Genomic DNA, 69,733 nt, shown 5'->3' with positions numbered 1-69,733 from the left:
GATTTCCAACCTAGAATCCTGTATTCAACCAAATTATTGAGCAAGTGTAGAACATTTTCAGTTTGTCAAAAATATCGCCACCCGTATAGATTCCTTTGTCTTGTGGGAAATTAACTTGATTACAAGAACATGACCAGGTAAGCTATTCCAAAGTTTCTGAAACAGAAACGCCAACAGACCATATTTAAAAGCTCATATCACTCAGTTTTTAAAGTAAATTTAAAATGCACAGCAGAAAGCAAGGCAAAAGGAATGTAAACTAACAGATTTAGAGTGTTAAAAACAAGACAACAGGTCCAAAATGGAATTGGCTGGGCTAATCCCCACGTCACCAAACTGCGACTATTAATTTTGGCTCTCCTGGAAATAAAATCTTAAACCAGTCAATCAGGACTCGCCTTATCAGCACTAGTTAGGTGATCTGCCACCCCCTAAAGGAATGTAACTTTGTACTAACCAGTCCACTTTCTTGCCTAGTATAAGTTCCTTGTTCCCATTCCATTTTGGCTGTAACCAAACAGCTCCGCGAAATTTCTTCCTACCTGCTAGATTGGATGCAGCCCTATTCAAATCGATTTTTGCTCAGATAAACTCTTAAACATTTTAACATGCCTCAGTTGATCCTTTACTAGTACGGAATCCTGGAGTTGCCACTCATTCATTTCTGGGAAGGGGCATTCAGAGTCCACCTAGGATGGACTGGGAGACTGCACCAGTTTTGCATCAACTTTTTTGCATCAAAAAAATATCAAGGTTGGGAGAAGGGAACAAAATACAAGTTTAAAACTTCAGCTGAGGGACTTCCCTGGCGGTCCAGTGGTTAAGAGTCCTCGCTTCCAATGCAGGGGGTACGGGTTCGATCCCTGGTCCAGGAAAGTAAGGTCCCGCATGCCACTCAGCTGTGGCCAAAACAAACAAAACCCCCCAAAAACTTCAACTGAATTTAGAAGTCGTCTTAACGTCTCACTAACCTCTGTGAGATTGACTTTATAACCAAATTTACCCTTTAGGAATGTTAAACAGTGAAATGGCTTCATCTGCCAGAGGCTGGAGGAAGGGTAAAGTCTTTCAGACCCGAGACAGTATTGAATACTTTTAAAATTCGAATCTGCCTCTAGGATGGATACAGATGATAATCTCGGCTCGCTTTCTCTCTTATCTGTTGAGCCCACCTTTTCTCTCCAGTTGAATGATTTTTTTTTTTCCTCCCATGTAACTGTGCCCGGCTGGTTTCAGGCAGGGCAGAGAGCCGCAGGCAAAATAAACTTTTGGCCCTCAGGGAGAGACAACAAATCGTGAATCCAAAATATAGGGTGGAGTAGTGAAATGTATTCCAAAGAGAGGTGTGGCCTGGTTAAGGGAGAGTCCAGGGCTGCCGTTTGGGAAAACTCTCCCAGACACAAAGTTGATGAATTACTGCGCTCTCTCGGGCCCTGTTGGGTTCACCACGCCGCCCCGCCCCCCGTGGCCTGGGTCCCTCCAACCTCAGGCCCACCCTGTCCCTGGGCTCCCTTTGCGCTCGCTCTCCACCCGCCCTTGTGTAGGGAAGCCTGTTCCCACCAGTCTTCCAAGGCATCCGCCCTGGATCCCAGCCGCTGAGGCCCAGGGCGGGGTGTGGGTGTGCAGTGGGCACCCCGGTACCGGTGCCGCTATGGGGCCCCCATTGGCCTCAGCCCGACACACTGTGGCCCAGAACTGCTTCTCGCTTTGCCTCTGCTTGGCCCCTACGGCCCACCGGTGCCCGCCTTTCCCTGGATCCAATTTATTTCTTGAAATTATGCAATGAAGAATCAATACTCCCAGGGGGGTATAAATTAGGGGTTTGGGATTAAAATATACACATTACTATCTATAAAGTAGATAAGTAACAAGGACCTATTGTATAGCACAGGGAACTCTACTCAGTATCCGTAATAACCTATAATGGAAGAGAATGTAAAAAAAAGAATATGTATACCTATAACTGAATCACTTTGCTGTACACCTGAAAGTAACACAACGTTGTAAATCAACTATATATTTTTAAAATAAATTTATTTATTTAGTTAGTTAGTTTTGGCTGCCTTGGGTCTTCGTTGCTGGGAGCGGGCTTTCTCTAGTTGCAGTGAGTGGGGGCCACCCTTCACTGCAGTGCAAGGGCCTCCCAGTGCGGTGGCCTCCCTCGTTGTGGAGCATGGCCTCTAGGTGTGCAGGCCTCAGTAGTTGTGGTTCACGGGCTCTAGAGGGCAGGCTCAGTAGTTGTGGCGCACGGGCTTAGTTGCTCCGTGCCACGTGGGTTCCCCCAGGACCAGGGCTCAAACCCGTGCCCCCCACACTGGCAGGCAGACTCCCAACCACTGCGTCACCAGGGACGTCCCTCAACTATATTTAAAAAAAAATTTTTTTTAAAGAAAAATAAAAAAATACTCCCAGGAGTAGAATCCTGCCTCTGTTATCAATTTTTTAACAGTTTAGTGGGAAACATTTAATGACTTTACAATATGACAACCAGCTGGGGTTCAGAGGGGAAGAGAGAAGTATGGGTGATCAATTTCCCAAACTTCGCAGTTTGAATGAAGGTATCTGGAAACATGAAGTCAATTAGGCCTATCAGAAGAGAGTAGCAAATACTGTCGGCATTCCCAGGTTTGCTTAAGGATGAGATTTCCAAAAGGACCTGTTTTCTTTCTTTATAAATTTCCACAGAATGTGCAGTAGGTAATGCTGGTAGGGCACTGTCTTAAGTTTCCACTTTGCAGTTCAGCTCTGGAAATTCAGTCCAGAGAGCAAAGGAGTGCCTTTGCCTTTGTCCCTGTTGTTTCACTGACTTTCTGCCGTGGCTTCTCCTTAGGAGAAAGGGAATCCAGAGACAGGATTGTGGTCTTTGCCTTGTCTGCCCCTGAAGGGCCTCCAGTTCAGCCCTTTGTTCACTTATTAAAGAAGGTTTCTGATTTGAGAGAGGGGCGGGGGCTTCTAGACCATGCAGTTCATCCTAATAGTTCTTTTTTTTTTTTTTTTTTTGCGGTACGCGGGCCTCTCACTGTTGTGGCCTCTCATGTTGCGGAGCACAGGCTCTGGACGCGCAGCTCAGTGGCCATGGCTCACGGGCCTAGCCGCTCCACGGCATGTGGGATCTTCCCGGACTGGGGACACGAACCCGTGTCCCCTGCATCGGCAGGTGGACTCTCAATCACTGCACCACCAGGGAAGCCCCTTAATAGTTCTTATTTACTTTGTCTTCTTCCACCAGCCTCTTATGCTCTTTGCAAATGCTGATGGAGGGCCTCAGGGCTGGTACCCACCAACCATCCCCTCCACCAGAAGGAGAACAGGGTGGGTAGATTAAACACCAGTGCTTTTTAACTCCTCTATAAGACAGTTTCCATGATGCCAGTTGTCTTTTTCCCTGCAGCTCTCTGTCTTTCCTCCATCATTATCCCCATTTTATAAGCCAGCTATATAGTTTGAATGCCTTTCTGATTTCAATTAGCTTTTATTGCATTTTATTTACTGGCCCCAGAAAGAAGCACTAGGTCTCATGGAATGCAAGTGTTGTAGCATTCTACTGCCAATAAATTGCACAGAGTTTTGTTTTTGTTTTGTTTTGTTTTTGGCCACACCATGAGGCTTATGGGATCTTATTTCCCTATTTCCCTGACCAGGGATCGAACCCAGTCCCACGGCAGTGAAAATGCTGCCTCCTAACCACTGGACTGCCAGGGAATTCACCTACTGTCAATAAATTGAAATAAAATATTAGGAATTTGAAATAGAAGATCGTTTGGAAAAGGGAAGTGAAAATAGAGCTAGGAGGTATTGCGTTGCATAATAATTGGGGCTATTAACCAATGAGGACTCCGAAAACCTGGCCAGAGATCAGAGCAGTGCCATATGCCCCTGTACAAATTGTTCAAATGACATTCTGCCTTGGTGTCTGATTTTTAGAAAGGAAATCCAGGGACCAAACATTGTTTTTCCTCTGATCTTCTACCCTTAAAGACTGAAAAGACATAAAATAACCTAATTTCAAAATTTATATATATATATGATTAGCAGATATTTGGTCCTGTGCAAAACGTCCATTGAGACGTTTTGTGGTCCGTGCCAAATGGTCCTTGACATTTGGTCCTGTCAAAAGCGTCCATGCTTCAAACATGTACCTGGGTTCAAATAGCCCGTAACTTTTACTTATACTTTTGGTTTACAGGATTAAAATATATATATATATATAATCATGTTTTATTAGTCCAATAATTTTGTGTAACTGTATTGCCAATAATAACCCTTTTTGCCTTGGTAGCCCAGCTGGCACATGGGGTTAGGTAGAAGAGTGGGGTTTCAAATCTTGCAGAAGAGTGGAATTTATATTATATTAGCTATGAGTGCCAAGGAAGAGTCTTACAGATAGAGAAATACACAGAGAATGACAAGTTGAGGATGGGATCTCTCAGTGTGTGGTGCATTAATATGTCCCTGGGCATTTGGTTGGATGTGTCTGGGTCATTCAATAAGGGCAGAATTTGAAAGGAGCAGTTTGGTCCAGCCACTATGTAAAATAGCGGCAAAGGCATTGATGTAGACATTTTACGTTCATCTCATTAGTTCGGGAGGAGTAAGAATGGGTGTGGCTCTTCTACCACAAAGAAGTAAGGTGTAATAGCTACCATGAGAGGAATACTGGGCATCTAATTAACCCCCCTACAATTATCTCATTGCTCAGGGTTAATGGGCAGTGTTTCCCTTGAGTGGATGTCCTATGGAAGTATGATGGCAGTAGACTGCAAGAACTGTCTGCCACTATTTGTAAAGGTTTTAGTGGGTGTGGTTCCTATACTTACCTGCCATTAGGCATGGACTACCATGCTCTTGTCTGGAACCTACTTGTTGGCTGATCCAGCCCAGCCAAACTCATGTCCGTGAGACATTAGTAAGGTTTTTCCCTACCAGTAAACCAGCAACCATTAGTCAGATAGCTACAGAAGAAAAAAGTAACCCTTCTTCTGTTGCTTGGCAGTATGACATCTTTATTTGAAAATTCTCAGCTGAATATGGCAGAAATAGTATACTCACAAAAAGAAAAGCCAGTGCTACACTATAATAGTTTTTGTTACCATTTCCCTTCCTTTAACAGAGGCAGGAGTAAAATGTGTAATGTGATATCCTTCATGGGATCCTGCAACAGAAAAAAAAGACATAGGTTAAAAACTAAGGGAATCTAAATAAACTGTGACTTTATTTAGTAATAATGTACTGATATTGGTCTATTAATATTAATAAATGTATCAGACTAAGTTAAGATAATAGTAGGGGAAATTGATGTGGGGCATATGCAAATTCTGTATTATCCTCTCAATTTTTCTGTAACTCTAAAGCAGTTCTAAAAAATAAAATCTAAGGACTTCCCTGGCAGTCCAGTGGTTAAGACTCCACACTTCCACTGCAGGGGGCATAGGTTCGATTCCTGGTTGGAGAACTAACATCCCACATGCCGCGTGGTGTGGCCAAAAAAAATTAAAATAAAATAAAAAATAAAGTCTATTAAAAAAGGTTGGAATAGGGCTTCCCTGGTGGCGCAGTGGTTGAGAGTCCGCCTGCCGATGCAGGGGACACGGGTTCGTGTCCCAGTCTGGGAAGATCCCGCGTGCTGCAGAGCGGCTGGGCCCGTGAGCCATGGCCGCTGAGCCTGCATCCGGAGCCTGTGCTCTGCAACGGGAGAGGCCACAACAGTGAGAGGCCCGTGTACTGCAAAAAAAAAAAAAGGTTGGAATAAAAGCCACAAAAAAATTAAAGGAAGATAAGCTCATATGTAAATAACAGATAAGGAGTGGTGTCAGACTAAAATATAAATCATTGTTGCTTCATATACAGCTTTTTCCTAACATAATGTTTTGCACCACTGAGTAAAAGCATCCAATAGCAAAGTATGTAATGCCTATTCCCTCCAGGTTCCAGCTCTTGGTAGTTTGACTTTTGCATTTTATCCTCTATATAACGTCAGCAGCTTCACGCCTCTCTAAGTTCTCTTTCATCAAGCTGCTTTTACCTTTGTTAGGAATTTTATATGTTTTTCTAATAGTGCTAGTATGTTTGTATTAGAATTGTTAGTGTTGTGTGGAGTCAAATAGATTTCAAGTGCTTTTTCCTCTTAGCCTTGTAGTCCTCATAATAACTGTGTGTGCGTCTGTCTCAGGAATATTTGACCCTGTTCAAAAGCCTTTCTTAAGACATTGGCTTCCACAACACCACATTTTTCAGGTTTCTCTTTTACCCAAAGGAAAGTCAGTTTTTCCTTGTATTTTGTTCTGTTAAAAGGTAAACTAGTGGGAGGTACAAACTATTGAGTTTAAGATAGGCTCAGGGTTGTATTACACAACATGAGGAATATAGCCAATATTTTGTAATAACTGTAAATGGAAAGTAACTTTTAAAAATTGTACAAAATTTTTTTAAAACGGAAGTTTTTGCTTTTGTCAGGTTTTAATAGCCTCTGTCTCATAATAAATGAGTTTGGCCCATTCACATTATTGTGGAAAAAAAGTAAACTAAATATTAAAAATTGTAAGAGTTTATTTAGTTTAGGAGGAATAAATCAGGAGCTTGAGCTGAACATACACGCACTACTATATATAATATAGACAACTGGGACTTCCCCGGCAGTCCAGTGGTTAAGACTCTGCCTTCCAATGCAGGGGGCGCAGGTTTGATCCCTGGTTGGGGAACTAAGATCCTGCATGCCTGCCATGCGGTATGGCCAAAAAAAAAAAAAAAAAAAATTCAACAGTCCAGAGAGGACACCTTTGAAAAAATATGTACAAAAGCTACTGTGTGCTATTACACAGATCCTGGCCACATAAGGTCAGTCCACTTAAAACTCTTGAAAGCCCCCCAGTTGTCCACAGATTAAAATCTAAACTTCCATACAATTTACAAGGCCTTTCGTGTTCTAGCCCATATTTTACTTCTCCACCTTATCATTCTCTCAGGGTTTTGCTTATGCTCTGCTCTATCCTCACCCTCCTCCCAATTCCTGTGTGGCTACAGGCCCCACGTGAGGGAGCATGTGCCCCCTCTCCTTGTAGGCCCAACCCTCCCCCAACTCCTATGATGGTAACAGCAAATACTAAGAATGTGTCAGACCGAGCATTTTACCTTCATTATGCCAGTTAATCCGAATAACCCTATGGGGTAGGTACCTTCATTTTTTTCTTTTACAGGTAGGGAAATTAAGGCACAGAGCTTAAAAGTAACTTGCACAGAGCCACATGGGCAACCGTGGTGGAGCCCTGGTAGGAGCCAGGCAGTCTGTCTTCAAAGTCCACCTTTTAGTCATTCCTGTGGTCTTCACTGAAATGTCATTTTTCCAGTGAGCAGCCCTGGTCCCTTAGTTCTAGGTGAAATGTCTTTCACATTGCTGCCTCAGGATTTGGACTTACCCTATCACATTGTCATTGTTGGTTTTCTTATCAGTCACCTGACCAGAATGTAAACTCCGTGAAAGAAAGGGGAACCTCTGTTGTTCAAGAGTGTCATTAGTGTGGTAGCATTTACTTTGTCTTGCCTGGGACCCACATTAGGAAATACACCTAGTAATATGTCCAGATAAACATTAATAGCTAAAAAGTTTCAGGAAAGAATTATTAGCTATTGCACAATGCATTCTAGTATTTTCTACACAGTTGGGGTTTTTTTTGTTTTTTTAAATGCTCCTGGAGACACACAATTTACTTCACTCTTCATTAATGAGTCAAGACAAAGCTTGAAAAGCACCAACCAAGTGCATTGCCTGGAGCAAAGTTGGTGCATCATAATATCTGTTTAATCATTCATTCATTCTTGAGTCACATGGGCATGTGTATTTCATACTCATATATAAAAAGTCAGAGTATTCAAAAAGAATGAGTACATTAGTTTTCAATTTTTTTGATTTTTGTTCTTTTTTCCTCTCCCCTAAAACTTGTAAATTCTCCCTCTAATTTTGAAACAGCAAAGATAAACTTGGTGTTCCTAAATCCCAAAAGAGGTCAAAGAAGTTAATCCTAAAAGTTAAAGGTCATGAGCAACATCTTTTCTATTGTCTTCTGACCCTGTAGGCAAGAACACTTTTAAGAATTTGTTATCTAAGAATGCAAGGCTTAAGAAACACTGCTATCCAAGGTGATAAAAATGACCCTGCCAGTCCTTTTCAACTGCAAATTTATAGCTTTGGAGGGATGGAGAACTAGTTCTTGTTTTCTTTCCTGAAGCCCAGATATTAAGGGCAGTCTTTTAGATAAGAAAGACGATTTAGACATTTAAGCATTAATATTTTATTTTCGTTGCCTTTGGAGAAAACAAAAAGATTCATAAATCTTTTATCCAGAAGAGAAGTTGTTCATGAACATTTACTTAAATTTTAAACTGCCAAACAAGAACATGTTTCTTAATCATAATTTACAAAATATTAAGTATAAGTTTTTCTAAGTAATATTATTTTCTTTCACCTAATTTTAATTTACAAAGTTATTCAACTGTTTAAAAATTTTTTAAATTAGATTTACCCTGTCTAAATATATAATTGACTATTGCTGTGTGCTTATATTTATTTTTATTCCTAGATTCGTTTTTTTCTTATTTAATTAAATTAATTTATTTATTGGCCGTGCCAGGCAGCATGCGGGATCTTAGTTCCCTGACCAGAGATTGAAACCGTGCCCCCTGCAGTGGAAGCCCGGAGTCTTAACCACTGGACTGCCAGGGAAATCCCCCTAGATTAGTTTTTACGAATGCCTAATACTTTGAGGCAAGCTATTCTGAGTATGGAAATCTGAGTATATAATTTATAGATTAAAGGTCAATTTCCTTGTTAAGATTAAGAAGTCTCAATTCTTCAAATCCATTTTAATTATGAAAGAGAAATATTGATAACACCAAATATTCTAAGTCAGTGGCTGTCAGACTCTTTGAATAAAAAAAACTTCATCTCCCATTTCCCTCCCCCCAAAAAATTCCAAATATTGTTTCCCAGTAAAAACATTAATGAAAAAATACCACCACTTACGCTCACTATCATTTTATAAAGTATAAAAGAAAGACATGGGGACTTCCCTGGTGGCTCAGTGGTTGAGAATCTGCCTGCCAGTGCGGGGCACATGGGTTCAAACCCTGGTCTGGGAAGATACCACATGCCGCGGAGCAGCTAAGCCCGTGCACCACAAATATTGAGCCTGTGCTCTAGAGCCCGGGAGCCACAACTACTGAATCTCGCGCGCCTAGAGCCCGTTGTTCTCCGCAAACAAGAGAAACCACCGCAATGAGAAACCCGCACACCGCAACGAAGAGTAGCCCCCACTCGCCGCAACTAGAGAAAGCACACGCACAACAAAGACCCAACGCAGCCAAAAATAAATAAATAAGTAAATTTATTTTTAAAAAAAAAGATGTTCTCAAATTAAGTTATAGGTCAGATCAGAAAAGACAGTTGGTAGTCATATGACAAATATTTACATATGAACATATGCATATGTGTTTGTATACATAAATGTACTAGACCAATCTTTTCCTGTTGAATATGGATTAAAAATTAGGCCATATTGTAAAAAACCTTAAAATATGCATATTCTTTGACCCAACAATTCCGTTCCTAACAATTTTTCTATAGAAGTACTCGGATAAGTGCTTGAAGATATATCCGTTTCTTTACTAAACAAATAATATTTACTTATTTATTATATTTATTGTGTACTGACTGTCTTACCCCAATAGAATGTAAGTTTGAGGTCAGGGTGTTTTTTTTTTAAAGTATTATTATTTATTTATGTATTATTTATTTATACATTTATTTATTTATGTATTTATTTATTTTGGCTGCGTTGGGTCTTCGTTGCTACGCGCGGGTTTCTCTAGTTGCGGCGAGCGGGGGCCGCTCCTCCTTGTGGTGCGCGGGCCTCTCATAACGGTGGCTTGTCTTTGTTGTGGAGCACAGGCTCTAGGCATGTGGGCTTCAATAGTTGTGGCAGGCGGGGGCTCAGTCGTTGTGGCTTGTGAGCTCTAGAGCACAGGCTCAGTAGTTGTGGCGCACGGGCTTAGTTGCTCCACAGCATGTGTGATCCTCCCAGACCGGGACTCGAACCTGTGTCCCCTGCATCGGCAGGCAGACTCCCAACCACTGTGCCACCAGGGAAGTCCCAAGGTCAGGGGTTTTTGTATCTTCGCTTATATATTTCAAATGCTTAAGACAATGCCTGCACAAATATTTGTTCAACAGATGAATGAAATTATTAGCATGTTGGGAGATATATGCTATGGACAAAATAGAACAGGGTAAAGGAGACTGCAAGTTGTGGGAGACAGGAACAAGTTAGAAATTAAAATAGAATGATAGAATGTTAGGGAGAAGCTCTAAGATGAGGGTGAGGAAGGTGTAAAGACTTGAAGGAGGTGAGGCTATCGAGCGAGAATTTCCCCAGCAGAGGGAACAGTAAGCACATAAAGGACTGGAGTAGCAGCAAAACCAGTCTGGTTGGAGCCGAGTGAACAAGTGGCAAAATTAGTAGCTGATGTAACTGATATGATCTCCTTGACAATGACTTTTCCTCTGACTGAGACAGAGAGCCAGGGAAGGGTTTTGAGCAAATGAGTGAATGAGTTAACTGATCTTCTTAACGCATTGTTGGGACTTCCCTGGTGGTCCGGTGGAAAGACTCTGCACTTTCACTGCAGGGGGTGCGCGGGTTTGATCCCTCATGGGGGAAGTTCCCACATGCTGCACAGCTTAAAAAAAAAAAAGGAATTGGACTGATGTGTTGAGAACAGATTGGTGGGGATGAGGATGGGCCAAGGCTGGAAGCAGAGATGATTTTAAAGGTTATGGCATAATTCAGATGAGAAATAATAGGTCTCAGATTAGGGTGGTAGCAGTGAAGGACAGATTCTGAATATATTTTATAGATAGAACCAGCAGAATTTCCTGATGACTTGAATATGAGGTAGAAGGGAAAGACAGGAGTCAAGGATAATTCCAAGGCTTCAGCCTGAAGAATTGGAGGAACAGGGTTGGCATTAGCTGAGGTAGACAAGCCTGCAAGTGGTGATGCAGGATAAGGTATGTAGATGAGAAATTCTATTTTGGACAATATAAACTTTTATTTTTATTTTTTAAAATAAATTTATTTATTTATTTTTGGCTGCATTGGGTCTTCATTGCTGTGCATGGGCTTTCTCAAGTTGTGGTGAGTGGGAGTTACTCTTCGTTGTGGTGCGCAGGCTTGTCATTGTGGTGGCTTCTCTTGTTGCAGAGCATGTGCTCTAGGCACACGGGCTTCAGTAGTTGTGGCACGTAGGCTTGGTAGTTGTGGCTCGCGGGCTCCAGAGCGCAGGCTCAGTAGTTGTGGCGCACGGGCTTAGTTGCTCCGTGGCATGTGGGATCCTACCGGACTAGGGCTCGAACCCGTGTCCCCTGCATTGGCAGGCAGATTCTGAACCACTGCGCCACCAGGGAAGTCCCCTCAATTTAAATTTTAACAGATGAATAATCCAAGTGAAAAATGGGCAAAAATATTTCTAAAAGAAGTTTAAATAGCCACGAAGCATATGAAAAATTGTGAATTATGTTAAAAGTTCAGTATATTAAGTGAAAACAATTATGCATTTCTCCCTAATGGATTAGGAAAAACAAAAATAATACTGGTGGGCTTCCCTGGTGGTGCAGTGGTTGCGAGTCCGCCTGCCGATGCAGGGAACACGGGTTCGTGCCCGGTCTGGGAGGATCCCACATGCTGCGGAGCGTCTGGGCCCGTGAGCCATGGCCACTGAGCCTGTGCGTCCGGAGCCTGTGCTCTGCGACCGGAGAGGCCACAACAGTGAGAGGCCCACGTACCACACACACACACAAAAAAATAATAATAATAATAATACTGGTGAAACACCATTTTGTGTGGTGGGGAAAAATGGTACTTAGTGTAGTGTTAGAGGGCTCTGAAATGAGGGCTCTGAAATGAGTGCTGTATTATTTGAGAAGATTGACGTGTCATATTACAAAATAAAGACAAACAGAACTGATAAGAGTCTTAAGCACAGCACAGGGGAGGAAAAGTTTTCCTTGAAACTCTTATGGTCTCTGGCTGTGTCTTTTTTTTTTTTTTTTTTTTGCGGTACGCGGGCCTCTCACTGCCGCGGCCTCTCTCGTTGCGGAGCACAGGCTCCGGACGCGTAGGCTCAGCGGCCATGGCTCACGGGCCCAGCCGCTCCGCGGCATGTGGGATCCTCCCGGACCAGGGCACGAACCCTTGTCTCCTGCATCGGCAGGCGGACTCTCAACCACTGCGCTACCAGGGAAGCCCTGGCTGTGTCTTAAAATTAAACTGACAAAGACAGATTAATAGGAGAAAAGCATACAAATTTATAAATCAATGTTTCATGTGAGGGAACTCCCTGGCGGTTCAGTAGTTAGAGCTCTGCACTTCCGCTGCAGGGAACACGGGTTGGATCCCTGGATGGGGGATCCCTGCATGCCTCACAAGGAGACCAAAAAAAAAAAAAAAAGTTTCATGTGACACGGGTGTCTTCATAAGGAAATGAAGACCCAAAGAAACAGTTAGACCTGAGTATTTTTATGCTGTTTGAGGGCAGTCCTGTAGAAATAAGATAATTTAAGGAGTATGAGGTCAGTGTAGGAAACTGGGGGAATTTAACAAGGCCTGTTAGGATTCTTCTGGGTGTTCCTTTGTCATCGGAGATAAGGATGCCCCTCTCCTCTGGGTCTAGAGAGGGCATTTCTAACATGAGGGTCTTATGACCTATTTCAGGGAAGAAGGGTGGGGCAAGGTCAGAGTGACCTTCCTGCTTCTGCCCTTTGCTTTTTTTTTTTTGGCCGCGGCACACGGCTAGTGGGATCTTAGTTCCCCAGCCAGGGATTCAACCCAGGCCCTCAGCAGTGAGAGTGTGGCGTCCTAACCACTGGACAACCAGGAAATTCCCTGCTCTTTTCTCAAATTTCTTTAGCTTACAACATTCAGTATGGCCAAGGTGACATATTTTGGGGTACTGTGTCATGAAACTCATCACCAGATAGCAACTTATAAACAGTATATAGTATATAACTTAAGTATATGTATATGACTTATAGTAACTGTTGAGATGTGGACAACACTCGTTGGAAGTGTTAATATACCTAATGAATAAGTAAGAGGCTCCTGAGACACAGAGTTCATTAGATACACTAAATATGAGTAAGTTAGTAACCTATAAGTCATATTAAAGATGACGGAAAAAATGGAATATATGATGGAACAAACAAAAGTGGTACTTATAGGGAATTCCCTGGCGGTCCAGTGGTTAGGACTCCACGCTTCCACTGCAGGGGGCATGGGTTTGATCCCTGGTCAGGGAACTAAGATCCCATGCCTCACGGTGTGGCCAAAAAGGAAAAAAATGAAAAATAAAAACCAAAAGTGGTACCTATAGTTGAAGGGGATGGAAAGACCAAGTATGAATAGAAGTCGTGCCAACTCTAGGCGGACAGCTGTGTCATCCCCCAATTGGTAACCCACTGATGACACTCATTATGTTTTCATCCTGTTCCCACTTGTGCTCTGCCCTAGCAGGCTAAGTGGCAATCATAGCTGTGGGCAGATGTACTTGCTCCTGTATCTCTCTGACAGAGCAGGTATATGACGTTCCAGGCATCTGCTGTGCCCCCTTGTTCAAAACTCAACTCTGGTCCTCATAAATATACATCAGTGGAAAATGCTGATGTGGCAGAGAGGGGCAGTGAGAAACAAGACACAAACGTTGAATAACCCAGGCGTCAGGTAGCATGGTCCTTCCACTCTACTTTACACCTCATTTTAAGTATGTTAACCCACTCCATCTCTTTTCCCTTGATTCTCACTGTGTTTCAAATTGATTTGAGAAGTGCCGTTGGAGCATCTTCATTTGGTTTGTGAGCCTTTCATTTCTACAGCCTCTTGGATGGCACGACTGGTAGTGTCTTTGGAGGCTACCATTGCATCTAGTTACTACCCACCACCACAGGATGTACGTTAATTAATTAATTAATTGATTGATTGATTGATTGATTATTTTTTTGACCAAGCCGCGTGGCTTGCGGTATCTTAGTTCCCCGACCAGAGATTGAACCTGAGCCCTCAGCAGTGAAAGTGCCGAGTCCTAACCAGTGGACGGCCAAGGAATTCCCTCGAAGAACCTTTTAGATTATATGTCAAAATATTAGCCTTATACAGGATTTATAAAACAACTTCAAGTATTCCCATGAAAATCCTACTTCTAGGCATTTACACTAAAGTCAAACATATGAAATGATGTGTAAAAGGTGGTTTACTCCAGCATTGTTCATAATTGTGAAAATTGCTTAAAAAAAAAAACCCCAAAATCTAAACGTCCGCTGATAATTACTACCTTATTTAGGGCTGTTGGTCCTGGAAAAAGAAAAAACTTCAAACTAAAGGAATTGCAATGAATGGAGAGAACAATGCTAAGGACAGAGCTGACTGTAGCTCTATCAGAAAGAACTTGAATGGTGTGGATACCGACTGTGCTGCAGAGAGGTCTTGTGGCTGATAACAAATGGTAGTAGCTGATAAAACACAAAAAGTTGTCTTTAATAATTGACACACATACACACACAAAACCCCTTGAAAATGGTGATAAAATCTGGTAAATTCTGATAGAGTTTCACAGCTGTTTGACTTTGGGTTACATTGTAGTAATGTGATATCTTTCTGTGGTATTACTTGTCAACTTTTTCCAGACGGGCAAATAGATAAAGTGATTTTAGATGATTTGATGGGTAGCACCTAAGACAGTAAAATTCATGAAAATCAACAGACATTTTACTTGTTTGTTTACATCCAGAACCAAATCACTTAATTACTTACCACTTGGACCATGGTCTGACATGTGTATTTGTGGAAAGCAAGTCTGTCTGGTATAACCAAGAACCCCTATTGCTCTCTGAAGGTGGATTTAAGAATGCGGCTTTGGAGGCTAAAACTAGTAGGCTGAATAGCTACCCCCCCATAGATGTCCATATCCTAAACCCCCAAACCTGTGAATATGTTACCTTATATGCCAAAGGGACCTTATCAATTCAATTAAGTTAAGGATCTTGAGATGGGAAGATTATCCTCTATTGAGGTGAAGTAATCACAAAAGTAATTACAAGTGATAAAGGAGATCAGAGTCAGAGCTATTTGAGGATGTTACTCTGCTGGCTTTGAAAATGGAAAAAGAGGTCACTAGCCAAGGAATGTAGACATACACTAGAAGCTGGAAAAGGCAAGGAAACAGATTCTCCCCTAGAGCCTCCAGAAAGAACACAGCTCTAAGCTATACCTTGATTTTAACCCATTAAAACCTGTTTCAGACTTCTAACCTCCAGAACTGTAAGATAATAATTTGTGTTGTTTTAAGACGCTAAGTTTGTGGTAATTTTTTATAGCAGCAATAAGAAACTAATACACTGAGTCAAAAGAAAAAAATTTAGAATAGTGCTTCTCAACCTGTCTATGGTGAGGGTTTAGCTTGTTGTTTTAATCTCCAGTCGTGGACCAAAATACTTACAAGATAAAATTAGAAAATTACTAGAAATTAAAATTTAAAAACACACAAAATCAAGCCCCACTGAAAAATAATGGATTCATCTGGCATCACATTACTTTGTCAAATTGCTCTAAACATTCCTTAATATTTACTCTTTTTTTTTTTTTTTTTTGCGGTACGCGGGCCTCTCACTGTTGTGGCCTCTTCCGTTGCGGAGCACAGGCTCCGGACGCGCAGGCTCAGCGGCCACGGCTCACGGGTCCAGCTGCCCCGCGGCACGTGGGATCTTCCCAGACCGGGGCACGAGCCCATGTCCCCTGCATTGGCAGGCGGACTCTCAACCACTGCGCCACCAGGGAAGCCCAATATTTACTCTTGTTTTCTGCACTGGTGTCCTCAAGTAACAATCTGCAGATAGGAATAGGTTTACAGCCCACACGGAGTAGATTTTGGATCAGGAGGCTTTAATATTGAGTAGTGTACATTTGAGGTGACAGTGCCTAGAGATCTCAGCAGAACATCTAGACCTCAATTTGTGATCATCACACAGGAGGTGCAAAACCCTGCACTAGGAGTTTCTGATTACCTGATTCTGACCATTACTGAAAATGTTCCTTTTTCTTTTATTTATTTATTAATTTTTTTGACCACGCCAGGTGGTATGCAAGATCTTAGTTCCCTGACCAGGGAACGAACCAATGCCCCCTGCATTGGGAGTGCAGAGTCTTAACCACTGGACCGCCAGGGAAGTCCTTCCTTTTTCTTTTTTAAAGAAAAAATGTATGTGCTATAGTCCAAAATAATGTGAACAACAGAAACGTACATTTCTAAGAAAAGGTACAAATGGCTTAAAAAAAAATCAACCTTAGTAATTAAAGAAGTCCAGGGAATTCCCTGGCGGTCCGGTGATAAGGGCTCCACGCTTCCACTGCAGGGGGCAAGTGTTCGATCCCCGGTCAGTGAACAAAGATGCCACATGCCATGCAGCGCAGCCAAAAAAAAAAAAAAAAGAATAAAGGAAAAAAAAGTCCAAATGAAGTTATAAAAGATATATCAGTTACATCTTATCTTAAAAAGTTAAAGAAGGAAAGAGAATATCTAAGCCCAGCCAGAGTTATTAAAACTAAACTCTCGTTCACTAGTTCTGGGAGTATAAATTGATAAATTATCTAAAACAGTTTATCCCAAAGAATTAAGGCCCTTAACAGTTTTTATGTACATTGAATTGATAATTAGACATAACTTAGTAAGAACATAATATGAAATGCAGATAGGATTTAATTTGTCATGTCATGAAATGCAGTTAAAGGCATAATTATTTAGTGTCTAAAGATTAAAAGAAACATTCCTAAATGAGTGAAAAATGGTATATTAATACAAAGTGATATTATTTCATACTCATTAGGGTGATTCTAAGGGATTTTATTCATTATTGTTTTGTTTTGGTAATGAGATAAAATGCTCAAGCTGTTAAATGCCAAGAATGAGGTTTTAACAGGATGTAAGATATGCTACAGGGACTTCCCTAGCAGTCCAGTGGTTGGGACTCTGAGCTTCCACTGCAGGAGTCACAGTTTCCATCCCTGGTCTGGGAACTAGGACCCCGCAGTCTGCACGGCCAAAACAAACACACACACAAAGCATGCTACAAATATTAACCCTGTGGACCTTTTGAATTTTTCTCCTAATGTCCCCTAACTACTCCTACTCAGACTATAGTTCTTGCTAATTGCCCACCCACCAAAAATAATTATAAATAAATAAATAAATAAATAAATAAATAAATAATACACTTAATAGTAAAATACATCTAAGGAAGTGAAAAATCTCTAATTTTTTCTTGATGTCTACCTCAATTTTAAAAACTTTCTTTCTGAAAATTTATTTTTAGGGCTTCCCTGGTGGCACAGTGGTTGAGAGTCCGCTTGCCAATGCAGGGGACACGGGTTCGTGCCCCGGTCCGGGAGGATCCCACGTGCCGCGGAGCGGCTGGGCCCGTGAGCCATGGCCGCTGAGCCTGCGCGTCCGGAGCCTGTGCTCCGCAACGGGAGAGGCCACGACAGTGAGAGGCCCGCGTATCACAAAAAAAAAAAAAAAAAAAAAAAAAAAAAAAAAAAAAAAAAAAAGGCTGGGCCCGTGAAAATTTATTTTTAGTGTGCTGGCTTTGCAGGTGCCCTCAGCAAATTTATACTCTATTTATTTGGGCAATCCCTCATTGCTGCGTCATTCCTCTCTTCTCTATCTCTTCTCTAAAGACTACGAAGAGAGTTGTGCATGGTCACAGGGTGTGGGTTATAATTAGTATGAGAAATCTCAATGAATTTTCCTTAATTCTTGAAGAGTCTTCTCAATTTCTTTATGTCCATGCTAACGCTATGGCTTGCTATCATGTTTAGAGAGGATGGAGGATGTGTCCACAATTCAGCTGAGTTAGAAAAGGTTAAAAGACAAGAAACAAGACAAAACAAAAAACCCCAGGTCTTTTTATTACAAGAAAAGGAGCTCATATATGTACAAATATCAGTAGGAGGGTGTGAGTGAGAGCTGAAAGTCCAGAATTACAGTGTTTTTTGTTTGTTTCTTTTGTTTTTGTGGGTGTTTTATTTTTTAATTAAAAATTTTTTATTTTATACAATTTTGAAAGGTTACTTTCCATTTACAGTTATTACACAATATTGGCTATATTCCCCGTGTTGTACAATACATCCTTGAGCCTGTCTTATACCTAGTAGTTTGTACCTCCCACTCTCCCACCCCTATATTGCCCCTCCCCACTCCCCTAGAATTATAGTGTTTTTGTTTGTAGAACCCTTAAAGAAGGTCAAATGTAATGCTGTAATTTTATAGGGAAAGAAAGTGAGACCCTTCATGATATCTCAGGCCATTCATATTCTATTTAAAAAATGGCCATGCTCGTATTCAAGGAATGATTTAAATGAACTCAGACTCTTGCATCTTCCCGTACAGAGGAGAGCGCTAACTTCATTAACTTGAGATGTCTGGGTTTTTTTTTTTTTTGGCCGTGCCACATGGCATGTGGGATCTTAGTTCCCCAACCACGGATCGAACCCACACCCACCTGCAGTGGAAGCCTGGAGTCTTAACCACTGGACTGCCAGGGAAGTCCCTGTTCTTCTTTAATTAACAATAATCTTTTGGGTTTCCCTGGTGGCGCAGTGGTTAAGAATCTGCCTGCCAATGCAGGGGACACGGGTTTGAGCCCTGGTCTGGGAAGATCCCACATGCCGCAGAGCAACTAAGCCCGTGAGCCACAACTACTGAGCCTGCGCTCTAGAGCCCACGTGCTACAACTACTGAGCCCGTGTGCCACAACTACTGAAGCCCATGTGCCTAGAGCCCACAGTCCGCAGCAAGAGAAGCCACCGCAATGAGAAGCCTGCGCACTGCAACTAAGAGTAGCTCCCGCTCACCGCAACTAGAGAAAAGCCCGCTTACAGCAAGGAAGACCAGAGACAGCCAAAAAAAAAAGGTGGGAGAGAAACTGACCAAGATTCAGAGAGCCTGATGTAAGGGGTTTGAGTTTATGAATGGCTATAATTTCAGGGCAATGATTTGTGACCCCAAATCATTCGTGACACTAGAAACCGCCCCCCTTCCCACCACTCTCAATTTAAAAGGTTCAAATGATAAATTTTCATAAAACAGTTGCTTACTGTTTATAAAAATGAAAGGCAATCAAAATATATATCTATATATCCTCTTTCCATCTACAAATACTGCAGTAATAAAATTTATCAAGATAAAAAAATAGGTGGTATAAAATAATGTAAAATGATAAACTGTCTGTTCTCAAAAAGCTTGAAAATTACTTGGGTGACAAACAAGCTAATTCTTCTATAGCATTTGAAAAATCTTATAATGTTTTGGCCAAAACAAAACAAAGAACCAAAACAGAAATTGATGTATGCTGCCTTGTTTAGACTGCTCAATAACCTATTTGCCTTTACACGTGTAGTTCCTTCAGCCCTGAATGTCTTACAGAAAAATGTCTGCTAATCTTTGAAGTTTTCTCCACTGTGAACACTTTGTGTGTGCTTACCTTTTGGCAGGCTCTGTGCCGAGCACTTTAAACACATCATCTTATCAGATTCCTATGGCAAATTAGAAGGCAGGTTTTTCTTTTCAGTTGAGAAAACAAAATTTAGGAAGGTTAAGTGACATGTCCAATGTCACAGAGCTAATAAGTACTGGAACCAGAATTACCCAGTCAGTCTGATTTCTGACTTTTAATCAGGAAGGTCAAAGTTAGTAGAACAAAATTCAGTCCTAGAGCTGAAAACAGACGGGCAGTGTAGATCAACCTCCCCAGGAGGGGTTTTCCCTCCCCGGTTTGGTTTTCCACCTGGCTGTGGATATAGTTTAGTAGAACTCTACCTGTGTATTTGTCTAATTAGACTATGAATGACAAGACTTTCCATTACTAATAATATGTTCCTAGCACCCATCTCAGCGCGTTGCACATAATAGATGCTTAATAAATGTTTCTTAAAAGAATAAATGTGTATCTCCTTTCCACTCAGTCTACTGCTGACAAATCTCAGATTGTTGTAGAGTTAGGTCCATGCGTGGGTAATCTTTCTTTTGTGAATTTTTTTCTGGGAGAGCAGAACTGGGGAAGAGAAAAAAAAAACCTGTCCTTTTGTATCCAATTGCCTTTGAGAAGCTGGGAAGAGAGCAATTCACACCTGATTATCTTGCCTCAGATAAATTAGCAGCACCTGAATTGCTGGGCAGTCAGGCGCTAGAGCTCTCTGCAGCCCCACTAGCCAGCTTCGCCTCGGCTCAGGGGCCATGCTTCCTTCGCTGCCAGGCTTGGCTTTAGGCCTCCTGTTAATCCTGGCCTTGGGCCAGACATTCCAATTCCAAGAACATGTCTTTCTCCAGTCTCTGGGCTTAGACAAAGAGCCTTCACCCAAGAAGTTCCAACCTGTGCCTTCCATCTTGAAGAGAATTTTCCAGGATCAAGAGGCAGCAGCAACCACTGGCGTCTCTCAAGACTTGTGCTACGTGAAGGAGCTGGGTGTCCGTGGGAACATACTCCGACTTCTCCCAGATCAAGGTGAGGACATTGGAGTCTTTCCTGGAGATGAATCTGGTGTGAAGAAAGGAATAAAGGGGAAGTAACAATTACTGAGGGGCTCATGGGCGGCCACGTACTGGTAATTTACACATTTTATCTTACTTAATCCCAACCACTGTCCTGAGAGGAAGGCAGGTATTCTTATCAAGTTTTTAACAATCAGGAAATTGAGGCTCAGACAGTAGATAACCTGTAACCTATTCAAGATCATACAGCTAGTGTGTGAACAAAGCCAGGACTCAAAATGTTTTTTTCTGAATCAACAGCTTTGTGCTACAATTTAGGTGGAGGTGTGAGGGTGGAATTAGGGCTCAGTCTCCCACCCCTGAGCCCCAGATTTACTCATCCTGGTCCTCTGGGCTCAGTTTGCCCGGGACTTTTTGCTTCCCGCTCCATACCTTCCCATTACTTTTTTTTTTTTTGCGGTACGCGGGCCTCTCACTGTTGTGGCCTCTCCCGTTGCGGAGCCCAGGCTCCGGACGCGCAGGCTCAGCGGCCATGGCTCACGGGCCCAGCCGCTCCGCGGCATGTGGGATCTTCCCGGACCAGGGCATGAACCCGCCTCCCCTGCATTGGCAGGCAGACTCTCAACCCCTGCGCCACCAGGGAAGCCCCCCATTACTTTTGATGGGTAGAAAAGGCTATTCTTGATTTGTAAATACAAGGCGATAATATATGCCATTGTCATACCCTTCAGATAATTCAGTAACTTGCCAAACTGACCACCCACCAAAAATTACCCAGATCAACTGTTAAAAGGTGATTCTCCAGCCTAGTTCCTGCCCCTCACGCCCCCACCCGATTCTTTTCTTTTTAATGTCTTTAAAAAATTAATTATTTATTTTTGGCTGCGTTGGGTCTTCGTTGCTGCGCGCGGGCTTTCTCTAGTTGTGGCGAGCGGGGGCTACTCTTCATTGCAGCGCACAGGCTTCTCGTTGCGGTGGCTTCTTTTGTTGCAGAGCAGGTGCTCTAGGCGCACGGGCTTCAGAAGTTGTGGCACGTGGGCTCAGTAGTTGTGGCTCGCGGGCTCTAGGGCACAGGCTCAGTAGTTGTGGCGCATGGGCTTAGTTGCTCCGTGTCATGTGGGGTCTTCCTGGACCAGGGCTCGAACCCGTGTCCCCTTCATTGGCAGGCGGGTTTTCAACCACTGTGCCGCCAGGGAAGTCCCCCCCACAGGATTCTTATTCAAAGTCAGAGATAGGTGTTGTAATGTGCATTTCTATATAGCCTCCCAGGTGGTTGAGGTGGGAGGAATTGAGAGCCCTAGTTTGTTAGTTTTACAGCAACTGGAAATAAGATTTGAGTCCAAGAAGCATTTATTGGATGCCTACTAAGTGCCGGCAACTGTGTAAGACCATGAGAGTACAGAGATGAATGACAAAGTCAGCTTTTTAAGAGTTTATAGAAGACACATCAACAAACAGATGACTTCCATACATTGTGCTAAGTGTCACATTAGATGCCTTGGGGGTGGGGCTTCAGGGACAATTCCTGGAGGAAAGTTAAGAGGTGAGGGGAGCTGGTGTGAAGGGTTTTCCAAGGAGAGAGTAGGAAATGGCTGAGGCTACTTCCTTCCCTCCACCATGGAAAAAAAAACTTTGAATTTTTGTGATGATCAAAATTCTATCTAATGGTACAGGAAAAGGACACGATCTCATTATCACTCCTCCCTAATGCTCCCCCTAGAGAAAACCACCATTAATAGTTGATGTATATTCTTCCAGAATTTTCTTCTTTGCATATATATAATATAAACTTGTCATTTTTTTAATAAATGGGATCATACTATACATTCCTCCAATATTATGAACATTTTGTTCAAGTCAGAACATATAGTCAACTTATCCCTGTTTTAATGGTTATATGATATTCCATTGTATAGACATGCTACAATTTATGTGACTGATGCCCTGTTGATGAACATAAACATATTATAATAGTGCAGCTTTATATCCATTTTGTATGTGTGTGTGCGTGCGTGCACTTTTTCTATTATTTCCCTGGATAAGTTCTTAGAAGGGTATTGTATCAAAGGGTAGGCACATTTATACTGTTTTGTTTTCTTTTTTACATTTATACTTTTGATGTACAGCAAATATCCTTTAAAATTTATACTCCACGTTGAGTGTGTGAGAATTCTCACTTTGACAGTAGTCTCTTTAAAATAGAAACTTATTGAAGTAAAATGTACATTCAGAAAGGTGCATAAATTGTACAGAACAGCTCAGTGAAGTTTTGCAGAATAACTAGCACCCAGATCAAGAAACAGTACATGACCAGCACCCCAGAGGATCCTTCATGCCCCCTTCTGTTAATCACTACCTCTCTGCAAGGGTAACTGCTATCCTGACATCTAACATTATGTATTAGTTTTGCCTGTTTTTGAACTTCATGTAAGTGGAACTGTGGAATGTATCCATTTTCGTGTCTGGCTTCTTTCACTCAACATTACATTTGTGAGATTTATCCATGTTGTGTGTATTTGTAGTTCATTTTCATTGCTGTATAGGATTTTATTCTGTTAGTATATGACAGTGTACTTATCTGTGCTGCACTGGGTGGCCATTAGGTAACAACACTCTTTTAGCTTTTAATTTTTGTTAATCTGGTAGCAAAACATGATCTCGTTGTTTTAATATGTTTCTTTAATAAAGTGGAATGATGCCCTTTCAAATGGATAATGGATCATTTATTTATTTGCTTATTTATTTAAGACTTAGCATATAGTCTTTTTTTTCTTCCAGCTTTATTGGGATATAATTGACATACAGCACTGTATAAGTCTAAGGTGTACAGCACAATGATTTGATTTACGTATATCACAAAACAATTATCTCAATAAGTATAGTGAGGGAAGTTCCTGGTGGTCCAGTGGTTAGGACTTGGCGCTTTCACTCCCATGGCTTAAGTTCAATCCCTGATTGGGGAACTAAAATCCCAGAAGCCGTGCTGTGTAGCCAAAACAACAACAACAACAACAAATCCAATAAGTATAGCAAACATCCACTGTCTCAGATAGATACAAAGTTACAGAAATAGAAAAAAAATTTTTTTCCTTGTGCTAAAAACTTAGAATTTACTTACTCTTTTATACACAACATACAGCATTATTGACTATATTTATCATGTTTATTATCTTAAAATGTGAATCATTCATTTTTATTTTTCAAATAATTGTATTATTATTTGAAAATTTATACATTAAATTTTCAAATTTAAACATTAAATTTATACATTAAATAATGTATACATTATTTACACATTATGACCCTTTTCCTATTGAGGATTCTTTTCCTTAATGATTTGTGAAGCCTCTTAATCATTTGTAAAAGCTCTTTATAGACATATTACAAGTATTCTTGGTTGTTCTTTCAGCTTTTAATTTTGTTCATGATGTCTTTTGAATATAGAAGCTTTTTATTTTCATGTTTTCAAATCTGTTCATCTTTTCCTCTCTGTCTTTTGGGTTTTTTTTCATGCCTAAGGAATGTAATTTAGTGATATGGGTAAAAAGTGAGACCAATATGTTAGAATTAAAGCCGTGCACAGGAGAGATCAACTGTTCAGGGAGGTTGAGAAGGATATGCACTGTGAAAACATCCTTGCATTTGCTAGTTAGTCAACACTTAAAGATGTTTATTTCAGTGGACCAGTAGGGTAAGAGAGTTGGACAATAAAAAGAATATATGGTAAGCAGTAGAGACAGCAAACACAGACTAATCTTTTTTAAGAAGATGGTCAGTGAAAAGAAAGGGAGAGATGATATAGTAGACTTGAACAGGAACCTGGGTAATTTTAAATGCTTTTTAATTTTGTTATTTTTTTAAATGAGCATGAAGAGGCATTGTGGTGGAATGGTTAGAATACCTGGGTTTCCACTGTAATTTCTCCACAAGCTGAATGAGCTTAGAAAATCTTTTAGGGTAGAGCCACCCTACCGAACAAAATGGTGGCATCAGATCAAAGAAGTTATTTGTGGAGAGAGAGAAATTGAAGATGCAAAACAAACAAACAAACAAAAAAAGGGTAAATGTATCCTCTATTGGGCCTTTTCCTAGAGGAGTAGGTGATGTTTGAAAATCTAAGCAGAGAAGTTAGCTTTGAAAACAGGGAGAATTCAACACAATTTCAAAAGATACAGAGAAGTGGGTCCATGTGGAGAAATTGAAGAATCACATTGCATCTCAATTTCCAGTGAAGTGGGAGAAGTATTCAAAAGTATAAGACTAGAAATTATTGATATTGAAAACTGTGGGCTTTAGATAAGAATTACCTAAGGATAAAGCATAAGGGAGCTCCAGAGGGCCAGCCTTGGCTGGATGACAGGCGTTTGTTTTGAAGTAAATCTAAGTGGTTCCAACACCTGACAGCATAGGACATTCTTAAACATTTTTGTGCCATAGGTCCCTTTGGCTGGCAGTTGAAGCCAATGAACCCCTTCTCAGAAAAAGGTTTATATGCCTAAGATAAAAGTTTTAGAATTTTAAAAGAAATCAATTAAATACTGAAATACATTTATAGAAATATTTAAAAAATGAACGTGTGTATAGTAATGCATATGATATTTTATTCATGCAACAAATAACAAGATCTAAAGAAGGGACTATACCATCAATTCAAAGTAGTTTGAGCATAAATGTTATTTTAAGGTATTTGCAACAACTTAATATATGAACATACCTATGATTTTTATTGGTAACAGTGTCACAGGTGCTTACAATATTATTGGGATTTGTCGCCTATATTCATAATTGAAAGAAATGCTAAATGTCACTTAGAGTTTAGTGAAGATAAAGATGTGGTTCTTTTTCCCATCCAAGATTATAGACCTTCTAAATTCTATTCAGGTTCACTTGGAGACCTGCAATATGAAGATAAGAACCTCTGGCCATAAATGAGGAGTGAGAGAAACAAATCCTCCCAAATGGCAGAGTTTAAGTATAGCTGAGAATTTCCTGCCCTTGTTTTGTACACGTGGATATACATATAACATTTGACATTTACATCACATAAGTGGAGGTGACTCAAATCTCTCTGTCCCCATCTAGGTTTCTTCCTTTACTCCGAGAGCCTTTCCCAAACCTCCTCCCGCCTACAGAAGCTCCTCTCCTTTAACCTGTCTGCGATTAAAGATGAGGAACAGTTAACAATGGCCCAGCTGGGCCTGGACTTGGGGCCCAACACTTACTATAACCTGGGACCAGAACTGGAATTGGTTCTGTCCCTGGTTCAGGAGCCACACGTGCGGGGCCAGGCCACCCCAAAGACAGGTAAAATGTTTGCACTGCAGTCAGTACCATGGCCTCAAGGCGTCCTTCACTTCAATCTGTTGGATGTGGCTAAGAGGAATAATTACCCCCAGAAGAACTTAGGTTTGTTCCTAGAGATACTGGTCAAAGGAGGCAGAGCCTCTGGGGTGAATTTTCAGCTTGAGGACACCTGCGCCAGACTGAGACGTTCTCTTCACACTTCCCTGTTGGTGGTCACCCTCAACCCTCAGCAGTGCCACCCTCCTACCCGCAAAAGGAGAGCAGCCATCCCTGCCTCTAAGGCTTCTTGCAAGAACCTCTGCCATCGTCACCAGCTGTTCATCAACTTCCGGGACCTGGGTTGGCACAAGTGGATCATCGCCCCCAAGGGTTTCATGGCAAATTACTGCCATGGAGATTGTCCTTTCTCACTGACCACCTCCCTCAACAGCTCCAATTATGCTTTCATGCAAGCGCTGATGCACGCCATTGACCCAGCAGTTCCCCAGGCTGTCTGCATTCCCACCAAGCTGTCCCCCATCTCCATGCTCTATCAAGACAACGATAACAATGTCATTTTACGGCATTATGAAAACATGGTAGTTGATGAGTGCGGGTGTGGCTAGACTGTCAGCAATAGAACAGAAGGGGTGTTCTTGGGGTAAATGTTCTAATAAAACTATCTGGCTTATGACCTTTGGATCTGAATTGTCAGTATATTTATGTTTACAATTTGTCTTCTTGGAAAATCCATCATGATTAATGATGTCCTGAGTTACACACACACACACACACACACACACACACACACAGCCTTAATGATCTTAGTTAATTTTCTGCATTACGCTCATGGGAGTATATTAGATTCTAGATAGAAGGAAACAGTCATTTATTGATCTTCTATTATGGGCAGGCATTATTCTATGTGTTCCTTATAAATATATTCCACTGGTCTTTGAGGTAAACATTATTATTTATGTTTCATAGATAAAGAAGGTGAGATTTAGAGCAGCTAAATATCCAATTTTTCTAAAGTCATCTACTTTGTGAATTCCCTGGTGGTCCAGTGGTTAGGACTCAGCACTTTCACCACCGAGGCCTGGGTTCAATCCATAGTTGGGGAACTAAGATCCCACAAGCAGCGCAGCACAAACCCAGAAGAATAAATAGAATAGAATAAAATTTTAAAAAATAAAATAAAATCAACTTTCCCTGCCAGACCTCATATGCTATGCTAACAGTGTTACTTAAAATATATATATATATATATATATATATACACACCTATATATATATATATACATATATATATAGGTATATATATATAGGGACTTCCCTGGTGGTAAGACTCTGCACTCTCAATGCAGGGGACCTATGTTCGATCCCTGGTCAGGGACCTAGATCCAGCATGCTTCAACTAAAGATCCTGTGCACCCAAATAAATAAATAAATAAAATAAAAAATATATATATATATATATAAAATAATGTAGAAAAAAATATATCAAAAGAGTACTTGAGGGGCTTCCCTGGCGCAGTGGTTGAGAGTCCGCCTGCCGATGCAGGGGACATGGGTTCGTGCTCTGGTCCGGGAAGATCCTACATGCCGTGGAGCGGCTGGGCCTGTGAGCCATGGCCGCTGAGCCTGTGTGTCTGGAGCCTGTGCTCCGCAACAGGAGAGGCCACAACAGTGAGAGGCCCGCGTACCGCAAAAAAAAAAAAAAGTGAGCAGCCAGGTAGTAGACTGATGGTACAAAGAGAAAAGCAAAGATCTCTTCCTCCAATGGTGGAGGATTCCAGGATTCCAAATGAAAAGTTGGATGACAATTTTACAATGCTGGCTGTTATGAATCCATGTAGCCCTAATTTTACCCAGCACCATCTGCTCCCCCCTTGTTGATGGAGGCTCCTGGGGCACCTCCACCGCCACCTCCATCACTGCAAGCACCACTTAGTAACCTATCTGTGCCCATCTGTAACAGGGAAGAGCTAAATCTATTTCTTTTACCTTTGCTTTTTGTTGCTTTTGTTATTATAATCACTAAAAGGATGCTGTCTATAGATGTAAGCATACATAATGGCCTGCCACAGGGAACCCTGCCCCTCTGCCTGAATGTTAAACTAAAGTGCCTTGGAGATTGGTTCAAGATGGCAGAGTAGAAGGACGTGTGCTCACTCCCTCTTGTGAGAACACCAGAATCACAACTAACTGCTGAACAATCATCGACAGGAAGACACTGGAACTCACCAAAAAAGATACCCCGCATCCAAAGACAAAGGAGAAGCCACAATGAGACAGTAGGAGGGGCACAATCACGATAAAATCAAATCCCATAACAGCTGGGTGGGTGACTCACAAACTGGAGAACACTTATGCCACAGAAGTCCACCCACTGGAGTGAAGGTTCTGAGCCCCACGTCAGGCTTCCCAACCTGGGGGTCTGACAATGGGAGGAGGAATTCCTAGAGAATCAGACTTTGAAGACTAGCAAGATTTGATTGCAGGACTTCGACAGGACTGGGGGAAACAGAGGGCACACACAAAGTAGTGTGTACATCAGGGCCCAGGGGAAGGAGCAGTGACCCCATAGGAGACTGAACCAGACCTACCTGCTAATGTTGGAGGGTCTCCTGCAGAGATGGGTGGTGGCTGTAGCTCACCATGGTGACAAGGACACTGGCAGCAGAAGTTCTGGGAAGAACTCCTTGGCGTGAGCCCTCCCAGAGTCCCTATTGGCCCCACCAAAGAGCCCGGTAGGCTCCAGTACTGGGTCGCCTCAGGCCAAACAACCAACTGGGAGGGAACCCATCCCCACCCAACAGCAGACAAGGGGGTTAAAGTTTTACTGAGCTCTGCCCACCAGAGCAACACCCAGCTCTACCTACCACCAGTCCATCCCATCAGGAAGCTTGCACAAGCCTCTTAGATAGCCTCATCCACCAGAGGGCAGACAGCAGAAGCAAGAAGAACTATAATTCTGCAGCCTGTGGAAGGAAAACCGCATTCACAGAAAGATAGACAAAATGAAAAGGCAGAGGACTTTGTACCAGATGAAGGAAAAAGATAAACCCCCAGAAAAACAACTAAATGAAATGGAGATAGGCCTTCCAGAAAAAGAATTCAGAATAATGATAGTGAAGATGATCCAGGACCTCAGAAAAAGAATGGAGGCAAAGGTCGAGAAGATGCAAGAAATGTTTAACAAAGACCTAGAAGAATTAAAGAACAAACAAACAGATGAGCAATACAATAACTGAAATGAAAAATACACTAGAAGGAATCAATAGCAGAATAACTGAGGCAGAGAATAGATAAGTGACCTGGAAGACAGAATGGTGGAATTCACTGCTGTGGAACAAAATAAAGAAAAAAGAATGAAAAGAAATGAAGACAGCCTAAGAGACCTCTGGGACAACATCAAACACAACAACATTCACATTATAGGGGTCCCAGAAGGAGAAGAGAGAGAGAAATGACCCAAGAAATATTTGAAGAGATTATAGTCAAAAACTCCCTAACATGAGAAAGGAATTAGCCACCCAAGTCCAGGAAGCACAGAGGGTCCCAGGCAGGATAAACCCAAGGAGAAACATGCCGAGACACATAGTAATCAAACTGACAAAAATTAAAGACAAATTATTGAAAGCAAAAGGGAAAAATGACAAATAACAAACAAGGGAACTCCCATAAGGTTAACAGCTGATTTCTCAGCAGAAACTCTAAAAGCCAGAAGTGAGTGGCACAGTATATTTAAAGTGATGAAAGGGAAGAACCTACAACCAAGATTATCCTACCTGGCAATGATCTCATTCCAATTCGAAAGAGAAATCAAAAGCTTTCCAGACAAGCAAAAGCTAAGAGAATTCAGCACCACTAAACCAGCTCTACAACAAATGCTAAAGGAACTTCTCTAAGTGGGAAACACAAGAGAAGAAAAGGACCTATAAAAATAAACCCATAACAATTAAGAAAATGGTAATAGGAACATATATATTGATAATTACCTTAAACGTGAATGGATTAAATGCTCCAACCAAAAGACACAGGCTTGCTGAATGGATATGAAAACAAGACCCATATATACGCTGTCTACAAGAGACCCACTTCAGACCTAGAGACACATACAGACTGAAAGTGAGGGGATGGAAAAAGATATTCCATGCAAATGGAAATCAAAAGAAAGCTGGAGTAGCAATACTCCTATCAAGTAAAATAGACTTTAAAAGAAAGAATGTTACAAGAGACAAGGAAGGACACTACATAATGATCAAGGGATCAATCCAAGAGGAAGATATAACAATTATAAATATATATGTACCCAACATAGGAGCATCTCAATACATAAGGCAACTGCTAACAGCTATAAAATAGGAAATTGACAGTAACACAATGATAGTGGGGGACTTTAACACCTCACTTACAACAATGGACAAATCATCCAGACAGAAAATTAATAAGGAAACACAAGCTTTAAATGACACAATAGACAGATAGATTTAATTGATATTTGTAGGACATTCCATTCAAAAACAGCAGATTACACTTTCTTCTCAAGTGCACATGGAACATTCTCCAAGATAGATCACATCTTGGGTCACAAATCAAGCCTCAGTAAATTTAAGAAAATTGAAATCATATCAAGAATCTTTTCCGACCACAACATTATGAGATTAGAAATCAGTTACAGGGAAAAAACGTAAAAAACACAAACACATGGAGGCTAAATAATACGTTATTAAATAACCAAGAGATCACTGAAGAAATCAAACAGGAAATCAAAAACTACCTAGAGACAAATTACAATGAAAACACAATGATCCAAAACCTATGGGATGCAGCAAAAGCAGTTCTAAGAGGGAAGTTTATAGCAATACAAGCCTACCTCAAAAAATAAGAAAAATCTCAAAGAAACAATCTAACCTTACACCTAAAGGAACTAGAGAAAGAAGAACAAACAAAACCCAAAGTTAGTAGAAGGAAAGAAATCATAAAGATCAGAGCAGAAATAAATGAAATAGAAACAAAGAAAATAATAGCAAAGATCAATAAAAGTAAAAGCTGGTTCTTTGAGAAGATAAACAAAATTGATAAACCTTTAGCCAGACTCATCAAGAAAAAGAGGGAGAGGACTCAAATCAATAAAATTAGAAATGAAAAAGGAAAAGTTACAACAGACACCACAGAAATACAAAGCATCCTAAGAGACTACTACAAGCAACTCTATGCCAATAAAATGGACAACCTGGAAGAAATGGACAAATTCTTAGAAAGGTATAACCTTCCAAGACTGAACCAGGAAGAAATAGAAAATATGAACAGACCAATCGCAAGTAATGAAATTGAAACTGTGATTAAAAATCTTACAGCAGGGCTTCCCTGGTGGCACAGTGGTTAAGAATCCGCCTGCCAATGCAGGGGACAGGGGTTTGAGCCCTGGTCCGGGAAGATCCCACATGCCTCAGAGCATCGAACCCTGTGCGCCACAACTACTGAGCCTGCACTCGAGAGCCCGCAAGCCACAGTTACTGAAGCCTGCACACCTAGAGCCCGTGCTCCGCAACAAGAGAAGCCACCACAGTGAGAAGCCCGCTCACTGCAACGAAGAGTAACCCCCGCTCGCCACAACTAGAGAAAGCCGCGCACAGCAACAAAGACCCAACGCAGCCATAAATAAATAAATAAATAAATAAATAACAACTTAAACCCCCCTCTGGCCTATCCAGCTCCCCAACTGGCTGAACAGGCTGCACTGGCATTGTTCCAACTGCCCCCACCATGCCGCCAACATATTCACTCCTTTCACGGCTTCCTGTTTCCCCTATCCATGGGGAGAGAATAGAATTTTATCTGTTAACCCCTGGGGCACAGGGAACTGGTTTAGTATCACCATCTAAGACCCAACAGGGCACCGAATTTGAACCGGGAGCCACTTCCGCAACAGTGCAATTTCCCTTGTGCTGAGGAGGCCTTAATGCAAATGGCCAGCCAGCTGGGTTCCTGTGGATGTGCAATCCATTCTCTACTTTGGATTTGCTTAACTGGAAAAACCATAACCCTGCTTACCAAGAGGACCCCCTCCGTGTGACTGAACTTTTCACCTCCATATTTGCCACTCACCATCCCACTTGGGTGGACATTCACACTCATGAATATAATGCTTACTGGGGATGAAAGGAGGATGGTCATTGACAAGGCTAGAGAGGAAGCACACCAGCTCCACCTAGTGGATCCAAATGGAACTCCAGAAGCAAATCTGTCAGTCCCTATTGCTAAGCCTAACTGGGATCCTAATAGTGGGGGCATGCCACTTCTAGAACATTATAGGAGGTGTGTCTTAGTGGGTCTTCAAAAGGGGGTACCTAGACAAAAGAGGTTAAACAAGATTCAGGAGATAAAGCAAAAACCAAATGAGGATGCAGCAGAGCTCCTAGAAAGGATTTATCAAGCTTATAGGTGCTACACGGATGCAGACCCTGAGGCCCCTGAGAATGTAAGGATGATACATATGACTTTCATTGGGCAAAATGCCCCAGGTATAGGGGAAAAATTACAGAAGTTAGATGGTGCATTTGGAATGAACCCTTCTCAATGAGTAGATGTTGCTTTTAAATTATTCAACAACAGGGAACAACGACAGAAGCAAGAAGATGAAAAATTGAAGGCAGCTTCTCTGGCAGCAGCATTGAATTCCCGGAAGGCGAGCAACCTAAAGGAAGGTAAGCCACCATTGAAGAAGGAACCATGTGCTTATTGCAAGGAGGAGGAGCATTGGAAAAGAGATTGCCCTAGACGAAATAAAAAGAAAGAAAATAATAAAAAGGAGACAGGAGCTGCTCATATGGTAGAAAGAGAGGAACACTGACATTGAATGAAGAGGCCCGAAGACTCCCTTGGACTTGAGGCGTCCAATTCCAAAATCCCCACAAGAGCCCTGGGTAACTGACAGTGGGGAACAAGTTGACTTTCTAATAGATATGGGTGCCACATATTCTGGAAGGATCTTGGAAAAAGAAATGTCCTAAATTAAAGACGGAGTGCACCAAAAAACAGAGGGGCCCTCTGGTGGAGGTTATGGTCACCAGGAAGGAAAGTTCTGAAGAAGAATATAGTGACTGGTGGGACCCGGGGCTTCCCGCCACGCTGGTGGCTCCCATGGCTATAGCCCCACAGGAGCCCCGGGTACAATTAACAGTGGAGAATCAACTAGCAGATTTTTTGGCAGATACAGGAGTAAACTACTCGGTTCTAAGTTGTAAACTGGCCTCTGAGTAAGTCCACAGCGTCAGTAGTGGGACTTTTCGGGACAAACTCAGCAACGTCCTCTGCTCTTGCCCCTGGAGTGCAAAATAGGAGAAGAGAAATTGAAACATAATTTCCTGTACGTATCGGACTGTCTAATCCCTCTTTTAGGAAGAGACTTGGGCAAAGTACATGTGCAAATAACATTTTCACCTGAGAAACAACTTTTGCGTTTAGAAGTGCCTCTGGAAAATGCCCTAAGGCTCCAACAGTCGCTCGAACAGCCAGGAGAGAAAGAAGCTGAGCCTATTCCAGAAAGGATCCAGGAAAAAGTGAGTAAGGCTGTCTGGGCTAACAGGGCACCCAGATGGGCCAGATTCACTGCCCCGATTCCTATCATTGTAAAGACAGGAGTGACTTGTCCAAGGAAAAAACAATATCCTCTTAAAAAGGAAACTATACAGGGACTTTCCTGGTGGTCTAGTGGTTAAGACTCCACGCTCCCAATGCAGGGGATATGGGTTCAATCCCTGATCGGGGAACAAAGATCCCCCATGGTACAGCCAAAAAAAAAAGGAAGCCATATAAGGAATCCAGCCAGTTCTAGACTGGTTTTTGAAGTACGGACTAATTAGACCTTGCAGATCTCCTTATAACACTCTATTTTGCCAGTTTAAAAAGTTTCACAAGGGCTTCCCTGGTGGTGCAGTGGTTGAGAGTCCGCCTGCCAATGCAGGGGACACGGATTCAAGCCCTGGTCTGGGAAGATCCCACATGCCGCGGAGCAACTAAGCCCGTGCGCCACAACTACTGAGCCTGTGCTCTAGAGCCTGCATGCCAGAGTTACTGAGCCTGTGAGCCACAACTACTGAAGCCCGCGCGTCTAGAGCCCGTGCTCTGCAACAAGAGGAGCCACCACAAGGAGAAGCCCAAGCACCACAATGAAGAGTAGCCCCCGCTCACTGCAACTAGAGAAAGCCCGTGTGCAGCAATGAAGACCCAATGCAGCCAAAAATAAAATAAATTTATAAACAAAACAAAAAAAACAAAATCCACATCAAGTACTAGAAGGTTTTAACCACGTTCGGGATGGTTTATTCTGGTTGACCCCAGAATATGGCAGCTTTATGCTGGGAGCAGAGAAATCATAGCTTTCATCATTGGACAAACTCCACCCAATATATGGGATGGACCCCCACTGATTATTATAAAAGTCTTATAATTTTAAAGAGTAGTGATTGGTTTGCCACAGATTAGATTAGGAGACCAGGCATGTATTGGAGAGCCCCAAATGGAACCTGTTGGGTCTGTGGGACCCATTTTTGGCCTTAGCTTCCACCTGGATGGAATGGTAGATGCACTCTAGGGTTCCCTTGGGCACAAGGACATCAATATAAAGTTTGACAAAAGGCAAAAATGGCTGAACTTCCTTACCTTTGTACTAGCTAGACTAGATCAGTTTTTTTGGTGTAATTATTTACTCAATTTCTTTGTCCTAAACATTGGTCTTGAAAGTGTGGCTCTCCACATAGAGGTACTAGCCAAAATGACAAAGCAAGCCGTTAATGACAGCCAACAGAGCTTGACTTTGTTAAACACTGAGGACTCATTAATGTGAAAAGCTGTGCTTCAGAACCAGATGGCCCTAGATATCTTGACTGCCTCACAGCAGGGAACTTGTGCCTTAATTCATACTGAATGTTGTATAATACTTTTATACCCGATGAGTCAGGAAACATAACAACGCATAACAACGCTTCTTAATGACATGAAATCTCCCATCCAGACAGTAGATAATTCAGATGCTTATGCCTGTGAAGTTGCTTCCTGAGTCTGCAGTTGGTTTTCAAACTTGTTTTCCTGGATCCCACAGGGCCATCCAATCTCTTTTCTCAGGAGTTTTCCAGTTCTTACTTTGTTTTGATGGTTGCAATGGGAATATATGTTCTAGCTAGAATCATGACTTGTTGCCTGTCGTATTTCTGCAAAACCACCACCAGGGCTCTGCTTGCCAGTTGGCATGAGAATGTTCATTCCTTCCATAAGAAAAACCCCTTCTTGCCGTGCCTGCCCCCGTCGCCGCCCTCCTCTTCCCCCACCGCCCCTCACCCGCCCAGCTTCAGCACGAAACGGCCAGATGAGATTGATGCCCACTTGTCTTTTTCCATTGAAATGGAAGGACTAAATCAACAGTGGGGTTTTTGTTCCAGCTAAATTTATAAAAACTAGTTAAAATAGCCTCCATCAAGCTCTGATCTGTTTTAACCTCACTTCAACTTGCATGTCAGATGACCGTTTTTGTTGTTGTTTCTGCTTCGTTGTATCATTGCACCTGGTATTTTTCTCTTTTGAACACTCCCCTTTACACTCCCCTCTCTGTAAGCATTCTTCATCCCAGAGAGGAGGTCACAGCTCGATAACCTCGAAAACCACAGGAGCCCATCACGAGACCACCTGATGCCTGCTTTGAGGGTCTTCAGATGATCTCTGGATGGAAAAATATGTAGGGCCTGCATGTACTCTTTTCTTATCTACCAGTCTGCTCCTTGAACCATTACTATAAGACTCCTCACTGCCCCTTCCAATGGGGACACACAGTCTTGAGGGCGTTAGCCCACTGTGGCCCCCTTTGCGTGGCGAAGCAATAAAGCTGTTGTTTTCTGCTTCACCCAGATCTCTGTCTCTGAGATTCAATTCAGTGCCGGTGTACAGAGGCCAGGTTTCGGCAACAATGACACATCCCCAAATCAGGTCAGGCCTAAATTTTCTTTTAAAATAAGAAAATACGGCATAAATATTAGGACATCAAGTGTTGTTCATGGGTTATTTCTTTAGCACTTTATTTTCTACTCAAGACAATATCAAGCACTTCAACTATTATCACAGTTTCTTTTTTTGGCCCCACCATGCGGCATGTGGGATGTGGGATCTTAGTTCCTTGACCAGGGACTGAACCCGTGCTCCCTGCAATAGAAGCATGGAGTCTTAACTAGTGGACTGTGAGGGAAGTCCCCTTTTAAAAAATTTTATTGAAGTAAGTTGATTTACAATGTTGTGTTAATTGCGGCTGTACAGCAAAGTGACTGAGTTCTGCATACACATATTCTTTTTTCACAAAGGTTTCTGTACTTTGCTTGTGAGTGGAGCGCTCCGTGCATGTCTGAGATCTGCATCTGTTGAGTTTGGAGGAGTGTTTGACTGAAAATAGGCATTTGCTTTCGTTAAAAAGGCTAGGGGGAAAAAAGAGCTAGGATCTGTTGCTTTTATTACCTTTTCTGGGCAGAATTGATTGGCAATGATTGCATGCAATCATAAATACATTCCCTAATTTTATTTTATTTTTTTTGCAGTACACGGGCCTCTCCCTGCCGTGGCCTCTTCCATTGCAGAGCACAGGCTCCGGACGCGCAGGCCCAGCGGCCATGGCTCACGGGCCGAGTCGTTCCGCGGCATGTGGGATCCTCCCGCACCAGGGCACGAACCTGTATACCCTATGTCGGCAGGCGGACTCTCAACCACTGCGCCATCAGGGAAGCACAGACTGTCTGCTTTTAAAGCCCACTTAAAATTAGGGAACGTAGGGCGTCCCTGGTGGCGCAGTGGTTGAGGGTCCGCTTGCGGATACAGAGAACACGGGTTCGTGCCCGGGTCCGGGAAGATCTCACATGCCATGCAGCGGCTGGGCCCGTGAGCCACGGCCGCTGGGCTTGTTCCTCCAAAACCACTGCGTCACCAGGGAAGCCTGGACTATCTGCTTTTAAAGCCCACTTAAAATTAGGGAATGTAGGGTGTCCCTGGTGGCGCAGTGGTTGAGAGTCCATCTGCGGATGCAGGGGAAATGGGTTCGTTCCCCGATCCGGGAGGATCCACATGCCGCGGAGCGACTGGGCCCGTGAGCCATGGCTGCTGAGCCTGCACGTCCGGAGCCTGTGTTCTTCAACGGGATAGGCCACAACAGTGAGAAAAGCAGATAGTCCGCTCTCACTCTTGTTTGTTTGCCACTCTCACTCTTGTTTGTTTGTTTAACTGTTGCTTGACAACATTAAACAGCAAGCTGGTATGACTATTTTGGACAAAAATGTACCACAAAATTTGTAACCATAACCTTTGCTGTGTCCCAATAATGTAAATTTATCTTTCTGAGAAAGATGCACACAGATCTTAGAGAAAAGTATTTAAGAATGATTGTTTTAGCCACAATCTATTATTTTTTGTCCTTAAACCCTGTCCTTCAACAATAATAATAAAATCAATAGCTATTTTGAAAGGAAGACTATAAGTACCACAGGTATAAACAGAATGCAAATGGAATGAGAAGAGCATTGAATCCCTCTAAATTATGGAAGTGGGGCTGCACTGATATCGGTAGGCAGAGATAGTAAGACATTGATGGGTGAAGAGGGGGCTTGCAGTCAGGGAATTTTAGTTTAGAGGAGAAGGTAGAGCAAAGGAAGAAATAGATGGCAGAAATTGAGAAGGACTTGAAGAGTCTTAGAAAATTATGTACTGGCGGTTGGCTCTGCTAATTGTATTGCTTTTCTGCCCTCTGTTGATAAAAACAGGGAAGAGCAAATTTATTAAACCATATATGGTTCCTTATATCTAGAGGATCAAGGGTCTTACTGAGAACCTGGTAAAACATATAGACTCTCCCCCAGAAAATAATACACATGAACACACAATATTTTGCAGATAATTTCAGTTGCTTCATGGAATCCTTGCCATCAAACTGTGGGATTGTGGAGAACACGTTTCTCTTGAGCCAGGTATTTTTCCCCTTTGTTGGTCTCTGTTTATGATCCTGTGTGTATGAGTACACGTGAACTCTTTTGTAATATTCAGTTCCTTTTAAGGGACCTGTTTCTCACATTGTCCATTTCTTTCCATCCTCATATCTCTATGGTGGGTTTATTATTATAAATGCCCCTTCAACTACTAAGACCCAATTTTGTTCATGTCAATTCCTTGTGCTAATGAATTTCTCTAGCCCCAGGCAAGACAATCCCCTGACTTTCCTTGGAACACTTTTGCTTTGGTTTGGTTTGCTTTACTTCAGTTAACTTTTTTTGTTATGTCTTAAAAAAAAAATGGAGATATAATTCACATACCATACAATTCACCATTTTAAAGCATAAAATTCAGTGGTTTTAAAAATTATATTCACAAGACGTACAACCATCACCACTATCTAACTCCAAAACGTTTTTATTGCCCCCAAATAAACCCCATATCCATTAGCAGACACCCTCCAAGTCTTCTCCCCCAGCCCACTCCCCATTCTCTGGCAATGCTAATTTATTTTCTATCTCTATGGATTTGCCTATGCTGGAAATTCCATAAAAATGGAATCATACACTCTGTGGCCTTTTGTGACTGAGTTCTTTCACTGAGGATAATGTGTTCAAATTTCATCTGTGTTTTAGCGTGTATCAGTACTTCATCCTTTTTATGGCTGAATACTATCCCACTGTGTGGACATCCGACAACTTATTTATCTGTTTATCAGTTGATGGACATTTGAGTTGTTTCCACTTTTGTCTATTATGAGTAATGCTACTATGAACATTCATGTACAAGCTTTTGTGGGAATATATGTTTTCAATTCTCTTAGAATTGCCAGATCATATGGTTGCTCTATGTTTAATGTTTTGAGGAGCTATCAAACTGTTTTCCAGAGTGGCTGCAACATTTTATATTACTAACAGCAATGCATGAGAATTCCAATTTTTCCATATCCCCACCAATACATATTTTTTTTCTTTTTTGGCCATGCCGTGCTGCTTTTGGGATCTTAGTTTCCCCATCAGGGATGGGACCCACAGCTTAGGCAGTGAAAGCTCGGAGTTCTAACTACTGGACTGCCAGGGAATTTCCCCCAGCAATACTTTTAATTGTCAATTTTTTTTTTATTATAGCCATCCTAGCAGTTAGGAAGTTGTATCTCATTGTGGTTTTGACTTACAGTTTCCTAATGATTAATGATGTTGAGCGTCTTTTCATGTGCTTATTGGTTATCTGTATATCTTCTTTGGAGAAATGCCTATCAAATCCTTTACCCATTTTAATTGGGTTATTTGTTTGTTTATTGTTTTTTGTTTTTGTTTTTTTTGTTTTGTTTTTTTTTTTGCGTTATGCGGGCCTCTCACTGTTGTGGCCTCTCCCCTTGCGGAGCACAGGCTCCGGACGCACAGGCTCAGTGGCCATGGCTCACGGGCCTAGCCGCTCCGCGGCATGTGGGATCCTCCCGGACCGGGGCACGAACCCGTGTCCCCTGCATCTGCAGGCGGACTCTCAACCACTGCGCCACCAGGGAAGCCCCTGTTTATTGTTTATTTTTAATTTGTTTATATTTGCCTGCATTGGGTCTTCGTTGCTGCGCATGGGCTTTCTCTAGTTGAGGCAAGCGGGGACTACTCTTCGTTGCGGAGCGCGGGCTCCTCATTGCGGTGGCTTCTCTTGTTGCAGAGCTCGGGCTCTAGGCATGTGGGCTTCAGTAGTTGTGGCACGCAGGCTCAGTAGTTGTGGCTCGTGGGCTCTAGAGCGCAAGATCAGTAGTTGTGGCGCACGGGCTTAGTTGTTCCGCGACATGTGGGATCTTTCCAGACCAGGGATTGAACCTCTGTCCCCTGCATTGGCAGGTGGATTCTTAACCGCTGCACCACCAGGGAAGCCCCTGTCTGTTTATTGTTGAGTTGTAATAGTTTTTTATATAATTGGGACGCTAGCCCTTATCAGATATACAGCTTGCAAATATTTTCTCCCATTCTGTGAGCTGTCTTTTTACTTTCTAGATAGTGTTTTTTTGTAGCACAGAAGTTTTTAATTTTAATGGAATCCAGTGTATCAATTTTTTGTTATTATTGTTTGTGCTTTAAGTATCATATTTAAGAAACAGTTGTCTAATTCAAAGTCATGAAGATTTACACCTATGTTTTCTTCTACGAGTTTGAATGGTCTTGGCATCCTTCTTAAAAATCAGCTGGCCTTGGGGCTTCCCTGGTGGCGCAGTGGTTGAGAGTCTGCCTGCCGATGCAGGGGACATGGGTTCGTGCCCCGGTCTGGGAAGATCTCACATGCTGTGGAGTGGCTGGGCCCGTGAGCCATGGCCGCTGAGCCTGCACATCCGGAGCCTGTGCTCCGCAGTGGGAGAGACCACAGCAGTGAGAGGCCCGCGTACCACAAAAAAAAAAAAAAAAATCAGCTGACCACATATTCGTTGCGAGAGCTACTATTAAAACAACAACAACAGAAAATAAGTCTTGGTGAGTTTATGGAGAAATTGGAACTCTTACATGGCTCAGCTGATATGGAAAACTGTATGAACGTTCCTCAAAAAATTTAAAATAGAATTATCATATGGTCCAGGATTCTGACTTCCGGATATATGTGCAAAAGAATTGTAAGCAGGCACGGGATTGAAAGTGACTTTTGCACACCCATGTTCATAGGAGCACTATTCACAATAGCCAAAAGGCAAAAGCAACCAACTTGTCCATCAATGGATGAATGGATAAACAAAATGTACTAAATACATACAATGGGATATTATTCAGCCTTAAAAAGGAAGGAAATCCTGTCACACATTACAGCTTGAATGAAACTTGAGGACATTATGCTAAGTGAAGTACACCAGTCACAAAATTACAAAGACTGTATGACTCCACTTACATGTGATATCTAAAATAATCAAATTCATAGAAACAGAAAGTAGAATGATGGTTGCTCAGAGCTGAGGGAGAAGAAAAGAATGAGTTGTGGTTTTCAGAGTTTCAGTTTTGCAAATGAAAAAGTTATGTGGCACAACAACGTGAGTATACTTAACACTAGTGGACTGTATACTTGGAAAGTAATAGTATACTTGAAAATGGTTAAGATGGTATAAAGGAAAAACACTTCTGCGTTTCAATGTTTCATACTGAACACTTCTGTGACCCGATGTGTAGAGGTTTTCCCACCCCAGGCAATACTCTAGTTCTCTGTAGACACCAGCTGGGTGTCCTACAATTCAATTCAGTTCTGACATTGTCTACCTGGAGTCAACATCAGATCCTACAGGTTAAGTTCCTGTCTGTCACAGGCCCAGGGGTAAGTCCAGGTAAGTTGGAGATATAAGAAATGTAGCCAGTACTCAATGCATGAATCGCTCAGTTTTACTGCACACAATTAGCACATGACACAGGTTAGTCAAAGTAAGGAAAACAGAGAAGGAAGTAACAAACCACTCCAAGGACAAGTCGGGAAGGAGGCGTCTCAGCACAAGCATCGGTCTGGCAACTAGTCTCGTAACAAGTGTGAGTAGGAAGTTGCTTCTGCTCCAACAGAGCCTCCGCCAGCATCCTGAACAGCTGGATCAGCTCTCAGCAGCGTGGAGTCGGGGCCTCCTGGGAAGGGCCTTCAAGTCGCTTGGCTCAGTGGTCTCTCTTTTTTGTGTGTGCGTGTGTTTACGTGGGCCTCTCACTACTGTGGCCTCTCCCGTTGCGGAGCACAGGCTCTGGACGTGCAGGCTCAGTGGCCATGGCTCACGGGCCCAGCCGCTCCGCGGCATGTGGGATCCTCTCGGACCGGGGCACGAACCCGTGTCCCCTGCATCGGCAGGCAGACTCTCAACCACTGTGCCACCAGGGAAGCCCTCAGTGGTCTCTTTTTAAGGAGCAACAGTTATGCCCAGGGGAGGGGTCTTGTCTCCATCAGTTTCTCCTTCTGTTCCAGTGACATAAATTGCCTGACAAATTTCTTATGTAAAGTAAGAGTTCATCACTCTAAGACAGTCCTATAGTGGACGTTTCAAAACAACTAAGTTTACATTGGCCACTGTGAGTCAATTTTGAACAACTTAACATAGTTTAACATAGCTTAATTCCTACGTTTCACACTTGATAAGCAGGATTCATAACATAAAAGAAATCACATCATAATGGTCCTACAAGACTGCCCCTTTCCCCCACCTCAGATGCCAATAGCAAGTCCAGGCTGTTACCTCAGGTTCTCACCAACTGGCTATAAATCCAAAGTTCTGAGCACCTGCCTCTTGTGTTTGATTAATTTGCTAGAGTGGCTCACAGAACTGAGGAAACCAGAGAGATCATCGTTTATTACAAAGGATATTAAAGGATACAAATGAATAGACAGAAGAAGAGGTACATAGGGTGAAGTCTGCAAGGGTCCTGAGCACAGCAGCTTCTGTCCAGATGGAGTTTGGGGTGCGCCACCCTCCTGGCACATGGACACATTCTTGTCCATAAACCCAGAAGCTCTCTGCACCCGATTCTTTTGGGTTTCTATGGAGGCTTCATCACATAGGCATAATTGATTAAGTCACTGGCCATTGGTTATAGGTTCAATCTCCAGCTCCTCTCCCCTCCCTGGAGAGGGAGTGTTGGGTAGGGCTGAAAGTTCCAAACTTCTAATCATGTGCTTTATTCCCCTGGCATCCAGCCCACATTAGATTACCTAGTGACTTTCCCAAAGCCCCCTTATCAACGTAATAAAGAATAGCTTTATAGCTCTCACCTCTTGGATCATTCCAAGGGTTTTAGAATCTCTGTGCCAGGAACAGGGAGAAAGACCACACAAATATTTCTTATTATAAATCAAAATATTACAATATCTACCCCCTTAGAACTTGGGTTCCTTACAGCAAAACAATCATACAAATCCAAAACTATGGGCAGGGACTTCCCTGGTTGCGCAGTGGTTAAGAATCCACCTGCCAATGCAGGGACACGGATTTGATCCCTGGTCCAGGAAGATCCCACATGCCACAGAGCAACTAAGCCCATGCGCCACAACTACTGAGCCTGTGCTCTAGAGCTCGTGAGCCACAACTACTGAGCCACGTGCCACAACTACTGAAGCCCGCACGCCTAAAGCCCGTGCTCCGCAGCAAGAGAAGCCACTGCAACGAGAAGCTCGCGTACTGCAATGAAGAGTAGCCCCCACTTGCCGCATCTAGAGAAAAGCCCGCGCGCAGCAACGAAGACCCAACGCAGCCAAAAATTAATTAATTAATAATAATAAAAAAACTACGGGCACATTATCAAAGTTCCATTTGGCCATTAATAATTAGTCCAGTCCATTATCATATCATATGAAAATGTCTCTCAGGGGGAGTCCACTTAGGTTTGCAGGCCTCCACTGGAGATCTTGTCAGGATCCCCAAAGCGGGAGTGATCTCAGGAAACTTGCAGCTTCACTCTTTCAGATATCTGGCATAATTGAGCTAAGGGACACTATATCTCTTGCTCTAAGCCTTTTCTGAGGTGTTTATTAATATTGCATTTTCCTTATTATATAACCCAGGTATTCATTCCTTTACCCTCAGCAACCATTTCTCCTCTTCAGATAGTAAATTTTATGTTATGTACTTTTTTGCCTCAATTAAAAATTTTAAAAAATAAATACAATCAATTGACTGTAGATGTATGGGTTTATTTCTGTGTAGAGGTCTTGCATATGCTTCAAAGTATAAAAAGAGAAGGGAATTCCCTGACTATCCAGTGGTTAGGACTCGGTGCTTTCACTGCCATGGCCCGGGTTCAATCCTTGGTCAGGGAACTAAGATCCCACAAGCCACACGGCACAGCCAAAAAAAAAAAAAAAAAGAATAGCTGAATGCTTTCTCCTGTTAAAAAAGGAAACTATAAGCCCCAAATGTAGTCACGTATGCTAAGCCCATATCATCAGACCAAGATTTGAGAGCTATCTAAGCTAAATGCAGTTTCAACCTTGCCCAGGAATGTAAACTTAACAGGTCAGTCTGGAATTTCCTTGTCAGACCAGTGAAGTAATCTGCCTAATAGATACTTTTGTCCCCCAAAGGAAGGTAACCTTGCCAGAAATAACCCTTTTTGTTTGTTTATGATTTCTTTGTCTTTGTCTTTCCTTTTCTGTAGCTCTTTGGAGCTCCTTTCTATTGACTGGCTAGACGGGTTGCTGTCCAATTTTGAATCTTTTAATAAAGCCAATTAGATCTTCAAAATGATCAGGAACAAGTCAAGGATATTCACTCTTACCTTCTCTCTCATTTTGGCCATGCAGGGCACGGCTTGTGGGATCCTAGTTCCCCAACCAGGGATCGAACCTGAGCCCCCTGCAGTGGAAACGCAGAGTCCTAACCACTGGGCCACCAGGGAAGTCCCTTACCTTCTCTATTGAACATTTTATTGGTGTCCTTAGCCATTCTGAGAAGGCAAAAAGAAGAAATAAAAAGACACACATGTTGGAAAAGAAGTAAGATTGTCTTTATTTACAGACAACATAATCCTTGGAAAAGCCTAAGAAATCTACAAAAAAAAATTAGAAATAAGTGAAGTTAGCAAGTTCACAGGTTAGTTATGTAGGGGAGCAAAATTTGCCACCCTAAAATGTCTCTGGCATGTAGATTATTTCAAGCTGAAAACAATCAAGGCCCAAAAGACTCAAGGAGAAACTTTGACCCTCCCCCTTAGCTGCCTAAAGAATTTAGATAAAGGGCCAGTTCCCAGAATAGACCTGTCACCAGAGATCTCTGCAAAGAGTATGGGCTGAGTGTGGTGAGGAAACTCAGCAGGGCCTGGAGATCAGAGTCCACTCTGGGTCCCATTGTCTCTGGGCAGCCCAGCAAATATTTGTTTACCATTGGCTTTTACATTTCCATGTGAATTGCCTTCCTCCCCTTTGAGGTCCCAAACCACTACCCCCAACATCTTCTTTTGTCTTTAGCTGAAGATGGTATTTAAGGTCAGGGCTTCAGCCATTTTGACGGGTTACTCAGTTTTCCTGGGTCTCTCCCATGTATACATGTTATCAAACTTTGTTTGATTTTCTCCTGTTATCTGTCTCATGTCAATGTAATTCTTAGAACAGCCAGAAGAACCTAAAAAAAGTAAAGGAAAATTTCTTCCCAAAAGTTACACGGTCAATATACAAATCAATTATATTTCTATATACTATCAATGAAGGGATAGGAAAAAAAACAAAAACAAAAAAACAAAGCACCAATAACACTTACAATCAAATTAAAACCATGAAATATTAAGGGATAAATTTAATAAACTATACAATACACACACTGAATATCACAAAACACTGCTAAGTGAAATCAGTCCTTAAGTAACTGAAAGAATATAGCATGTTTGAGATTTAGAACACACAATGTTTTAATGTTTCAATTCTATTCAAGTTGATCTATAAATTCAACACAATACCAATCAAAACCGCAGCAGGCATGTTTGTAGACAATGACAATCTAGAACTTATATAGCCAAAGCAATCTGGGGAAATCAGAATGTATACTACCTGATTTTGCAGGGCAGGAAGAGAGATGTAGACGTAGAGAACAGATGAGTGGACACCCGGGGGAGTGGGGGGTGGGGATTGGGATGAACTGGGTTATTGGGATTGACATATGTGCACTGCCATGTGTAAAACAGATAGCTAGTGGGAACCTGCTGTGTAGCGCAGGGAGCTCAGCTCGGTGCTCCATGGTGACCTACCTAGGTGGGTGGGATGGGGGGTGTGTGGGAGGGAGGTCCAAGAGGGAGGGGATATATGTATACACATAGCTGATTCACTACATTGTACAGCAGAAAGTAACACAACATTGTAAAGCAACTATACCCCAACAATAATAATATTTTATTTAACCCAACATAAAAAGACATTATTAATCTATAATAATTATAATTGTGATATAAGCATAATTATAGACATATAGATCAATGGAATGAAAGAGAGATATCAAAAATGAATTTACACATATGTGATCAACTGATTTCAATAAAGGTGCCAAGGCAATTCAATGGGACAAGTACAGTGTTTTCAACAAATGGTGCTACCAAAACCAGTTATCCATATGGGGAAAATGATATAGATATCTGTTACGGGCTGAATGTTTGGTACCCCTTGATTCTTATGTTGAAGCCCTTAACAGCCAGTGTGGCTATATTTGGAAATGGGAGCCTCTGAGAAAGTAATTAAACTTAAATGAGCTCATGAAGGTGGAGCCCTGATCTGATAGGATTAGTGTCCTCATCAGAAGAGAGATCCCCGCCCCTGCAGGGTGCACACACACGGTAAGGTCAGGTGAGTGCACAGCAAAAAGGCAGTGTTTACAAGTCAGGAAGTTCTCACAGAAACCCAAATTGGTTGGAACTTTGATCTTAAACTTCTAGCCTCCAGAACTTCTAGCCTCCAGAAGTTAATATAACTTCTCTGGTGGCTCAGTGGTTAAGAATCCACCTGCCAACACAGGGGACAAGGGTTCGATCCCTGGTCCAGGAAGATCCCACATGCCACGGAACAACTAAGCCCGTGCGCCACAACTACTGAGCCTGCACTCTAGAGCCCGCAAGCCACAACTACTGAGCCCGTGTGCCACAACTACTGAAGGCTCCACAGCTAGAGCCCATGCTCCGCAACAAGAGAAGCCACCACAATGAGAAGCCCGCGCACAGCAACGAAGAGTAACCCCCGCTCGTTGCAACTAGAGAAAGCCCGTGCGCAGCAATGAAGACCCAATGCAGCCAAAATAAATTAAAAAATAAATGTTCCTTTAAAAAAAAATGGATTTCAGACCTAATGTAAAAGCTAAAAACAAAACTATGAGTACTAGAAGAAAATATAGGAGAATATCTTCGTGTCCTTTGAGTAGGTAATGATTTTGTAGACAAGATCTAAGAAGCACTAACCATAAAAAGAAAACGGATAAATTGAACTTCATAAAAATTGAGAATATCTGTTCCTCAAAAGACACCATTAAGGAAATGAAAAGTCAAGCCAGAAGCTTAGCAAAATATATATAAAGATATGACAAAGGAATGGTATCCACAATATATAAAGAATTCTTACAACTCAGTAAGGAGACAAAAATAAAATTAAAAAATGGACAAAATACTCAAACAGGCTTCAGAAAAGAAGATGTATAAATAACTAACAAGCACATGAAAAGATGCTCAACATCATTAATCATCAGGAAAATACAAATTAAAATCCACATACCCACAGAAATTACTGCAACTAGAAAGACTGACATTACCAAGTGTTGGTAAGGATATCAAGCAACTGCAACACTCATTTCCTCCTGGTCGGAATGTAAACTGTTATAACTGTCCAGCATTTTCTTAAAAGTTAAATACACACTTACCTATTTGATCTAGCAATTCTACTCCCAGGTTCTTCGACCAAGAGAAGAAAAAAGAAACTCCTACACAAAGAGTTGTACACAAACGTTCGTATCATCTTTATTCACAATAGCCTAAAATTGGAAAATAACCCTACGTCCACCAAAGGATAAATGAATAAACAAATTGTAGCATACCCATATGTTGGAATTCCACTCAGCAACAGAAAGAAATGAACCACTGATACACCTAATCATGTTGATTAATTTCACAGGATAGCTGCGCAAAAAAAGTGTCATGAAAAGTTTATCAGTCAATCTAAGAAAGAATTGCAAAATTTTATTTGAGGCAAATTCGAGGATTTTAACCCAGAAGAGCATCTCAGAAAGCTCTGAGAACTTCCACCCGTTAGAAGTCAAGACACAGTCTGGGATTTCCCTGGCAGTCCAGTGGTTAACACTCTGTGCTTCCACTGTGGGGGGGGCATGGGTTTGGGGGGCATGGGTTCTATCCCAGGTCGGGGAATTAAGATCTCACTGGCTACTCGACACTAGAAAAAAAAAAAAAAAGAAGTCAAAATACAGTTTATGTAACCTTTTTGAGACAGAAGACTGTACATTAAATGAGGTATTGACAGTTTACCCAATCCAGATTTAAGCACCATTGTCGTGGGTCTTGTGATCCTTTAACATCAAGAAGGAATGTTTACTTTTAAGGAGATGTCTTGTTGCTAGGAGAATGTTGCTGTTTATGGTTGAGCAGGTATTCCTGCTGATGGGGGAGGTTTGGTCAATGCATAATGTAGATACACAATGCACAGTGGGGCAAGAGGGAAGGCCAAAGGGCAGAGAAGAAATTTTATGTTTAAATTTTTCTTGTCTCGTCATAAATATGAATTTTATTTCACAAAAGCAAACATAAAAGCTTACACATTATATGATTCCATTTGTATGATATTATAGAACAGTCTAAACTAATCTTTAGTGACAGAAATATTAGTGGTTGCCTATAGGACTGGGAGTTGGAGGAATCAGACACAGGGGAAACAGACACAGGGGAATTTTCTGGGTGATGAGAAGCTTAAATATCTTGACTGTGGAGTGGATACAAAGGCATATGTATGCATTTAAAACAATGCATAACAGGAACAGGACACTGATCTAAACTGAATAGCTACATTTTATAGTTGATTATCTTCGACCTCTCTTACACATGATGAACGCATGACAGTCTATCACATGTGTTCTGAATTTCCTAAAATAATACAGAAGATGGATCAAGCATTCAGTAGGAGTTCTAGTAGAAACTAACTCAAATTATATACCTCCTTACCTGTTACGTATGTGCCTCTCCCGAGTCTGTCTTGCTGTATTAGTTTCCTATTGCTACTGTAACAAATGACCACAAACTCCGTGGTGTAAAACAATGTAACTTATCTATCTCACAGCTCTGGAAATCAGAAGCACAAAATAGCGTGTCACTGGGCTAAAATCAAGGTGTCAAAAGGGCACCATTCTTCTAGGAGACTCTAGGGAAGTATCATTTCCTTGCCTTGTCCAGCTTTTAGAGGCTGTCTGCCGGAGTCCAGCTCCAGCGAGTCCAGGGATACCCGAGGGATGGATAGCGTCGGCGAAGGAAATAATTCTATTACACTTCTTAAAGTATCAGCATTGCATGTTTCTTTCTCTCATGTCTTTATTCTTGATTCTTCTTCTTTTTTCTTCCTCTTTATTCTTGATTCTTCCTCTATTGTTTACAATCACAGGTTTATATATTGTAGTTGATTACATTACCAGGTACGTGGCCAAACAATCTTAGCACAATCAGACCTCAAAATATTCTATAAAGATTTTTTAAAACAAATATCCCCTAGTTTCTAGATGTCCTATTAAAATATTTCCCCAAGTTCCCATTAATCACAGGTTGTTTCTTAGTAACCAAGTCAAGCAGTTATATGATTATTTCAATTGTAAAAGTTGGAGCTACTTGTTCCTATTTTTCTTCTTGCATGAGCAACCTTTTACAATGGTTCCATGAAAATATTTACAATGTACCTGCATGCTCTTTCTCGTTGTTTTCTTCAACTGAGACAGTGTTTTCTCCCTATCCTGGCAACGAATTCTGCTCTAGTCATTTGTTTTTCTATAATTAATCTTCCTTTATAATAGAACCATAAATTTCCTATGTCGTCATCAGGAACTCCGGCCCATGGCCATAACTCCATACTAGAGGGTGTTTTTCGTAAAAACATCCCCTTAGTTCCAGGCTCTTAATTCTTTACCCATTTCCACAGGGCTTTAGTGGGTACTTCCCATTCTGTGGTAGTTTCAGGAGGGGGAGTCCTAGAGGAATTTTTCTTTCACGTGGAGCAACATCCCCCCAAAATTGCCCCTGTACGTAAATTTATTATCATAAAACATAACAGTGGAGCTGTAGTCCACCTTCCTGGCACGGCGCTGCCTTGCAGTTTCGCCTTCCGTTGCTCATGACTGTCATGGTGCAATGGCTCCAGGATGGCTTCCGACAGCTGTCCTCATTCCTCGACTCACGGCCCTCTTCAGCCAATAACCACATCACACATCTCTTTTTTTTTTTTCTCCCCACCCCTGACACATCTTTTTCACATGTCCTTTTCAGACTCTGACTCTGCCTTCCTTTTATAAGGGTCTTTGAGACTAGATTGAGACCAGCCAGATGATCCAGGATAATTTTCTCACCTCAAGATTCTTAACTTAATCACATCCATCACATCTGCACAGTCCATTATGCTATTGTAAGGTAACATATTTATAGGTTCCAGGGATTAGAAGGTGGACACCTTTGGGGGGGCCATTATTCTACCCACCACACATGCCTCACTGAAACACTTGGCTTCTGAAGGACCTTTTTTTTTTTTTTTTTTAATACATTTGTCTATCTATTTATTTTTGGCTGCATTGGGTCTTCGTTGCTGCATGCAGCCTTTCTCTATTTGCAGAGCGCAGAGGCTACTCTTCGTTGTGGTGTGCGGGCTTCTCATTGCGGTGGCTTCTCTTGTTGCAGAGCACAGGCTCTAGGCACACGGGCTTCAGTAGCTGTGGCGCAACAGTTGTGGCGCACAGGCTTAATTGCTCCGCGGCATGTGGGATCTTCCTGGACCAGGGCTTGAACCCGTGTCCCCTGCATTGGTAGGCAGATCTTAACCACTGCGCCACCAGGGAAGCCCCTGAAGGACCTTTACTTATGATGAGGCATTTCTGCCCCTTCTTCAAAAGTATCACCTGCCACTGCAAACAACTGCTTCATCTTGTCCAGGCTCCAGCTTCATTTCATGATTAAGGAAAGTCTTATAGTTAGGGATCAGGTGTAGGGTTCGTTGAATTTGAGACTCAAAGTTCAGGGGCTTGGGCTTCCCTGGTGGCACAGTGGTTGAGAGTCCGCCTGCCGATGCAGGGGACACGGGTTTGTGCCTCGGTCCGGGAAGATCCCACATGCTGCGGAGCGGCCGGGCCCGTGAGCCATGGCCGCTGAGCCTGCGCGTCCGGAGCCTGTGCTCCGCAACGGGAGAGGCCACAGCAGTGACAGGCCCGCGTACCGCAAAAAAAAAAAAAAAAAAAAAAAGTTCAGGGGCTCTAGATTTGAGACCCTAGAGGGAGGCATAGGGCTTGAGAGTGACGTCAGTTCTGGGAGTGTGTGTGCTCAAACCCAGAGGAGATTGACTCACGGTTCAGGCAACAGGAGACAGTGGCAACAGGGAGTATAGTATTCATTTTCTCAAGGAAGAAAAAAAGCGGAAGTGGACTGGGCTTTAACTAACCTTGGCTTCAAGAAGCAAGAGAAATCACCTGAAACTTGTACACTAATTACCTGACTCAGAGACCAAAGTCCTTTTGCTTTTGCTTCTGATAGTGCCCCTCCCCTTTCCAACAGAATCTAGGGTGAAGATCAAAATAAGGGAAGTTAGAAATAAATGAATAATAGCTAAAGGGCAAGCCCTCACTGTCTTCACCAGGTAACAATGAAAACATTCAAGTCAGGGAAACAGGCCAGTTCTCTCTTCCCTTTCTTCTTCCTCTCTTTTTTCCAATAAACAATGATGGGTCAGTCTTGCTTTAACTTTCAAGGGAAATGTTCCTACATTCTGAGTTATCACGCAAGCACTTTGAAATTTGGATGTTCTCAATGAATTATGCTACAGAATTAATTATCTGCATCATACGCTTTCTTATCAAGCTGCAGCAACTTCCCTCTTCATCTGCTACCTGTCTGTGCAGTCTAGATACCCAGTATCTGCCTGAGACTCAGGAATGAGTCATCCTCTGCCCAAACAGGTGGCAGCGGTCACACCTGCAGAAACAATGTTCAGGCAGGTTGCTGGCAGCACAATATATAGCTCCAGGGGAAAAAGTCCAGTGACGGTGCAGCATGGCTTCTGACGGAGGTAAAATGGACGGGGGCCTGAAAGCTACATATTCTTGAAAAATGAAGAAACTGTGTGTGTGCTTGCGTGTGTGTGTGTACGTACGTGTATATGTGTCCTGCTTCTGTTTGTATCCTTGGGCATTTTCCAACTTTCCTATTTATTAATATATTAATATTCTTAAACAGGATTTATTATTATTGTTGTTGTTGTTATATTAATACCAACTGTTTACATCCAAAAATGATTTTGATCAGATGGCACTAAAGCAATGCTTGTTTCACCATAATAAAAAATTAAGTAAAAAAAAATACAACTGTTAAATAAAAGTTTAAAATAACAGCAGAAGTGATAGCACAAGGGCAAGTTAATGGATAATTTAAGGTTCCGTTACTTAATGTTAGAAAAATTCGTGGGAGAGGAAAAACACTCAGGTTGTGGAAGGTAATGATTTTCAAATGAGGTGGGTTTTGAACTGGATCCTGAAAGGGCAGAATTTGAATTGGCAAAGAGGAGGAGATTCCAGGTTGATTGACACTGAGAGTTTAAGAGAATTTACAAAGATTGTGTGTGGAATATAAAGAATAAATTGGTTAAGATAGAGAAGAGTTTTTGGAAACAATCTGCAGTGAGATTAAAAAGCAAATTTGTTTGTTTTTAATAAATTTATTTATTTATTTATTTTTGGCTGCATTGGGTCTTCGTTGCAGTGCACAGGCTTCTCATTCTGATGCCTTCTTGACTGAAAGCAGAAAAGACAGGAAGAAAGGCGGCCAGTGAAAAGACTATTGCAAGAGTGTGGGCATCATGTGATAAGACAAAATGCAGGTGTCAGTCTTAGGTTTCAAGAAACAATATTTTTTCTCCATTATATTTTCCCTCTATTAAAATTCTCTTGTGACTGGTATTTTGGGGAAAAAGTGTAAAGACTTTATTTAATTGAAATATCTGGGTAATTTCCCTTGAAGGTGGTATGTTTCATCTCTCAAACCACCCCAAGTCATGTGCCTAGTGTTCTTGCCTGGCACCACATGTGTAGATACTGAGAATGTATCTCAATCTCTCTTTCTGAAGTTCTCACTGCTGGTTCACCTCCTCATAGAAGTATGGCCTCTGTTTCTACAAGGCCCCCGCTGAGTAGACCAGCTGGTTCAAAGGCCCCAATTTGGGGGTTTTTTTGTTTTCATTTTGTTTTGTTTATTTACTTATTTATTTTTGACTGCGTTGGGTCTTCGTTGCTGCACACGGCTTTCTCTAGTTGCTGCGAGCGGGGTCTACTCTTCGTTGTGGTGCACGGGCTTCTCACTGTGGTGGCTTCTCTTGTTGCGGAGCACGGGCTCAAGGGCGCGGGCTTCAGTAGTTGTGGCACACGGGCTTAGTTGCTAGGCGGCATGTGGGATCTTCCTGGACCAGGGCTCAAACCTGTATCCCCTGCCTTGGCAGGTGGATTCTTGACCACTGCGCCAGCAGGGAAGCCCCTATATATCATCTTAATAGAAGAAGTGGAGAGGGAGAGGAACACTAATGGGAAAACAAATGACTTTTAGGAAAGATAGACGGGCCGTTAGGAGAATAGATGGAGACACACTAGTTCGTGACAATGTGTGAGTGGGTGTCTCAACTGGTAAGAGTCAATCTCCCCTGGTTGCCCTAAAGGACGGGATTTATGACAATTGGTTTCCTTTGAGTTCTTTTGGGAGGCTCTGCCTGTAGGAAAATAAGGGATTGTGGGGTGGGGGGGCGTGGAGGGGAGTTTATTTTCAAATGTCTTCAGACCAAAATAATTGTTATGCTTCAGTGACACAATCTGGAGCCCTCACCACACAGACAAATACACACACACACACACACAGCCTTGGCATCTTCTGTTTTGAAGATCTTGTGGTTCAAAAACTGCTCCTCAGAGATAAGTTTGGCTGGGAGACAGGGCAGCCACTTCACCCTCAGAGGGAGCAGTGAATTTTGCGTCTCTCTTTGACCCACCGAGAAGGGGTATCAGGTGGGAACCTTACACTCAGTGTCTCAAACTTCATGGACATCTGAGCTCATTCCAGTTTTTGATATTACAAATAAAGCTGATATGAACATTTGTGTACAGGCTTTTGTGTGAACCTAAGTTTTCCTATCTCTGAGACACGTGCCCAGCAGGGCAATTGCTGGGTTGTAAGGTAGTTGCATTTTTAGAATTCTTTTTTAAGAAGCTGCAAACTGTTTCCCAGAGTGGCTATGCCAATTTATATTCCCACCAGCAATGTATGAGAGATCCAGTCCTTCTGCATGGTATTGTTTATTAATTTATTTATTTATTTTTGCTGTGTTGGGTCTTTGTTTCTGTGTGAGGTCTTTCTCTAGTTGTGGCGAGCGGGGGCCACTCTTCATCGCGGTGCTCAGGCCTCTCACTATCGCGGCCTCTCTTGTTGCGGAGCACAGGCTCCAGATGCGCAGGCTCAGCAGTTGTGGCTCACGGGCCTAGTTGCTCTGTGGCATGTGGGATCCTCCCAGACCAGGGCTCAAACCCGTGTCCCCTGCATTAGCAGGCAGACTCTCAACCACTGCACCACCAGGGAAGCCCCTGCATAGTATTGTTAATAATCCATAGCAGATAGTGGTGAATTTCATTCATTTGTTCAATAAGTATCTATTGCTAACCAACATGTTTCAGGCAGTGTGATAGGGTCTGAAACAAGATATGTATAATCCATATCTCACATAATTTACACATGTTACTATAGGCATGTAATTAGGCAATCATCACATGATCATTGCTATGAGAAAGGAAGTACAGGATCCTATGGGGGCACATAATTTACACCTAAGATCCTCTGAAGGGTGACTTCCCCCTTTCTTTTTAGAGCCTTAAAGAGGATTACCTGGTTTGGTATTGGGCAAATAAATTTCAGCAGAGCCCTTAAAAATCTTGCTTTTCTTGATGCAATGACCTTGTCCAATCCAATTAATCCAGGAGAGATTATTATTATTATTATTTTTGCCCACATGGCTTGAGGGATCTTAGTGCCCCAACCATGGATCCAACCCTCACCCCCTGCAGTGGAAACAAGTGGGGAGTCTTAACCACGGGACCGCCAGGGAAGTCCCAGGAGAAAATCTTTTCACTGCATTTTCTGATATGGTTTGTGGGTTTGAAGAATAGAGCATTTTTTCTTAGTAATTCCATGTGTATATGGGTGTTATCTGACATGATCATCTGTTGGTCAACAGGTCCTTCAGCTGGAGACGCTACCTTGAGGTAAGAATTATACTCTCATAGTGCACATGTAATTCAACCAAGAATCGATGGATATTTAAGAGCTGGAGGACTATAGCTTTCCTTATGGTTCCTTACTTATCCCATGCTCCCATTCTTTCTTTTGCTTTTTCTCTCTCTATTCTCTATGATTATTATTGCTTTCTCTATCTTTGCTCCTATGGCTGTTGGTTTCTGTTGAACAAAATTACCTTCCAGCTTTGTTCTGTTATCGTCTTACTATTGTCCTTCTCTCTTTAAATCACAGGTTTTCATAGGCATTAGTGAAAAGTCCAGTGAACTCATTTGTCACTTTGATTTCATCTTCTTATTCTATACTCTATGCCCATTTTCTAGACCTTTTTTTTTTTTTTTTTTTTTTTGGCCACATCACCTGGCTTGCGGGGATCTAAGTGCCCCCCCCCCCGACCAGAGATTGAACCCAGCTCCCTAGCAGTGGAAGTGCGGAGTCCTAACTACTGGACCACCAGGGAATTTACTACACCTATTTTTTTTTTGTTTTTGAAGCTTCAGGAGAGCAGAGATTGGTTTTATTTTGTTCATGGCTGTATCCCCAGGTTTTAGAACACATAGCAGAGCACATACTAAATTCTCAATAAATGTTTGTAGAAGATGGACATAATAAATGAACATTTTGCACAGTTTTCAAAAAAAAACAAAAACAAGTAAAGGCATCTGGGGAGGCTGGGTCTTGCCTCCCTGGCATCTAGACCTATTTTTATAACAGGGAGACTTTTGTCAGGGAACATATTTTCTCATGATGGGTGGAAGGATTGATTTACATAATAAATGAAGTGATTCTTTAGGAATGAGTGAAAAATATGACGATGTAATAAACTTATGACTCAACCATATTGCAAGGAAGAGTCCTCAGCATAATTCTGAGTCACAGCTTTGACCCACAATGAGGGTGGGTATCTAAAGATGCCCTTGAGAGAAATTTAAATTTATTTCTTATGAGGAAATAGTATACAGAATTGAATGTGGAAGAATCCTGAGGCTAAATTAGTCTCTTATCAGAGTTGGTAATAGAATCGTCTTGGCAATTTGAGGCTTCCACACCTGAAAAAAATCTAGCTAGAGTCCACTGAGGAATAATGAAGATTAATGAGTGGGACAGATCGCCTCTAAGTGTGAGATAGAAAGATTAGAGGGAATTCCCTGGTGGTCCAGTGGTTTGGACTCGGCACTTTCACTGCCGAGGGCATGGGTTCAATCCCTGGTTGGGGAAATAAGATCCTGCAATCCGCACAGCATGGCCAAAAATAAATAAAGTAAAAGAAAAAAATAAAATAAAATAAGATTAGAATATAATGAGAAAAGTTTAAAAGAGGAACAAGGACACACTTATACCTGAATTCAACACCACGAAGCAATGGTATAGAGAGTGGTAACCAAATAACATGAGCTGGGGGAATTCAGGCCCGGTTTTTCTTGCATGTTAGGCCTGGGGGCTCGGTGAAGATGGCTTGCGCCGCTGCGCGGTCCCCGGCCGACCAGGACAGGTTCATTTGTATCTATCCTGCTTACTTAAATAACAAGAAGACCATAGCGGAGGGTCGGCGAATCCCTATAAGTAAGGCTGTTGAAAATCCTACAGCTACAGAGATTCAAGATGTATGCTCAGCAGTTGGACTTAATGTATTTCTTGAGAAAAATAAAATGTACTCTAGAGAATGGAATCGTGATCTTCAGTACAGGGGCAGAGTCCGGGTGCAGCTCAAACAGGAAGATGGCAGCCTCTGTCTTGTACAGTTCCCATCACGTAAGTCAGTAATGTTGTATGCTGCAGAAATGATTCCTAAACTGAAAACAAGGACACAAAAAACAGGAGGTGGTGACCAGAGTCTTCAGCAAGGAGAGGGAAGTAAAAAAGGGAAAGGAAAGAAGAAGAAGTGACCTGGTATGAGAATCAAGGATGTGGTACTACTGTAAGAGACATGAATGGAGGTTTCTCATTTGTATCTGAGAGAAACAGAAGCTTTCTGTTTGCATCATTTAACTGAACTATGAACATTTGTGCCTCCCAGCTTCAGCATCAGAGTTGACAATGAAATAAATTTACATCAGAAGTATGCATCCAGCTCTGAGGCAGTATAAAAGAAATTTTTTCTTTTCGCCTTTTAATGCAGAGCTTTTGTGAAAGAAAGAATCATATTTTTAAATGGACAGTGGACTCTACCATAAGTTACTTGAAATCCTATATCTGTTTGTCCTCTGTGTAAACATGTTTCAGATAAATGAGTTTAATAAGATTTGAAGTACACATTTTGTTCCTCTTTTAAGTTAATGAAATAAATTTCAAACTGACTTCTGTAGCTTTTGCTTACGAACTAGTTAATGCCAGCAGAGGAGATAAAGAGAATAAAACGGGGAGTGGAAGCGTAGTGTGAGCCTAAAACCAGAAGAAAGTGGTTAAATCCTTTTGGAGGTCTATGAACGGGCAGTCTGTAGATCATATTCTTTTTTTTCTTTTTACTTGGAGTATAGTTGCTTTACACTACTGTGTCAGTTTCTGCTGTACAGCAAAGTGAATCAGCCATACATATACATATATCCCCTCATTTTTGGATTCCTTTCCCATTTAGGTCTCCACGGAGCACCGAGTAGAGTTCCCTGTGCTATGCAACAGGATCTCATTAGTTATCTGTTTTACACATAGTAGTGTATATATGTCAATCCCAATCTCCCAGTTCATCCCACCCCCGCTTCCCTCGTGGTATCCCTATGTTTGATCTCTGTGTCTCTCTTTCTGCTTTGCATATAAGATCATCTATACCATTTTTCTAGATTCCACATATATGCATTAATATATATTTGTTTTTCTGACTTCACTCTGTAGATCATATTCTTCTATTCAATTATTGTAATTGAATTGTTTAATCAATTACTAGTTTGTTGGCATGTGGAAAGTCCTGGAGTTTAAGCTTTAGATTTGCTTATTGTGTAGACTTAAGAATATTATTTTCATTGGAGTTCTAAAATTACCTATGCTTTAGCACCTTGACATAAACATTTTTTCAAGAAACTAAAAAAAAAAAAAAAAAAAAAAAAAAAAAAAAAAAAAAACATGAGCTGGGAAAAATCTCTTCACTATGTTTGTGAGAGAAAATTTAATAATCCAAACGGACCTCCCCAGATAACTTTGAGATACAGAATAGAAAAAAAAAAGTTTCCTGAGATGTCATGTTTTAAATATTTATTTATTTAGGCTGTGAAGGGTCTTAGTTGCGGCACGCGGGATCTTTAGTTGGGGCATGCGGGCTCTTAGTTTCGGCATGCATGCGGGATCTAGTTCCCTGACCAGGGATCGAACCCCGGCCCCCTACATTGGGAGCACGGAGTCTTACCTACTGGACCACCAGGGAAGTGCATGAGATGTCATGTTTTAGATCTGCCTGATCCAGAAGGAGAAGATGAAGTTATTTCTAGGGTCCCTCAAACGATGACATAACAACACAGGGGTGCTTTTTTATATTTCAGGAGAAGAATTGAACCCTGGGAATTTGAAGTCTCCTTTGACCCCCGACAACTCTGTAAAGAGACCCGTCTGCTCTATGAAATCAAGTGGGGCAAGAGCCAGCACGTCTGGCGACACTCGGGCAAAAACACCACCAAGCATGTTGAACGCAATTGTATAGAAAAAATTACTTTAGAAAGACATTTTGGCCCGTCCATCAGCTGCTGCATCATCTGGTTCTTGTCCTGGAGTCCCTGCTGGGAATGCTCCAAGGCTATTCGGGAATTTTTGAATCAGCATCCTAGAGTGACCCTGGTTATTTACGTAGCACGGCTTTTCCAGCACATGGATCCGCAAAACCGGCAAGGACTCAGAGACCTGATTCAGAGTGGTGTGACTATCCAGATTATGGGACCCCCAGGTGAAAACAATAAACCAGGAATCTTAAATGTTTATTAGAGACTGTGGTGGTGGTGATATGTTTCTAGGCCAGGAGACTGATTACCCCAGACCGGAAGTCTCAGAAGTAAAAGTCCAAAATAACAGAAAGGACCAGGTCTGAAATTCATAGCAAGGAAAGCATCAAAGATACGACTCCTTTCCCCACTCCTGTCACTATGGCCTCTGTGCCATCTTCAAATGAACTGCTGAGTTCCTTTAAGGGATTCTGGAAGAGTCTAGCCCTTCTCCAGCAGTAAATAGGCCAGAGAGATTTTATATATGGTATTTAAAAAAATACATTTATTTATTTATTTTTGGCTGTGGTGGGTCCTCGTTGCTGTGTGTGGGCTTACTCTAGTTGTGGCAAGCGGGGGCTACTCTTCGTTGCGGTGCGCAGGCTTCTCATTGTGGTGGCTTCTCTTGTTGCGGAGCATGGGCTCTAGGCACGCTGGCTCAGTAGTTGTGGTGAACGGGCTTAGTTGCTGCGCGACATGTGGAATCTTCCCAGAGCAGGGCTTGAACCCGTGTCTCCTGCATTGGCAGGAGGATTCTTAACAATGGCGCCACCAGGGAAGCCCCATAGTATTATTATTTAATAACAATAAGAATAATTATTATAATTATTATTATTTTTAAATTGGGCTCTCTTTAACTTTCTGTTGTATGTGTTGACTGAACCAAGATTTGTGTTTCCTTAGAGTATGATTACTGCTGGAGGAATTTTGTCAACTACCCCCCTGGGAAAGAAGCTCACTGGCCAAGATACCCCCCTCTGTATATGAAGCTGTATATACTGGAACTCCACTGCATAATTCTAGTAAGTTACTATAAGGGGAAAAGATTCTGATGCAAAAAGAAGCATCCATCTTCAAACTTCTCACCTGATTACGATGACACATACTCTTCTCACCATCACTTTGCCATTTATATTGACATTGTTATTTACCTGACATCTTTAAAAATGTGAGAACAAGACAATCTCTGTGGGAAATAAGTGGGAGAAAGGAACGGATAAACTGGTCTAAGATATATGTGGACTCCATAGTAGTTAGATTTCATCATCATCATTACTGTTGTTACAGCACATACTTGTTACACCAAATTGCACATATTCTTCTTTCCCTTATTGGTGTGTATCATCTTATTGAAGGAATGTAGGTGTCCCATTTGTATTCTCTTGCAAGTAGTTCAGTGGTCTTTCAAATGATGTTTTGAAATGTTTGTGAAATATTATCCTAACTTCTTTTTTATTTCAGGGTCTCCCTCCCTGTTTAAATATTTCAAGAGATCAGAATCAGCTGACTTTGTTCAGACTCATTCCTCAAAATTGCCATTACCAAATGATTCCACCCCATATCCTTTTACATACAGGGTTGATACAACTTCCTGTGACTTGGAGATGAATAGAATGATTTCTTGTGTATATACTGTTTCAGGAACAGGAACTGATGGCCCACTAAAAAGTGAGTGCCATTAGAATCGAGAAATTTTAAGTTTGCATTTCTATACACTAACAACATGTTATCTGGAAAAGAAATTTTTAAAAAATCCCATTTATAGTAGCATGAAAAATGATAAAATACTTAGGAATTAATTTAACCGAGGAGGTGAAAGATCTGTACACTGAAATCTACAAGAGAGATCGAAGAAGACACAAATAAATAGAAAGACATCCCATGGTCGTGGATGGAAAAAATAATATTGTTAAAATGTCCCTACTATACAAAGCCATCTATAAATTCAGTGCAGTCCCTATCAAGATTCCAATGGCATTTTTTACAGAAATGAAAGAAAAATCCTAAATTTCATATGGAACAACAGAAGACCCTGAATAGCCAAAGCAATCCTTACGTATCTGAAGGAAATGAAATCATTTTCTCAAAGAAATATCTGCACTTCTGTGTTCATCGTAGCATTACTTACAATAGCCAAGACATGAAAACAATCTAAGTATCCACCAACAGATGAATGGATAAAGAAGATGTGGTATATATACATATATACAAACACAATGGAATATTATATAGCCATAAAAAAGAAGAAAATCCTGCCCTTTGCAACAACATAGAAGAAACTTGAAGGCATTTTGCTATTTGAAATAAGTCAGAGACAGACAAATACTATATGATCTCACTAATATGTGGACTCTTAAAAAAATCTGACCTCATGAAAAGAGACAAGATTAGTGGTTGCCAGGGACAGGAGTGAAAGTGGTCAGAGGGTAGAAACTTTCAGTTTTGTTTTGTTTGTTTTTTGGCTACACCATGTGGCTTGTGGGATCTTAGTTCTCCGACTAAGGATTAAACCCGGCCCTCGGCAGTGGGAGCGCAGAGTCCTAACCACTGGACCGCCAGGGAATTCCCGGACAAACTTTCAGTTTTAAGATGAACAAATTCTGGGGATATAAGGTACAGCATGGTGATTATAGTTTATACTGTATTGTGCAATTGAAATTTTCTAAGAGTAGATCTTAAATGTTCTTACCACACACAAAGAGGTGTAAGTCTGTGCGGTGATGAATGTGTTAACTTACCTTATTGTAGTAATCATTCTGCAATATATACATATATCAAATCATTGCGTTGTACACCTTAACTTAGTTGGGCTTCCCTGGTGGCACAGTGGTTAAGAATCCACCTGCCAATGCAGGGGACACACGTTCAATCCCTGGTCCGGGAAGATTCCACATGCTGCGGAGCAGCTAAGCCCGTGCACCACACCTACTAAGCCTACACTCTAGAGCCTACAAGCCACAACTACTGAGCCCACATGCCACAACTACTGAAGCCCGCACGCCTAGAGCCCATGCTCTGCAACAAGAGAAGCCACGATGATGAGAAGCCCACACATCTCAGCGAAGACCCAACACAGCCCAAAATAAAAACAAATAAATAAATTAATTAATAAAAAAAACTTACACAATGTTATGTCTCAATTATATTCAATAATACTGGGGGGAAAAAGAGACTAAAACAAAAGAATATAGAAATTTTCACAAATAACAGTATCACGGATAGTGTTATCTACTGCTGTATCACAAATTACCCCACTACTTTGCAGGCTTAAAACAACAATAAATATTTACTATGTCACAGTTTCTCTGGGTCAGGAATTCAGGAGTCACTTAGTGTGTTGGTGTCTCAGGATATCTCAGGAGGTTGCTGCCAAGCTGTCAGCCAGGACTGCAGTCATCTCCAGCCTTGACAGAGGCTACAGAATGTGCTTCCCAGGTGGCACACACACGTGGCTGCGAGTGGGCACCCGTGGATGGTGGGAAGTCTCAGTTTTTCATCATGTAGGCCTCTGCACAGAGCTGCTTAAAAGTCCTCATGATTTTTGGCTGGCTTCCTACAGAGCAAGTGGCCTAAGACAGACCAGGGCAGAAATTGCCATGTCTTGGAATCATACCCTATTTCTTCTGCAGTGTTCTTGGGTCACACTGACCAGCTACAATTCAATGTTGGGTGGGGGAACCAACCACACAAGGACTTGAATCCCAGGAGATGAGAATCATCGGAGGCCATCTTTGGGTTTGACCTGTAGGGACATTTGCTGTGACTTCAGGACAAATAATTACACGGAGCCAATTTCTCAGAAGACACTAAAGGGAAACAAAGGACAAAGTAGCATCTAAATACAGAAAAGGGTTATTTCTCGCTCCCGTTGCAAGGCTAACGTCATTTGGGTGGAATGTTTTTGCTCTCTGCGGTTACTCAGGGACCTCATTTTCTACCATCTGGTGACTCCACCATCTCCTATGACCTTGGAGTCCTCTGCTGAATTCTCTACACTCAGCTGGCCCACAGGAGAGAGAGAGAGACAGAGGCGCACAGAGCAGGAAAGCATTAAAGCAGTGTGAAAGGGTTTGTTTTAGAATCAAGGACTGGAAATGGCAAACGTCACTTCTGACCTGATTTCTCTAAGCCAAAATCATACCAGTGACCCCACCCAGCTTTACGGGAGGCTACAAGACACAGTCCAGCCATGTGCCCTAGAAGAAGAGGAAATGGGGTTTGGTGAACACATGACGTGTCTGTACAAGGAGGAAACTAGGAAACAGAAACATTATGGCCAGGGTCAGATAAGCAATACCACGGCAGAAATGAAACTAAAAGGCAGTGTGCTGTGGTTTTTTTTTTCCTTTCCTTGGCATTCAGGATATGCTGGTAACCAAAACATGATCGCTTTTCATAATGGGCTAAGGCTGGTCAGTCATTTGCCTGGCTTGTCTTCCTGGGTTGGCATGGGGATAAGGCAGTCTTCTCTGGGGGGCATAAGTAGGGGCTGGCACCTTATTAGATGTCTGTTTGAAGACTGTCTATGCATATGTAAAAACTGCTGTGATGGGAATTCCCTGGTGGTCCAGTGGTTAGGGCCCCATGGACTCTGTGCTTTTTTCTGCTGGGGGCCTTGCTGCAAGTCCAAAAAAAAAAGAAATAAAAACAACTTTTGTGAAAGATACCATTTACTCATTCTTATAAAAAATGGATATTAGGGAAAAAACCCTTCAAAGACAGGATGCAGTTTCTCACATGTATTTTCTTTTATTATACAGTAAGAATAGTGCAAACCATTACTTTTTTTTTTTTTTTTTTGCCATGTGGCATGTGAAGTCTTTGTTCCCCGACCGGGGTCGTTCCCTGACCCGCGCCCCCTGCATTGGAAGTGCGGAGTCTTAACCACTGGACCACCAGGGAAGTCCCACAAACCATTAATTTTTTTTTTTACATCTTTATTGGAGTATAATTGCTTTACAATGGTGTGTTAGTCTCTGCTTTATAACAAAGTGAATCAGCTATACATATACATATATCCCCATATCTCCTCCCTCTTGCGTCTCCCTCCCACCCTCCCTATCCCACCCCTCTAGGTGGTCACAGAGCACCGAGCTGATCTCCCTGTGCTATGTGAAGACTCATTTGTTTTAGTTCTCAGGAGGCTGAGAGCCAAGTTTCATATGCTACATCTGTTGCTTTGTCTCATATGGAACGTATTCCTCCAAGCTCGGCATCCCAGTCCCTTACCTTTTGTCATTTTATTCTTGCTTTAAAAGTTTTTACTAATTTGACTATTAAATTTATGATTTGGGAAGTTGGTATGGATAACTCATAAAAATGTGAATGATAAGCAACATAAGAACTACATGATAAAATTATGGGACAATATAGGAAGGACCTAAAATTTGAAATAAATAGATAACATTAAATAATTATATGCCTATGATCACTATATTTCTAGAAGAAAGATAAATCTGGTTTGACCCTTGACTAATTTCTGAGGTAGATATAAATTTTCTCAATATTGAAACTTCTCTCTTGCCAAAATACTTCTGGTGCTTTTACTTTCTGTTCTTCTGAGCCTTCTCACATCCACAACTCTCATCAAAATGATCCCTGTACTATTCCATCATCTCCCAGTTCTGCTTCATACTGAATCCACTTAATTTGCCTCATCCACCTTTATATCAACAGTGCCTAGGTTAGTGGCTAATAGAGGACCTGTCGTCTATAGAAGTCAATTATCAAAAAATAAATTATTTGTAGGTATTAAAGGTAACATGAGAGAGTACAAAGAACACTGTCTGCATGTCAGAAAACCCCAAAATGTTCATAGCACTGTCATTTAAATGGTGTAAACTTGAATGAGTATATTAACTTGTCTGAGCCTTAAATTTACACATCTAGGGCTTCGCTGTGGTGCAGTGGTTAAGAATCTGCCTGCCAATGCAAGGGACGCTATTGAAGCGTCTGCTTCTGCGAAGCAGAAGCCACTGCGGTGGCTTCTCTTGTTGCAGAGCATGGGCTCTAGGCGTGTGGGCTTCAGTAGTTGTGGCACATGGGTTCAGTAGTTGTGGCTTGTAGGCTCTAGAGCACAGGCTCAGTAGTTGTGGTGCATGGGCTTAGTGCTCTGCGGCATGTGGCATCTTCCCGGACCAGGGCTCGAACCCGTGTCTCCTGCATTGGCAGGCGGATTCTTAATCACTGTGCCACCAGGGAAGCCTTTTTTGTTTTTTAATTCTTAAATTATTTTTATTTTTTTGGCTGCGTTGAGTCTTCGTTGCTGCGTGCGGGCTTTCTCTAGTTGGAGCGAGCGGGTGCTACTCTTCGTTGCAACGCATGGGCTTCTCATTGCGGTGGTTTCTCATATTGCAGAGTACAGGCTCTAAGCGCCCGGGCTTCAGTAGATGCAGCACGTGGGCTTCAGTAGTTATGGCGTGTGGGCTCTAGAGCGCGGCTCAGTAGTTGTGGCACACGGGTTTAGTTGTTCCACGGCATGTAGGATCTTCCCAGACGAGGGCTCGAACGTGTGTCCCCTGCATTGGCAGGTGGATTCTTAACCACTGCGCCACCAGGGAAGTCCCCAAGAAGGGTGACTGATTGAACACGGAGGTTGCAGAAGATGGAGGTGTCCTTCTATTTTGCAACTGAAATATTAGTGCAATCACAGTGTTATTCACTGACATAAAGCACATGGTGAATATTTGTTTCATATTTCATCAAATAAATGCTTTTATTTTTGGCACAGGGCGTGGGGGATCTTAATTCCCCAACCAAGAATTGCACTCGTGCCCCCTGCAGTGGAAGCTCAGAGTCCAAACCACTGGACCACCAGGGAATTCCCCAAAAGTACTTTCTAAGCCTGCAATTGCTGAATTGCATTCTGTGGTGACTAGACTCTCTTAAAGATTCTTTATGGGCATTTATTTTTTAAATACATATTAGGAAACTTTAAGAGATTCTGTGCAGAATTTCCCAACTTCTTAAGAGCTAAAGCTACTTTAAAAAGTTGCATATTTGAAACTCATGTAAAAATAGAGTTCCATGAAACACACTTTGAGAAATGGAGAACATCTGTAAGGAAACTGAAAAACCTAGGAAGGAAACCCACTTCCTGCAGAAGTGATACAGATTTAAAGTATTAACAAAACTGCAAATGTCTGACCACTGGCAGGTCTAGTATAGGTGTGACAGTTCTGCCCAAACTTTCAAAAATCAGGTGAAGCTGGACGAGGCTGAATCGAGAAATCCTGACTCCTTGTCCATGCTTTGTGGAAGTCAGGAAATTAACCAACCATCAGAGTGGCTGGAATCAAGTTTCTTTCTTTAATAGACAAATATTCTAATTATGCTCTCTCTAGTTATGACAGTTACCCCTCTGGCATCAACAGATGAGGGAAACTTTAAGATAATTGCAGCACCCAGAAAACTAAAGTCTCACTGAATGCAGTGGGATACATAGCCACTTGAGATAATGGGAAAATTGGGATTACAACTGTCCTACAGTAAAAAAAAAAAAAAAAAAGTAATTTGTTACTGATGCTGAAAGCTCAGCTTCTCTGTACACCAGTGCCAAATTAAATCTTGGAGAGAGAGTTTGGGGTGAAGTAGAAAAGGATAGCTTTATTACTCAATACTCTACCAGGAAAAGGGGGACACAGTTGGCTCCTGCCTCGAAAGACTATGTGTCCCAACTTGGAGAGGGTAGTGAGAAGTTTTATAACAATATTACCCAAGGCTGTGTTGCTGACAAGATGAGGGTGTGTGCAGGGTCTCAGGTGGTCGGGTCTCCTAATCTTGATGAGCTTCTCTGGTCCCTTTAATCTCGCCTCAGGTGGTTTCTTGGCTGTTCCTCCCTTGATTAGCAACTGTTTGAATCCACCCTTTGGAACTCAGCGTAGGTCGTAGAGGCTGGAGTCTTGCCTACAAGAAATCGGGGACCAAAAAAAGAGGCTCCATGCCTGGGAGCCTCACAGGGCCCCACTTGGTTTCATTACCCGCCACAATCAAAAATCTAACTCCATTCTCAAAATCTAACTTCAAAATGGCCCTACTTACCTCTTTTAGATTTTTCAGTATCTTGTAGATTTTCTGCTTTATTTGCTTGGTTTGAATTCCATAGAATTTAGAACCAAAAAATGTGATTTTACAGACTGAAGGTGAGCAAAGTCCTAGTGTCCAGCTTTCTACATGAAAAAAGACCCACACTAATGCACATCAACCACGTGAAATTTCAACATATGTTTAAAAAGAGAATCCTAACAGCTTGGGGGTGAGGTAGGGGGTATTACATGCAAAAGATAAAAAGATTATTGTCAGACTTCTCAAGATCAACATTGAAATCTAGAAGAAGCTGGACCCATACTTTTAAAATTCTGAAGATAAACTGTTTCTCAGCTGACTTCTACAGTCGGCCAAGCTATCTAGAGTAAGTTGGGAATAAAGACATTTTCAACATGCAAAGTATCCAAAAAAATCATTTCCCGTGCTTTCTCAGGAAGCCACTGGAGGATTCAGTACATCAAAATGAGGGGCTAAACCATAAAAAGAGAATGCTTGGAATTCAGGACACAAGTAATTCAACACAGAAGAGAAGAGAAAAAAAATTCCCAGGATGATAGTGAAGGGAGATCCCAGGGTAACAGAAAGTAATTAGTTTGGAGAAAGAGGATAAAGAGATCCAGAAGAATGTATCCAAGAAAAAAAAGTGAAATTCCAGTTTTCCTACATCCTTGCCAACACTGGATAATGAAAAAATACAGTCCTCTGTGTCTTTCCTTTACTCCCACCCTGCTTTGCTACTTCACTTTTGACACCAGCTGTGTGGGTTTTCCACACATAAAGCAATTCTCTGATTCTCAATTCTGATACCATCTTGTGTCAGATCCCGCTGGTTAAGGACTCAGTCCCGCGAGACTGCCCCCACCTCGGATGCCAATCGAAAGTCCAGGTTGTTACCTATGTTTCTGACCAACTGGGTATAAATTGGAGGTTCCCTTGACCCACTCCTGGGGTTTGATTAATTTGCTAGAGCAACTCACAGTATTCAGGAAGTCAGTTGACTTACTAGATATCTGGCTTATTATGAAGGATATTAAAGGATACAAATGCTGGGACTTCCTGGTGGTCCAGTGGTTAAGAATCCTCGCTTCCACTGCAGGGGGCACAGGTTTCATCCCTGGTCCGGGAACTAAGATCTCGCATGCCCTATGGCACGGCCAAAAGATAAAAAAGGGACACAAATGAACAACCAGATGAAGAGATACATATGGCAAGACCTGGAAGGGTCCTGAACAAAGAAGCTTCTATCCCAGTGGAGTTTGGGGTGCACTACTCTCCAGGGATATGGTTACTTTCTGGCTCACCAATATGAAAGCTCTCAGAAACCCCACCTATTGAGTTTTTATGAAGGCATCATCACATAGGCATGATTGGCCATCGGTGATTGAATTCAGTTTTCTCCATCTTCTCTCCCCCAAGGTGAGAGGCTGATCTGAAAGTTCCAGCCTTCTAGTCACATGTTGATATTCCTGGCAGCCAGACTTCACCTTTACTTTACCTAGGGGGATTCCAAAAGTCACCTCTTAAACATAACAAAAGACACTTTTATTGTGCTCAACATTTAGGAAATTCCAAGGGAGCTTTGTGCCACGAACAGGATGAAGACCAAATATATATTTCTTATTATAAATCACAATGTCACACTGGGTATGATCAATCTCTTAAATCTTTGACAGTCTGACGGATGAACAATGGTACTTTAATTTCTAATTCTTTAATTTGTGGTGTTTGGCATTTTGTGTGTGGGTATTCATTGACTGGGAATTATGTTTTCCTGCTGGGGAGGAAAAAATTTCCCTCTACCCTTCTAGTTCTTCTGGATGGTCTAAGAATTGATGTGACATGATATAGATAACAGGAGAAAATCAAACAAAAGTTTGATAACATGTATACATGGGAGAGACCCAGAAAAACTGAGTAACTCACCCAAATGGCTGAAGCCCTGACCTTAAATACCATCTTCAGCTAAAGACAAAAGAAGAGGCTGTGGGTAGCGATTTGGGACCTCAAAGGGGAGGAAGGCAATTCGCAAGGAAATGGAAAAGTGAATGGCAAACAGATGTTTGCTGGGCTGTGCAGAGACAATGGGACCCAGAGTGGACTCTGATCTTCAGGCCCTGCCGAGTTTTTCCCTACCACACTCAGCCCATAGTCTGCAGAGATCTCTGGTGACAGCTGTATTCTGGGAACTGGCCCTTTATCTAAATTCTTTAGGCAGCTAAGCGGGGGAAGGTCAAATTTTCTTCTTGAGTCTTTTGGGCCTTGATTGTTTTCAGCTTGAAATAATCCACATGCCAAGGAGATGTTTTAGGGTGGCAAATTTTATTCCCCTTCAATCCTTTGCTCCTTTTTTCTATTGGTTTGTCTTCTCTCCTCTATTCATTTGTGAGAGAGATTTGTACATTAGAGGAAACGTCCATTTCTCTCATATGTATTTTTCCCAGTCTTTTGACTTTATTGAAACCAAGCGGGACTCTGTGGGGCCCTCCTAGGTACAAAAGCCCCTCTGTGTCCCATGGTTTCTTGTTTGTTAGAAAAAAGCTTTAGACTCCTAAGCCTCCCCTGACTTCCAAAGAGCAGAATCCAACAGTTACTGAGGGAATGCAGAAACTAAGGAAAAGCAGTCAAGAAGCAATAGTGCAGCAATCAAAGAGTCTTAGTTCCTCTCAAGGGATATATATATAACAATCTGATGCATATCTTTGAATTGCTCTGCAGAAAATAAGACCCCAGCCCAGGTGGAGGATGGTGACTACATGCCAACCACAAACATGTAGACCCCATACTGGTTGGAACCAGAAGGTTGATGATTAAGATTTCTGAAACACCACCCTGTTACCTCACCAGCAACCAATCAGAAAAAGGTCATGCCCTGTGCAACCCTCACCCCCAATGTCATCTTTAAAAACCATTCCCTGAAAGCCATCTGGGAGTTCAGTTCTTTTGAGGATGAGCTACCTGTTCTCCTTCCTTGGTGCCCTGAAGTAAATGCAGTACTTTCCCTCACCACATCCCCGTGTCAGTAAATTGGCTTTGCAGGGAGGCCGGCAGATCCAAGTTCGATGCGGTAATGTTATGACTTTTTTTCTTAATTTAAAATTTTATATAGGCAAATATATACTTTGT

General features: G+C 41.9%; 3 protein-coding genes across 3 annotated transcripts; all 3 read left to right on the top strand.

Annotated features, from left to right (window-relative positions):
- Nucleotides 1-20,328: 20,328 nt before the first annotated feature.
- Nucleotides 20,329-26,492, top strand: GDF3 (growth differentiation factor 3; the record flags this gene model as incomplete). Its single annotated transcript, XM_079715338.1, has 2 exons — nucleotides 20,329-20,596; nucleotides 25,666-26,492. 2 exons carry the CDS (start codon nucleotides 20,329-20,331, stop codon nucleotides 26,490-26,492), a joined length of 1,095 nt encoding a protein of 364 aa, XP_079571464.1.
- Nucleotides 26,493-32,011: 5,519 nt separating this feature from the next.
- APOBEC1 (apolipoprotein B mRNA editing enzyme catalytic subunit 1) lies at nucleotides 32,012-60,172 on the top strand (the record flags this gene model as incomplete). The annotated part of the gene is made up of 7 exons (XM_079714989.1): nucleotides 32,012-32,399; nucleotides 32,463-32,582; nucleotides 33,277-33,441; nucleotides 54,823-54,850; nucleotides 58,352-58,749; nucleotides 59,468-59,586; nucleotides 60,026-60,172. The coding sequence occupies 7 exons, from the start codon at nucleotides 32,012-32,014 to the stop codon at nucleotides 60,170-60,172; spliced, it is 1,365 nt and encodes a 454-aa protein (XP_079571115.1).
- On the top strand, nucleotides 56,318-57,178 carry LOC307060285 (signal recognition particle 19 kDa protein). Its single transcript, XM_079714750.1, has one exon. It carries the CDS (start codon nucleotides 56,333-56,335, stop codon nucleotides 56,765-56,767), a length of 435 nt encoding a protein of 144 aa, XP_079570876.1. The 5' UTR covers nucleotides 56,318-56,332; the 3' UTR covers nucleotides 56,768-57,178.
- Nucleotides 60,173-69,733: the final 9,561 nt, after the last annotated feature.

The sequence above is a fragment of the Hyperoodon ampullatus genome (genome assembly GCF_949752795.1).
Source record: "Hyperoodon ampullatus genome assembly, chromosome: 11".
In the NCBI taxonomy this organism is placed as follows: Eukaryota; Metazoa; Chordata; class Mammalia; order Artiodactyla; family Ziphiidae; genus Hyperoodon; species Hyperoodon ampullatus.
This window is presented reverse-complemented; position numbering and strand designations above follow the sequence as displayed.

Excerpts from the sequence above, each read along its gene's own strand:
- LOC307060285 (XM_079714750.1), top strand. The coding sequence starts at position 56,333 with ATGGCTTGCGCCGCTGCGCGGTCCCCGGCCGACCAGGACAGGTTCATT.